The sequence below is a fragment of the Vigna umbellata genome, chromosome 1 (assembly GCF_029865625.1).
Source record: "Vigna umbellata cultivar VRB3 chromosome 1, Vumbellata_1.0, whole genome shotgun sequence".
NCBI lineage: Eukaryota > Viridiplantae > Streptophyta > Magnoliopsida > Fabales > Fabaceae > Vigna > Vigna umbellata.
In genome coordinates, this window is record NC_142165.1 from 4,958,518 (window position 1) to 5,030,606 (window position 72,089).

At 33.9% G+C, this 72,089-nt stretch overlaps 4 protein-coding genes across 9 annotated transcripts; 2 read left to right on the forward strand and 2 right to left on the reverse strand.

Annotated features, from left to right (window-relative positions):
- Window positions 1-4,350: 4,350 nt before the first annotated feature.
- Window positions 4,351-28,908, reverse strand: LOC124827789 (HEAT/U-box domain-containing protein). 2 transcript variants are annotated; one of them, XM_047300921.2, is made up of 16 exons: window positions 28,634-28,908; window positions 28,443-28,563; window positions 27,980-28,042; window positions 26,439-26,516; window positions 17,298-17,389; window positions 16,696-16,798; window positions 15,087-15,239; window positions 14,087-14,736; window positions 13,471-13,945; window positions 11,923-12,452; window positions 9,761-10,448; window positions 8,439-9,120; window positions 7,138-8,171; window positions 6,518-6,973; window positions 5,684-5,914; window positions 4,351-5,240 (listed from the first exon to the last, which is right to left on the reverse strand). In XM_047300921.2, exons 1-16 carry the CDS (start codon window positions 28,687-28,689, stop codon window positions 4,995-4,997), a joined length of 5,658 nt encoding a protein of 1,885 aa, XP_047156877.2. In that variant the 5' UTR covers window positions 28,690-28,908; the 3' UTR covers window positions 4,351-4,994. The 2 variants fall into 2 exon arrangements, with proteins under 2 accessions (XP_047156877.2, XP_047156888.2); XM_047300932.2 differs by lacking the exons at window positions 17,298-17,389; window positions 26,439-26,516; window positions 27,980-28,042; window positions 28,443-28,563; window positions 28,634-28,908 and having other exon boundaries at window positions 16,706-16,784.
- Window positions 20,042-21,832, forward strand: LOC148204452 (uncharacterized). The gene has a single exon (XM_088104191.1). The coding sequence runs from the start codon at window positions 20,531-20,533 to the stop codon at window positions 21,830-21,832; it is 1,302 nt and encodes a 433-aa protein (XP_087960317.1). The 5' UTR covers window positions 20,042-20,530.
- Window positions 28,909-32,965: 4,057 nt separating the features above from the next.
- Window positions 32,966-35,486, reverse strand: LOC124827803 (LURP-one-like protein (DUF567)). 5 transcript variants are annotated; one of them, XM_047300972.2, is made up of 5 exons: window positions 35,237-35,481; window positions 34,712-34,756; window positions 34,166-34,419; window positions 33,861-34,073; window positions 32,966-33,391 (listed from the first exon to the last, which is right to left on the reverse strand). In XM_047300972.2, exons 3-5 carry the CDS (start codon window positions 34,412-34,414, stop codon window positions 33,260-33,262), a joined length of 594 nt encoding a protein of 197 aa, XP_047156928.1. In that variant the 5' UTR covers window positions 34,415-34,419; window positions 34,712-34,756; window positions 35,237-35,481; the 3' UTR covers window positions 32,966-33,259. The 5 variants fall into 5 exon arrangements, with proteins under 5 accessions (XP_047156928.1, XP_047156921.1, XP_087948252.1 ...); XM_047300965.2 differs by having other exon boundaries at window positions 35,205-35,480; XM_088092126.1 differs by having other exon boundaries at window positions 34,166-34,756; window positions 35,237-35,480.
- Window positions 35,487-50,109: 14,623 nt separating this feature from the next.
- LOC124827780 (putative O-methyltransferase 3) lies at window positions 50,110-51,385 on the forward strand. Its single transcript, XM_088096089.1, has 2 exons — window positions 50,110-50,877; window positions 51,077-51,385. Exons 1-2 carry the CDS (start codon window positions 50,194-50,196, stop codon window positions 51,383-51,385), a joined length of 993 nt encoding a protein of 330 aa, XP_087952215.1. The 5' UTR covers window positions 50,110-50,193.
- Window positions 51,386-72,089: the final 20,704 nt, after the last annotated feature.

A 72,089-nucleotide genomic window follows, 5' to 3' on the forward strand; every position in this document is an offset into this window, starting at 1 on the left:
TTATTTTATAATTTTAATTATTGGTGGATATTTTCATTAGTAATAAATCAATCGATAAAATATGTTGATAATATATAATTTATATTACTAAAAGAAATATTCGTTGATAAATTCTATTAATAAAATAAGTATTAAATTTTTAACTTTAAATTTAATCATGTGATGATAAAATTTATTGATAATGAATTTTTTTAAATTCGAGATAAATTCATTGATAATTGAATTTGAAAACTTATTGGTAAATTGTGAATAATTGAATTTTTTATATCAATAATTAAATTTTTGATAATTTGTTGATAAATCCTTTAATATTTTTTTGTTCAACCTTTTGGGGAAAAGAGTTTTTCAACACCAAATCAACCTCCAGAACAAATTATGTCGTCTTTTCTAACCATATATAACATGAACCTTCAAAGTATATTCTTTCATGTTTTCTAGCTATGTTGTTAATATTTTGAAGATAAATGAGTCTAACTATTCAGGTTTCCGTTGTTGAGTTACCTGTTCTAATAACATTTAGAAATTTTATCAAATTGTATGAGACACACGAATCTACTAGTAATACTACTTAAATGACACACTAATAAATAATATAATTTACCTCTACTTTACTTACAACATATACGCTTATTTCTTCTCCTTACATTAATATAATATGAAACCTATTTTTTTCATTTTCAATTTATAAATCATATTTATAAAAAAAAATAAAAAAAATCAAACTTAGTTATTCTGCAATTGTTCATTAGGATTTCGGCAATTGATTGGCACATATTAATCTTCTTCATAATAATCTAATATAAAGTAGAAGTATTTGAGATCGCTGAAAAGGATTTAAAATCCTTAATATATTTAATTTCAATAATGAACTCTATTATATCTTTTTGAACTTATAATTTTACTTAATATCTGATCAATATATATATCTCATACAAATGGAAATCATATATATATATATATATATATATATATATATATATATATATATATATATATAAATTTAATAATATTATATTATTCATTTACTTTTTTCAAATACAAAAAAAAATTGACTTATGTAGAAGCATGACTCTATTTTACATCATAATTTTTGAAATACATAGAATTTTTTATATTCTCGAATCGTACGAGGATAAAACTTCCTATACGTTTCTAGGGATATCTATATCAATCCCAAATGGTTGTTTATCAAATTGTTGCAAGAAATGTTAAACCCCAAAAGAGGGAAGAGATTTTCAGAAAGTGGATCCTATAAAGAATGAAACCTATTTCAATATTCCTGTTATTCTTTCACTTCTTTGACCAGGAGCGCTTAAGCTACGTATGTGTAGTGCTGTCAAAATGGCCTGTAATCCGAGTTAATCTAACTCACCACATGTGTGAGCTAAGTTTAAAAAAATTATAATTTTTTTATGCAGGTTAATTTTCAACCCGACTCACTTAGAATCCAGTTCATTCGAGTTGAACCTGTGGTGAGCCGGGTTGACTTACCAACCCACTTAATTTAATTTAATTATTTATTATTTTGTGTTTCAATATTATTAGTTAGCATTTTTTTATTATATTGTAGATGCGATAAAATAAAGATGTTTTAAGGAAGAAAAATATTACAGATTTATCTATTCAATATTCTAATATTATAGATGGACAAGTGATAAAAAATTATCAATATTAAAAACTTATTTGTTCACCTTTTGTGCTTGTTTTAGGATTACGCTTTGTATAATATTTTTTTTTTAATTGTCTTTGTAGTTTAATATCATTTTAGAGTGAAATTTATTTAGATTTAAATTAAAAAATATATAATTTTTTATTTTAAAAAAACATATAATTAATTGAGTCAACCTGTTTAATCCACCAACCCGTAGTAAGTCGAGTCGGGTTCGAATTTTTTCAACTTGCTAATAAGTTAACCGAGTTGGATTGAGTCACTAAGTGATCAACCCATGATGAGTCAGGCCATATCAAGCTGGATTACTCGTTTTGACTGTGTTAGTTTTCATACCTAAAACTTTCAATAACTGAATTCTTGATTTTTGTTTCCGTTATGACTAGGTTTTATTTGACTCAAGCATAGAAAATTATTGAGTAGTTATGTATTGTCTGAAGAAGAACCTCGAGGGGTGGTAATATAAAAGTATATCTCAGAGGCACATAATTCAGATTAAAAATCACTTTGATTCAAGTTGCCATTAGTGGATCATTTTGGACCAGAACATACACCACCTAAGCATGAATGGATGCAATAGAAAACCACCATAATTGCTCACATTATATTCTCCTTTCTTGCAAAAGCCATTATTTCCTCCATTATCTTCACTTTTAATCCTCGCTTCTTCACAATTATTGTCATATTTAGTATACTTGTTGTGAGCGTTTGACAATATAATTTGGATAACTTAGTAAATCATTTAGTGGCGTTTCTTTCTCAAAAACACAAGTCAAGCATTAAGGCACTCAACCTTTAGGTTTATATTCTGCCATCAATCACAATGAATACTTTTGTTTCAATATTTATAAGGAAGATTTTTTATATAAAAATTATACTATACTTAAGATTATACTGTATTTTTCTGAGATTGTCACACGACTTTCATACCATTCATGAATTTTTTAATCACACACCAATTAAACAATGAATTGATAAGTCTTTTTTTTTTCTTTTTGATCGATATATGTTAGTTTTAATAGTTTTGTAACAGCGAAGAGAGTTAAATCCATAATAGATTGGTGAGTCTTTTTCTTTGCTCAACTTTTTTTTATTTTTATTTAATAGGAAACTTAAACTCATACTTAAAATTTTCAACACTTATAATTATAAGATTATAGTAAGAAATAAAACCCTAATTAAAATGTATGCATCAGCATTAAAAGTGAATACCGAAAGGAATAGACCACTAAAAAATGAAGACATTACGCATTTATTCGTGGTGCCTTACACGTTGCATGCACATGTCGTATTGCTTTGGGTATTTCGTAGTTTTGCACTAATTTTTTTTATCTGATTTATCTGAATTACGCATGCAATCTTTTTGATATACTGTAGGCAAAAAGTTCTTGATATTTGTCGTAGTGGTCTTAGTATTTAGTCACCTCTGAGGGAGATCTTGTCATTCCACTTCCTCGTCTTCCCAATGAATTCCTTCTAAATTGTTCTCTTTCGTTATTTAAAAACGACGATAGAGAGAGGAAGATATAAAACGATTATATGAGATATTTGATTGATATATGATTTGAACAAGTGTTGTATATGCATTGTTACCATAATTTTAGTATTGATTAAATAATCACCAACTATAGAAGGTAAATTTGGCGTATTGCCTTGTAGAAGTTAACTAAAAATGCTGACCCGTGCCGTTGACATAATTAAACCTAGTTTGATTTGATACATTCTTAGACGAGGTTTATTTAATTCCAAAGCCAAAACATATTACAAGTCTTAAAAAAAATGTAAAATAAAAGAAACTATTTATAGGAAAACTATGTAGTAAATTGAGGTCTATGATAGGGTTTCATGATTGGAAATGGGTTCAACGAGGACAATATACAAAGTAAAAAACCGTGCAATTAATTAACATATAACATCATTTAACATAGTATGCCAACTATTCGGAACACAGTTAGCCAAATCGTTTTTGAGAATAAGATAAAATTTATAGTTACTCTCCTTTTCATTTGAAACAAATGTCATTTTAACTTTCACTTTACACTTAAGAAACAATTGTTTTATTTTCTAAATTATTTCTTGATTAAATAATCAACTTCTTTGATTTGTTTAACTAACAATAAGTTTGTTCAACAAATATTATGCACGATGAAGTACTCGCAAAATACTATTATAAATAAATGTTTTTCATCAATTAATTATGATTTTTATTTTTACTTTTAATTCAGTTTTATATTTCTAACAATAAAAAATCATGAAATTTGTTATGTTTACTAATTAACTTTATTTAACACAATAACAAAATAGTCAATTACATTTTTTAGTTTATTTATGGCTTAAATGCTTAGGTGAATTTCTGTTTAGTATCCAGTTTTAAAAATAAAGACATTAAGTTCCTATGTTATGTTATAAAAAGTGTATAAATAAGATTATGTCCGCTAAGTTGACAGCAACAGCGTTAAATTCATGCTGATGTAACCGCACTATTTTTCTTTTCTTTTCTACTGTCCAGTTTTTCATAACATAGAGACCTAATGTCTTCATTTTTAAAGAGTATTAAATAAAAATTCACCTCTTAACATGGAACGAAGTAAACATTTAAGCCTTTATTTATTCATTTACTTAATTTCAAATATGTATCGTTCATTTTAAATAATTTAAATTAAAAATTAATAAAAAATACATTCAAAGTTTAAAATAATATATTCATACAATATATGATCAAAATTTACAGTGTACATAAATGCAACCCTCTCACTGTAAGTTGATATTATAAAATTAAATTCTAATAAACAATTAAATTGATCAAGTATCACTCATTCCCAAATATTGATCCTTTACTTTATGAGTGATTCCATGACAATCAAATAATCTAAAATGTACAAGCCATTCTGATTCAGACTACCTGTTTGATCAGAACTAACCTCCTCTAAACAACAAAAACAATGCGAAGCAATAACTATTACAACCATGGGAAGCAAAATTCAATGAGAGGATAAATATGACAAAAGAAAAAGGAATCTGATTCACCTCTCCTAATGGAAAATATGATACACCCATGCTGTTGCCGCAAAAACCACTGTTCAACTTCCTCATTAATTTCGAGTTGAACGCTGTGACTAAAAAGAAGCTTAGTGGAGAAAAGAATCTGTAAATCACTTTTGCTTCGGTAACCTGTTGTAGTTTGTAAGTTGTCCCTGCCTCAATCAGAGCATTGATTCTCAATGCTTGAAATTACTGTTGATTCTCATATGTCGAGACATTCTCCTCATCCACTACTTTCAGTGCAAGAAATCACCAGCCAGAAAAATTGGTAAAATTGAATTCATTACTCAAGGTGTAAACCATAGAACGGAGATTGACACAGTGGGCATGATGATTTGTGAGAAGTAGAAAACCATTTACAAAGACAAGCAGAATGAAATTTGTGTTTGCATGTCTTGCAACCAAGACGAGGAAGACTGTGGTCTGCGGTGTGAATTACACTGTAACAGATCGGGCACTCCTCAACACCTTCAAATTCTTTATCGAAATTGCGCTTCCAAATTCCTATAGCTTCTGCTAAAGCCCCATTCTGCAGGACCAGAAGAAATAATAGTTAGTTTCAGCGCAGACCTGCTCTGATAATCATTAATTCTCAAATTAATCCATTGTGCACTTAATTTCACACTGGTAAAACTAAAAAGTAATCAATCACAGGAAATAACTTCAGCAAACTGTTATATTTGAACTAATCATGCAATGCAAACAAAGAGTAACTTCAGCGCAAACCTGCTCTGATAATCATTAATTATCACGTTAATCCATTGTCCACTGAATTTCATAAAGGTTTATACTATTCAGCAAGACTGGTATAAACTAAAAAGTAATCGATCACAGGAAAGAATTCTCAATAAACTATATTTCAACTAATCATGCAAGGCAAACAAAAAAGAGTAAGTTATACGAGTTTTGACTCTACACGATTAATTCTGAGCAACTTGCAAAAGTGGGCAGCAGAAGCCCACTACAAAATACCTGATTACGAACAAATAGCATCATTGACATCAACCATTTCCTTTGCTTGGTCTCAGCAATTCCAAGGCTCCTTGTACAATCAACATCTACTGGCCTTAGTGGATAAGATGCAGGGAGACGAATGACTAGATCCATTCCCGTTTCATCCTTTGTGTAAGTAGCAACAATCTCATTTGCTGATTTGCTTACACTTACTGAGAAATTCTCATCACGAAAGTCGGCTTTCTTAATCTGCATTGAAGATTATAAGTGAGCATATATAATAGAACTAAGCTTATACCTATATAAACTAGTGCATGTTACAATAATAAAGAACAAACAAAGCCTCTTTCCACTAGGTGGGCTAGCTACAAGGACCAAACAATGCCGCTGGGTTGTGGCATAAACAAGTGTTTAGAACTTTAGAACATTGAGATTTGATCCACACCAAAATAGATCCTCTGACCTATGACCTATGGATTCTAAGCAACAGTTACAGCACAAAATCTCATTGACAGCTGAAATTTATGCTCTAAACCTTCCCCCAGTTAACCTCTAGTAGAATCCTTGTTAATGCCACCCTTGAATCATCAGATTTGTAATAGTACTTACAATCAAGGTTAAAAGTTTAGAACAAGCATACATATTAGTGTATCTATTAATATAACTTTGTTCGGAAAGAGTAATGTGATTATCACGCAAAATGTTTAATTAGTTTGTGCTATTCAACAAATATGATACGATCATGCAACTTGACCTTAAAATGTCCACACTCTAGGATAACAGATTCTGCTATTTCACGAAAATATTTATCAAACGGCAAACTACTTACATGGACAAGAAATTACATCATACCTGAGACAATTCATTTGCAATGAGAGGAGGGCTGCAGCAAGTCCTTGTAAAGGATTCAATGACAGCTGAAGTGTTACGGTCACGTAAATCACTAAACCAGCCACGTACATAAGCTGGAAGAACCTGGAGCATTAAACCATATATTGCACCAGCAAGTGATGAAATTTTCTCCGATTGAACAGGCCAAAGAGATTCCACAGCAAACAAGAGTGAACCAGTTGTGGTGGCACGGGTTGCAGCACTTGCAGCTTCCGACAAACCACCAGAGAGCTCTGCATCTTTCTTCTTTAGACTCTGAACTGTGAAAGTCTCTACAGGAATATGCTGAAAAAGGCAATCCAAAACAACTGGAGTAGCAGAGTCTTGTATGTACTGGATCAGTCTCTCCCTTTGAGACGAGGAAGATAATGACTGTAGATGTGATAACAACAAAGACCAAGCAAGGAAGAGATTTACCTGCAATGTATTTTGTAGATCATTAGTACCATCAATGAAACGGTAAAGTAAATGAGTAAATAAACATTAGAAAATGTTTATGAAGCATAGTTCAATTACATTCCCATATAATGTTTATGAAGCATAGTTCAATTACATTCCCATATAATATAAAGCATTCTTACGCGTTGATGTGAAAGAGACTCCGTTCCAAGAACCTCAAAAGGTGCCCTTTCTACCATGACAGATATTTCCTTTTTCAGATGGACCTTTTCTTCTATTGACATGTCATGCCCCCTGACATCAACGTCAGTAGCAGCATATACGTTTGAGTTGCAAGCATTATCTTCAAGGATGGCAATGCTTAAAACAGGCTCATTTGAAAGAACAAAATATGCAGCAAACTGCAATGGAGGAATTGGCTTGGAAGTAAAAAGTAAAGCATACAAAGAGCTAATAGACCCTTTCCTTAGTCCCCAAAATTCAACTGACTTCACTGCTTTATCTCTACATTGTGAAGAGGAATTAACAACCCCAAAAGATACCAAATTCCAGAAGTGTGTATATTCAACCCGTGATGATGCAACAACTAAGGCAGCTTCTTTACAGCAAGCAGATGCAATAGCCTCAGAAATTCCAGTACAAAATAGTAGGCGGAGGACACCCTCTAGAATTCGATCTTTAACAGAATCCAAATTTTCTGATTTAAATGTACTTAGATTATCTCTCTCTTCATCTTGTTGAAGTTTACAATGCTTAAGGAGAAGCAAAAAAGAGAAAAGGGCATTTTCACAAATCTTTATTGGAAAAGGATCTGAAATTAAAATAATTTGCTCAATTTTCTGACTCATCAGATTTAAATTATCAGCTGAGCTATCAACAACACCATTTATATTTTCAGTTATATCCTCCATCATGACAACTGCTGATTGAATCCAACACCTTAGGTTAGACAATAAAAAGTCCCAATCTTCTTTACAGAATTCATTCCAGCAATATCCTACAGAAACAATCATAAGTTTTGATAGAAGCATCTGCACCACTGTAAGCTGATTAAATATAGCTGATCCACCAGCAACATGTCTTTGCTTCTGGAATAATTTATAGAGAAGCTTCCTCTCATCAGAGCTGATACTTCTCGCTGGCTTCAATGCTTGTGGACCAGACACTGAGATGAAGGGATAACAGGCAATAACCAACTGAAGCCAATCTTCCATGTCTACAAGAATAACGAGCAATTTCATTAATACCAACATTATTCATCCCGAGATTTTTTGGATGGAAATTTTTCATGGTAACAGTTTCATTTGAACAAAGTGAACAATTAACACTATAAAGAAAAAAGCACACACCCATATACACAATCATCTTAAAGTACACAAAAAATACATAATTTTAATGGAATCTCTATCCATACTGATAAAAATGCATTTTCAGAACAAACTGGTGAATTATCAGTGTTTTTATCTGAGAAAGGGAAGTTTACCTTCTCCTGTTTTCCATGTGACCAAAGGTGGAAGACTTAGTGCCCTCTCCAGCCAGTCTATCATAGTATTTTGCACGAATCTTTCTTCTAAAGAACAATGATGGACACCAGTACCAGGTTCCTCATACCCATAAAATGGTTCTAGAAGTATATTTATAAGCAAAGGTAGAATCTTAAGACAATTAGTATTAACTGCTTCCCCAATAAAGAGTTTATTCACAAAAAGTTCTATCAGACTGGATGCCTTTGCTGGGCCCCATATTTTCTCTTTGAATAAAGCAGAGAGAAACGAAACAAGTGCTCTTAAGAATGGTTCTTCAACACCTTCCATTTCATCAGCTGGAACTGGCCACATACTAACGGAACTCTTTGTGCCAGTGCCTCCATAAACAAGGGAACCATCAAGCAAAATTCTCAATGTTTCATCTAACAGGCCTTCCTGGACATAATTATTGCCCTTGGCATAAGCACAGAATGAAGGTAAGAAAGAAGACATGGCACAGCTTCCAGGCCATCTCCACGTGCACAGGATTTCAGCACCTAACCATGCAGAAGATGCAAGCTCTTGACCTTTTCCAAGCAAAGATGGATTAAGAACACCACACCCAGAAATAACTCTATCAATCCCTATTTTTGATATTAACTTGTCAATTAAAGCAACAAACTTCTTGTCTCCAGAAGCCTGCATTCAGTATAAACTAGTGGTTAAAGTAGCACATAATTTTCTCTATATATTATGCAGAATGTTTTATTTCCTAGAAGCCATAACTAGCTTTATCATAAACCACTGTCTGAAGGCACTAAAATTTGTTCTGAGCGTTCAAAAAAATAAAATAGCAGAAATACTAACTACATACTGAGTCAATAAACTCCAAAGGAGTCTTGTTGGCTATTATTTGTTGAAGCCAACAATAGCTCAATGAGCTAAGGATACGTATGAATAAATTTCTCTATAAGAACTACTAGAAGAAATATAAAAAAAATGGAAAGAGTTTTCTCCATAAACTAAAATTAACGTATGCATAAATTAATTTGGAGAAACTCCCCCATATTAGCTTTTCTAAAACATGACTTTTAGTTTATGCATGAGCTAATTTTAGCTCGTAGTAGAGAAACTTATTTCATGTTCCTTCTTATTTTCCATTTCTAGAAGTGTTTTTGAAGAAATATATTGAAACACCCTATATTCACATCGATGTAGTTTTACAAGAAATTTGTTTCCAGTATGTATGTCAAAATAAATAACATGAATGATTCCATTTTACTTAGTAAGCAATAGTACATTTCAAAAATGAAAGATGAACACATAAACATGTCAATACCTTTGTCAAGCTAAAATTTGGAGTAACAAACGCAGGCCACATTTCATCCTTACTCAGTAGATATTGTAGCAGACTTTGTTCTTCATTTTCATCCACACAGACATGCTCAAGAACTTCAAGAACCCATGTACAGCATAACGATACAATTTCATCATTAATAAGTCTGTCTTCGGCAAATAGCGCTAACCTTGTTGACTGAACTAAGATATTTGACAATCTCTTGCGGCTATCTGAGCAAAGGCTTTTCAAAAATTGAACATTTATCTTGTTATGGAAAGCACACACTAATTCACCAAATGTTATCCTGGGCTTGATTTGTATCATTGAATTGTCATCAAGTGAATAACCTAGTGCTTTGCTTAAATTACACTCCCATTCAATGACAAAAATTGCAGATAAAATTCCAGATACAAGTCCACTTTCCCCATCAAGAGTCTTCAGGCTATAGAAACTACCATCAAGTATCTCAAGAGAAAATTGAGCTATCTCAACAATGTTGAGAGAACTATCAAATTCTACAGGGATTTTTTCATCATTGATTAAAACAGAAGCTGCATTCTGTACCCAAAAGAAAGGTGAAGCCTGGAGAAAACATAGTAACTTCCTGAAAATCTCTTCATAAATGAGAATCAAAGCATTTCTTGACAAAAAAGAAGATTTTTCTTCTGTTAAACCACCGAGAAGAGAGCTGCAGGTAAAGAACATAAGATCAGAGTGAAGTTTAAGCAACTTTTTATAAATTCATGCTAGGCATGATGCCTTCACATCAATAAATTTATTAAAAGAAAAAAAAAACAAAAAATGTATGTGGGGGAGGGGGCAAACCAAACCCATATAACAAATTACAAAAAGAACCTCCAAACAAAAATTAATCAAGTCTATCCTTTATTTCTGTGGAACAGGTTCAAAATATTTATATCTATTCAACATTGTATATCAGTCTATTATACCAGCTACACATGCCTTTTTTTCCCCATAAGCCTTGATGGCTTCAGATTCATATTATCCATGTCAACTTTCAAACATCATAAACTACAGAAACTATCCACTTTCCAATATCTTGCATAATTAGTTGCAGGTTCATAGACATGATGATGTTTAAAGTGGACTCTCTGCATTAGCATTTGTCAGATTGGAAAAGATAGGCTGTCATCAAAATCTAACCACCACAAAAATCCTTTTTAACAAGAGACAATGTAGCATCAGACTCAGTCCATTCAATTCTGTTATGAGACAAAATTATGTACAAACATATTCATGGCATGCATGCATTGACACAATCAAAACAATTAGAACCACTTGTCACCAATTGATGCATTCCATTTCACACCCATTACTACCCCCCACCCCCTCCTTGCTAAAATGAATGTTAGTTTCCAAACTATAAGAGAATTTTAAATAGGGTTCTTGGACTTATAAATTATTTTTAATTGGATGCCTGAGCTGGGATTTCGTCAAAGTTAGACAAAATAATCTCGATCCTTGTTAAAGTACAAGGATGCTCTTGAAAATTCCCAAATAGTTCAAAGATCAAATTTCTAGTTTAATATTCAGTAGGTCCAAAACTGTTCAGAAATTTTCAAACAGGTCTCTACATCTGAAAAGGGGTCAAGAGTATCCTTTCCAACATCAACAGAAACCTAGCCCAGAAACCTAAACATTATCTTTTAGAGTACAAGGACTTACTTAAAAATTCTAATGTAATTTATGGATCCATTGATTAATGTTAGAATGTAATCCGCTGTTACAGATTTGTAAGAAATTAACAGTTACATATTCTAGAAAATTAGGATGATTGATTCCTAATTATTAGGTTGATATTTATTATAATTGATTCAGAAAATTAGTATAAATACATACTGTGTGTGATCTGCATTAGACACACAATAAATTCAGTAAATATACATTTCTATAATTAATTTACCCTATTTCCATTTTTGCTTGATATATCCAATTTTGAAAATTACTAATCTGTTTAATGCAAGAAATGGGATCAAAGACCAAAATAGAGGAAGATAACTAGAACTTTGGATTTAAAATAAAAAAAGAAAAGAGAAGACTATAGCAATTATATTATTGACATGTATAGTTCTTGACAGGTGAATAAATAAATAATGTGTGCTATTACTTCATCTTGCCGCTGAAATGTTGAATTAACATACCATATAAACTGCACATGAGAAGTGCTGAAGGGCGGCAGGGATTGAGAAACAGCAATAGCAGATGATTCGAGATATTGATGATGCCAATCTTTGGCATTGCTGCCTGGACTATGACTGGAATCATCTTTCACTTTCCTCTTCATTCTCCCATCCCTTGCTTTTTCTAGGAGCATAGCCAATATTGCCGCATGGTCAGCATCTAATAACCTTGATTCAAACTCAGAATAACTTTGGCCAATCACATAGTTGACGATGAAGGACCATTGTTCTGAGAAATACTCATCATCCAGCAGTGCCAACAACAAATCTAGCAGAGCACTGGTTGAGCAACTATTTGATTGCAGGCACCAAGGAACAAATATATTCTTGAATATTTGCATAAAGTCTTCAGCTTCCCCTAATTTATCCCCATTACACGAAACCTGACTAGAGTAATGCCCTTTGTTTTTAATAAAAACTTCTTGGACAATCATTTGTGGTCCAAATACTGAAATAGCAACTGACAGAAGTCTCACAGTATCTGGTGAATCCTGATATTTAAAAAACAGGGTGAGTCTGGAAAAACATGGTAGAAAATATCATTCACATCTAAAGTAATCATTTGATGCTTATTAAATTTAACATTATTGTAACCCTATGCAACTTTCAAGCCTATTTCTAAACAGGATAAGCTAACAACAGTGGCATCATAACTGATTCCCATAAGTTGCTAGTGTAACTTACACCAACTATTACATCATTCAATAACTAGTAATACAATTTATTATCAAAAACCCACCTGGACTGGAAGTTCCTTTCATGTAGATCATATCTGCAATATTTTATATTTGATACCTTTCATGTAATCAACATAATATGAACTTTTCAAAATATATTAAAATATGAAGAATTTTATTAAGGTCGTATTGTTTGTTTGTTTTTCATAAAATTTGACAAACACCATCAATGTAATATAAAATTATAACTCACCAGTTAGATTGATTAAGATCACATTCATTGGTGTAATAGTTGATGTAAGTTACACTAGTGTAATAACTGATGTAAGTAACAATTAGAATAGGGGCTGTCAAACAACTTTTACACTTACAATAAGATATGTAATATATTATATGAAGCATAAATCTAACAACTTATTTATATTTTACGTGTTTCTTAGCTATTCTCTTGTTGGAAAGCCCCCAAAAATATCTCCTTTGTATACTATACCACTTGTCTCTAGATTTAAACAATTACTGTTTAAAAGACCTAAAAATAATCTTCAGAGCAACAATAGAGCCCATCAAACCCAGATTTGTTTAAGCGGTGTATAAAAGAGACTGATTCTAAGCATAGATAAAAATATAAATGATTAAGCCAGAAAAATATTACAAGGTGAGCAAGTAATAACAGGAACTCCATTCTGATTAAGATGAAAATGTTGTATATACTCCACATTACATATATGTGATATGTCAATACCAATTTCTCATTATCCAACCTATCATTAAAATTACAAAACAAGAATAAGATAGATTACAGAGTCACAAGTTTGTAGAAATATCAACTTACTGAAGATTTAATGAGTGAGAAAGACTTCGCCAACATTGGTCCCACAATATAGGCCAATGGCCAAATTGCACCTTTCAGCACAGCATGTTTTTCCAGCAAAAACATGAACAAAATGATTCGTTCAACAATGTCCACATTAACTGCTTGCTCAAGAGCACCCATGCAATTAACCTGAAGTTCCTCAATAAAAACAGATAGAACATTGATATCCAATATATAAATGCCTAAAAGGATTTCAATAAAGCAATTCCCCAACTCTTGCAAATAGGGCATAGGATACTTCATACTCAGCATATCCACTTTCTCGTTTTCAGAAACATTTTCCTCCGATGAAATTGTTGATTTTCCTGCGTTGATTATGTCATCGGCTCTCGAGGTTCCAGCTGTAAGGAAATCCTTCCAAAAAAGCTTTACAAGGACATGATCAACAAGAGTGACTCGGAAATGACAGATTGACTCTTCTCCATCATTATATCTAATACAAGCAGAAGACAGGTTATAATAAAAAGGGACAAGGAAAGCTAAATATTTTCTTTGGTGGGTGAGGGGCATATTGACATGTTGTAAATAGATCCGCAAAATGCAGCCAAAGAATTAAAACGAAAAAGTTTTGTACCTTGAAGCATTTTTCAAAGACCAAAGGAAACATTCTTGCAGTGCCTGGAAAAATGCCAGTCTATCTGTAGATAGAGAAATTCTCCTTCCAGCCCACAAGTTCTTGAAAAATTCAAGAAAAAACTTATCCCCTCTGACAGATGTAGGTGGAACATTGTCTAAAAATAAAACCAAAGCTGGATATGAAACCTTCTGGGAACCAAAACAACCATTCCTAAGAAAATTCCAAAATGGATTTAGTATGCTTTTTTGAATGTTTAAGGAAGACCAACCATCTGGGAATTTTCTAGAGAAAAGTAATATTACATCCCACATTGAGGGATGACAAGTTGGATCCTTCTCATTGAAAGCACCAAGAATTGCACCAGCAACAGTTTTTAAATTTCCATCATTAATAGCCTGTGGCATATTTTTTATTAAGCTCTTCAATACACTATAAGTAGCTGATCGAATGCTAGGCCTTTGTGACCTCAAAAAGTCATGAAAGTATTTATGATCTTTGAACAGCTTCTCAGTAAAAGAAACAGCAGCCACCCTAGCCTTAGAAGCATGTTTAGGTTCAGTAGTTACGTTCTCAAAACCAGGTCCTTGTTGTAAGCAAATTAAAACATCAAGAAGAGTGGCCAATGCTAACAACGTTGATGATATCACCTGTAAGATCAAACGAATATTAGACTTTAAGTAAAAAAAGTATGCCACTAAGATAGGTTGACACCTTTGAGCAAAAGCTTAAATGACTAAATTAAAAATAGATGTCTTCCTATAATCAGTTTGTAAAAAAAGCTTCCATGATGCAATAAGCATACCATAATTTTAAAATCCTTACATCATATAATAACTAAAAAATGTTTGTTGTGTTTGTGATACCAAAAGAAGGTATCGACCCAATAAATTTTACTGTAGAGAATATCTTTCTTAATCCACTAAAAAGGAGATCCAATGCAAATCAATAAATCAAAGACTTGATTTCTAAGTGTGTTAAAGTGATTCTCACGATATACCTGCTGATATATCTCATCTAACTCATCTGTAGCTACAGCTTTATCAGATAAATTTTGCGGTGTGAGCTTTAGGTTTTCTTCTAAATACATAAATATTTGTGTTGTGCATAAAATCAAAGCATCAAGTCTCTTTTCCTGTGCTGGAAAGGCTGCCTGTCACAATCCAACAAAGGATTAAAACAAATAACACAGCACAAATTTGGTAATAAGGTTGTAAAGTACAAGTTTAAAATCTGCTGTGCAGAATATACCTAGTTAGACCAAAAACCCTACAAATTACAAGTTACTGAATTGAACATATTAAAGACAACAAACCTGCAATTAAAACTGAATGCATTCTGACATCCATGTACATTTTAAAGATACTTCAAAACAAAGGCTTACATATTTCAGTTTTCAGTTTAAGCATATCAACGCCCTTCATGTTCCTTTCACGTAAATTCTCATTGTATCACTTTTTAAAAAGATTTTAAACAAAGTTGGGCCATCAATTTCAGCATGGAACATGCAAGCATGACTTGAACTTAAGGGTATGCATAAGAAAAATATATACTCAAGACTTTAAGAAATATTTCCCATGATAATCAATTCTACACAAATTACATTGAACATTTCATTCAAAGTAACTTAGAAAAACTTCCCATCATTTTTTGAGCGTGAAAAGAAATTATCAGGTGGATCATCCTTATCCTGACATTACAAACTGATACAATAGCTAAAGATACCAATTGAAGCCAGGCTTGATTGTGGATTAGGTTTGAAGGATTCCTACCAAATCACATATAGCATAAGTCTAGTTATACCCAGCCCAACTAGGATTTCTTAGAATTTAGGATTATCTCTCAACCCCACAAAACAAACTTGTAAGAAATTTAGATGATGTAGGAGAAACCCACTACCTCTGAAGATGCAAGTAAAGCAGTCCCCAAAGGAACTGTTTTAACCAAAGAAGTTGCCACTATGGCAGACTAAGGGTGACTACAATTAGGGGGGGTTTCAACACTCCCTCCCACACCCAGGACAACAGCAACTATATACTTCTTATGCATTAAAAGAGGATACATCTATACAGGAAAGGATATGGCACTACTATCTAAAAAACTTTTGCCAGAATATTTTAACCTACTCCCAGCTTACAAGAAAGATTTTCAAAAGAACAAAGAAACCACCGGGACCTCTAAGATATAAATAAAACTAATAATTGCATCTTGGTCTAGCCACACCACTAAAATATTTGAAGAACCGTGTCTATGAACTTACCAATTATCTTGAAAATTTTCAATGAACCAACTCTTTATAATACTAAAATACAAATTCCAGATAAACATTTTCCTTCATAAACCTCTCTTCCATTCCATAAAAAAATTATTACAAATTAAAGTGGATACTTGTAGATAAGAAACAACGGCAAGACATGTACTTCCTATGCATAATATTACAGTAAGATTCCAGAACTGATCATTTGTGTTCCTGGCAGGTTGAAAACATATAGATGTATGGAGCATCAAATTATAAACAAGTTTACTATACTTTAAGATGACTTTGTTCGTCATCATGAAAGAAATAATTTAGAACACAACTGTAAGTTGCGATAACAAATATAGCAAACCTGGAAAGACCTTTTTGCTGCCTGAGAAACTTCAGAAACTGGATCAAATTGAGCAAACCACCATGGTCCCATCAAAGTCTTCAAATGCAGAGCTAAATCTCTCCTGAGAAGGATGTGAGAAGGGAAATCAACTATAAATCTTGTACTGCATTAAATAAGTTCTCAACAGAGAATCATCAAAGTTTGGATCAATTACACAAGTACATAGCTAATATTCAATCTCCACTAAAAAAATGTGAATTTTAGAAAACTAGTAGAAATGCAGTTTGCAGCAGACAGGTAGACTTAAATGTTGAGGCCATTGTCAAGATGTTTGGGTTCCCCATAAACTATTGTTGCAAGTAACATAGAAGATATAACCAATCAGATAATTGAAATGGAATAATTATAACTAGTATGGACCGTAAACATGCTGTAATAGAAAACAGTATGTCAATATCCCAAAGCATTTAAGGTCTTATGTGCTATTGTCCGACAAGTATCCATATAAGTTTGCAGAAAAAGAAGCAACACATTCAAATTTCCATTTTCATATATTAAATTGTACATTTGAGAAAAAGCAAAAAGAACATCATATAAATGTCGGTCAGAAAAGTTCTTACCCAACAGAAGTAACAAGAGCGGTCATGGTATCATGAGTGGCCCGCCGAACCTCCCTATTGTAGTCCAGCAAAAGCCTTTTATACTCAAATGCCTACATAAGAACAATTTAAATAGTCAAATACACTAAATAAGTATATTTGGAGATTGACACTAGTGGATTTAAAAATTTATAGAAGGAGCCAATATCCACCAGAGAAGAAAGATGCATGATCAAACAAAACAAATGGAAGTCTGACATCCAATTCAATGTTCCAAGTCCCATCCATTTCTAGATATTAAAATTGGAGGTCTGTTTTTTTTTTCACATGTCAAAGTACAGTGGTTATTGTTAGTCTGTCAAATCATGTCTACATAGAGCTGCATGGCCTATGAACTTTGCGATTAATTATGTCCATCGTCCAAATAAACTTAAAAGGAGCCTTAGGTTATTGAAGAGAGGCCAGCAAAATCCTATTGAGCAATAGCATGAACATTTGAAAAAATCTCCCCAACTCTCACACACTCAAGACTTTTGTAAGCCCCACTAACCCTGTTTACTTTCACATCTCTACCTACCCAAATTCACTCAATTTAAAGAAAAGTTAGCCTTGCAATTATTCAAGCTTTGAATCAATGGGAAAAGAGAATGATGAACGTTTTTAGGGACAAACATATAAAAGGTTTTTAGTCTTCAAATGTATAAACCTTTGGATTTAATTGTAAAGGAGAAAATGTAATTGTGATTATTATTTTACAATAAAGGAGAAATTGTAATTGTGATTATTATTTTGTTGTCTAACATCATCTAAAGATATGGTCAAATTCTAATCTATAATTGAATGTAAACCCCACCTCACAAGCCAATTTTTTAGGTTGAGTTAGGCTTAAGTACACTTCTATAAGATGGTATTAGAGTCATTATTTCGTGTTAGTGACCAACTCGGATCAAAATGATAGAATAGATGATGATTCCTAAGTTTGTGAATTCCTTGTACCATAAGTTTTTGTGGCAAGGATTTCAAACAACTATGTCCCTGTTGTGGTAAAAGATAGCACATACAAATAGGAGTCACCACTTAGGTACTTAGTTAAGATAAAAATAAGGTGCTTCAACTAGAGGTGCCAATATGTAAAGGTAGCACTCAAGGGCGAGGGTCCGACATTAGGTAGAAATAAGATGAGCAACATACAAAGAGAAAGAACCTATGGACTTAAAATTTTGAGTTGAAAGTAGTGTCATGGTATCTTATATGGGTGTGCTTATGATTCTTTGGAATCAAATCTCTTTGGAATCTCTCCTCGAAAGAACCAAATAAGTGATTGTTAGATCCAAGTGAAAGTCAAAGTCCAACACTGGGATATAAACTTCACCTTACAAACCGATTTTGTGATTTTGAATTAGACTTAAAGTTTAATTTCATGATAGGTCCAACAGACCTCACCAGGTTTAGCTTTGATATCATCTTAGAAAGTGAACTTCAAGTCTAACTCAACCTTAAAAAATCAGTTTATAAGATGATTTTGCACCCACTTATATACTATAATTTGGTCATATCTCTAGTTGGTATAAGATCTTCAATAATAGGGAAAGAATTTGTTTGATCCAGTGCAAAGTTAATAGTGATGGTGATAGCAAATCGTGTGAGCATAATGTAGCAAAGCCAAGTCTGCACATTGTCTCCATTTTGGAGCGGTTGGGGGATGGTAAAACATTAAATACTATTGCATTCAAGAATGCCATATACTATGTTAACTCATTCGATGACAAGGGTGATGCTCATTTATATGTGCCACCAAGAACATGGTTGAATAGAAGTTTCAATCTTACTAGTCATATGACAATTTTTCTAGAAAAAGTGTTGTCCTTCTTAAATCTAAAGTGTTTCACCTTTTTCTTTATCTTTTACCGACTTCGGATCATTTGTCCCTTTGATTTAGGATAGTACATGTATGGCTTTGGCCAAACTTGAGTGCATTAAGCAACCTTCAAGAATTGAATTTTTTGTGAAGTTGAGCAGATCAAGTTGTACTATGATCATCTGGCAACCCTTCATATTATTTCCAATCCAATATTTAATGAGAGAAGTAAATATATAGAAATTGATAGTCATTTTGCCAAAATGTTGTTCCATGTTTGGTGCAAACAATTTATATGTTGTAGTTTGAGTGTTAAAATTGTGATTATTACTTTATTCTACAGCTTTCATAAAGCTGCTTTTTTGGTGTATGTACCTAGCCTAAGAATTGAGTGTTAGCTATTCCTTGTATTGTACTTTTAATTTTTTTTTCCATGTTAGATCAGATGGTCTTCAATAGGACTTCTCGTAAGGTGCTATGTGCTTTGTGCTAGACCTAGTTCCTAAATGTATCTTTTCGAATTATCTTTTTTTCACTCTCATAGATTGTAACTTATAATATATATCCCAAGTTATTATAAATATGAAATCCTAAGAGAGAGGAATGCACTCTCTCAAATTCATTCTAATATTCCTATGTATCTTTCTCAACTTGGTATCACTAGTTTATGAAGATGGAATACCCAAATTATTGGCTATTGTGACGTTTTTGTTGGTTCTCCTATGGATAGATGCTTTGAGACAGGATATTGCGTGTTGTTCAGAGAAAATGTTATCTCTTAGAAAAGCAAGAAGCAAAATGTTGTTGCTTGATCATATGTTGAAAAGTAGATCAAACAAAGACTAATTTAACCATTAGAGATAGAATAAGGCCAAGAAAAACAGAGAACAATTAAAAAGGGTTTAAATCTAAATAGCTTAATGAAGAATTCGCTTTCCACAGAACACTATGGCGTCATTTTATTCAGGTAACCTCTGAATTTTTTTTGTTTGTATTAATTCTGTTCAATAATGGGTGATGGACTTTAACATAGGACCTAACTGATAGTTTATGAAAGAAGGAAGAAAAAGAAGGCCTAACTGCCTTAGCGGTTAAGCGGTGAGAAATAGGGCGGGTAGTATGGGTATATAAGGAATAACACTTTTTATTGTGATTAGACAGAGAGAAAAATCATATACTTTGTATAGACCGGTGGCAACACCTGGTGAGAGGGGTTATGCCCTCATCTTACACGTGTTTCTCCTTATTCATTTCACAGAATAAAATATCCATTATTTGATTCTTTCTGTTGAGTGAGTGTGCGTTATAGTGACCGAGAGATACGATTAGGATCCTATTATCGGATTCCTAACAGAGTGGTCCGACCTGCCGGATCCAAGGAAGAGAGATCGGAGTAATGGAGGGAAGAAACGAAGGACGCCTAAACGTGGTGGAGAGCCAGCTCGAAGCTATAGAGATTGCAGTAGATGGATTGAAGGCGGAAAACGTGGCGATAAGACAAGACTCGGTGGCTATTCGACAGGATCTTCAAGAAATCATGCGAATGCTGGGAAATCGCAACCACGAACACGAAGGTAGATCGGATGGGAGTCAGGCTTCAGTGAACGGCATGCGGAGGACGAGGCGAGAGAATGAGAATGGAGGTTCACGCGATGCGGAACGAACTGAGGGAAAATTTTATTGGAGGAAGAAGGTAGAGCTTCCCGTATTTAAGGGAGTGGATCCTCTGAACTGGATCAACCGAGCGGAGCGTTTCTTTGAGCTACAAGGAGTGACGGAGGAGGAGAAGGTCAGAGTCGCATATGTCAGCATGGAAGGGAGCGCTGGTTATTGGTATCGGTTCTGGCGGGAGAAAGCGACGAACCGCACCTGGGAAGGGCTGAAATGCGCGATGATCGGACGATTTGGGGACAGGAACAGGGGTTCGATTTTTGAGAGGCTCATGACTAACCGTCAGACCGGAACAGTCGAGGAGTACATTCGAGACTTCGAGATTCTGGTAGGACAAACGAACGGAGTAACTGACGCACAACTTCTAGGCTATTTCCTCGGAGGCTTACAAGAGGACGTGAGGAATAGAGTGCGACCGCATGATCCCCAAGAACTAATGACGGCGATGCGAATTGCGAGAGATGTGGAGGTCCTACCGGGAGGAGCTAAGACTTGGGGTGGTGGTGCGAATCGACCACAAGGGTCGGGGGGACGAACGACGGGGACGATAACTCGAGTGGAACCAATGCGAAACCAGGAAGGGCGGACGGCTAGTATGGAGAGCGTAGGGTCTGGGGGAAGAGAAGGAAACTCGGGTCATACGACGGGAAGGGGTGCGAGTGCTACGGGGAACAACACAATGGGAAGAGGAGTGCGAAATCTCCCTTATCACGAATATCTCAAGAGAAGGGAAGAGGGACGTTGTTTTCGGTGTGGGGGGCAATTTACCCCTGGACATCGTTGTCCGGAACGCAGCTTGAGGGTGTTGATTTTGGGCGAGGATGAGGAGGAAGAACCTGGAGAAACTGAAGTGAAGGTGGAAAATGAGAGGTTAGAATTATCTTTCTTCTCTGCAGGAGGATTGACTCAACCGAAAACCATGAAACTTCAAGGAAGATTGGGTGATAGGGTGGTGTTGATCATGGTTGACAGTGGTGCTAGCCACAATTTTATATCCCATTGGTTGAGGAGCTGCAAATGGAGGTAGATAAAGGCCAGATTCATTCGGTCTGTTTGGGGGACGGACAGAGGAAACAAACCCAGGGTTGTTGCAAAGGGGTAGTAATACATATGGGGGATATTGAAGTTACGGAGCAATATTATGTTTTCGATTTAGGAGGTGTAGACCTGATTCTAGGGGTAGAATGGTTGACTAAGTTGGGGGAAGTAGTGAATAATTGGGGTAATTTAACCATGAAGTTCCAACAAGGAGGACAAGAAGTGATGATCCGAGGGGATCCGACTTTGGCTAGGGAGATAATAGCACCCGAAGCGCTGCTCAAAATTACTGAGGCAGAGGCGATAGCAGTAATATGGGGGTTAAGACAAATGGAAGTACCTATAGGAGAAGGGGAGAAGCAAGATCTGACAGAAAAACAGGGGAGTGAGTTGGAAAAATTGCTGGAAAAATATCAGCAAGTGTTTCATGAGCCTCAAGATTTACCGCCAGAAAGAGAGAGTGAGCACAAGATAATTCTGAAAGAAGGAACAGGCCCCATTAATGTGCGCCCTTACAGATATCCACACTTATTGAAGGGGGAAATAGAAAAGCAGGTGGAGGAAATGCTAAAAAATGGGATTATTCGACCTAGTACTAGCCCTTATTCTAGTCCAGTCATTCTAGTCAAGAAGAAGGATGGAAGCTGGCGTTTCTGCATAGACTATCGGGCCCTTAATCGAGCCACAATACCCGATAAATTTCCCATTCCGGTAATAGAAGAGTTGCTTGATGAATTAGGAGGGGCGCAGTATTTCTCCAAGATAGATCTTAAGGCCGGCTACCACCAAATTAGGATGGGAAAGGAGGATATCCACAAGACCGCTTTTAGAACACACCAAGGGCACTACGAATTTTTGGTGATGCCCTTCGGGCTTACCAATGCCCCAGCCACGTTTCAAAGTGCCATGAATTCCTTGTTGAGACAATATTTGAGACAATTTGTGTTGGTATTCTTTGACGACATTTTGGTCTATAGTAGGACTTGGAAAGAACATCTGGAGCATGTGGGGTGTGTGTTGAACACTTTGATGCAGCATCAGTGGGTGGCGAATCATAAGAAGTGTGAGTTTGGAAAAAAACATATTAGATACTTAGGCCACTTGATATCCGAAAAAGGGGTAGAAATGGATAAAGAAAAAGTGGAAGCTGTTCTGGGATGGGAGGAACCCAAGACCATCAAAGCTTTGAGAGGATTCTTGGGATTGACTGGATATTATAGGAGATTCGTTCGGGATTATGGCAAGATTGCCCGCCCTCTAACAGACATGTTGAAGAAGGGCAGTTTTATGTGGACAGATGTGGCCAGGGAAGCAATGGGGAAATTGAAAACAGCCATGACTACTGCACCAGTTTTGGCATTGCCTGATTTTACTCAGGCCTTCCATGTTGAGTGTGACGTGTCTGGAGTGGGAGTGGGAGCAGTGTTAACGCAAAACAGGCGGCCAATCGCTTTCTTCAGTAAAGCTTTGGCTGAAGGATCATTGAGCAAGTCAATTTATGAGAAGGAGCTCATGGCCCTTGTGATGGCAATACAGCACTGGCGGCCTTACCTCCTAGGCCAGAAGTTCGTGGTCCATACTGACCAAAGAAGCTTGAGATACTTGTTAGAACAGAGAATAACAACCCAGAATCAACAGAACTGGATTGCTAAACTCTTGGGCTATGATTTTGATATAATCTATAAAGCGGGAGCTATGAATAAGGTAGCGGACGCATTGTCTCGGAGGGGAATGGAGGCAATAGAGGAGAAAGTAAGGGGGTCCAGGAGTGTAGAGGAGGGGGAGACAGAGTTGAACATAATTGTCAGACCCTATTGGAGAGATTTCCAGGAGGTATTAGAGGAGGTGGAGGAAGATGGAGAGCTCCAGAAAATTGTGGAAAATATTACCAAAAATCCTGATATGCATCTCCCATTTACCTTGGAGAATGGAAGGTTACACTACAAGGGCAGGCTGGTGTTGTCGGCTAAGTCGAAGTGGATCCCGAAAATTCTAGCTGAACTGCATGCATCGACCACTGGGGGACATTCAGGGATATACCGCACATACCGAAGAGTGGCCCAATCCTTGTATTGGATAGGGATGAAAAAGGATGTGACAGAATATGTGGCACATTGTTTAGTATGTCAACAGCACAAGTATCAGGCGGCTTCACCTCAAGGGTTGCTGCAACCCTTACCCATTCCCCAACAAATATGGGAAGAGATCAGTATGGATTTCATTGTTAGACTTCCAAAATCCAAGGGATATGATGCTGTGTTGGTAGTGGTAGACCGTCTCAGTAAGTATGGTCATTTCATTCCCCTGAAGCATCCTTATACAGCTCGCATGGTGGCAGAGTTATTTGTGAGAGAAGTGGTTAAGTTGCACGGGGTACCCAAGTCAATAGTAAGTGATAGGGATCCCTTATTTCTGAGTTTGTTCTGGAAAGAGTTGTTTAAGCTGCAGGGAACAAAACTTGAGATGAGCACCGCGTATCACCCCGAGTCGGATGGACAGACGGAGGTGTTAAATAGGATCCTGGAAGGGTACTTACGCTGTTTTTGTTCGGAGCAGCCCAAGGGCTGGAGTGTTATACTGCCTTGGGCAGAATACTGGTACAACACCAGCTACCAAGGAGCAGCAAAATGCACGCCTTTTGAAACAGTTTACGGGCGAGTTCCCCCAACTTTGATCAGATTCGTTCCCGGGGAGACTTTGGTTGAAGCGGTGGCACAAGATTTGAAGACGAGGGATGAGGCACTCCAGCAACTAAAATTCCATTTGAACCGAGCCCAAGAAGCCATGGTAAAACAGGCGAATCGTAGTAGGAAACCGGTGACAATTAAGGTGGACGACTGGGTCTATCTGAAGATTAGACCTCATAAACAGTCTTCCATGCCAACCAAGATACACCCGAAACTAGCTGCTAGATACTATGGACCATTTAAAGTGGTGCAACAGGTGGGGAAGGTGGCCTTCAGATTATTGTTGCCAGACAGTGCTCGAATACATCCTGTATTCCACGCATCACAGTTGAAATTGGCCATTGGAGCGAAGAGTGTAGAGCGGGAGCTGCCAGCTGATCTGCATATGGAGGGCCCAACTATTTGGCCAATACGTATTATGAATAGAAGACAACAGCAGCTAGAAGAAGAGACCAGAGAGCAATTGCTAATTGAATGGAATGAAGGAGGGGTGGATGGAGCGACATGGGAAGACAAAATTACTATCCAAGAGCAATTCCCAGAATTTAACCTTGGGGACAAGGTTCCTCTTCAGGATGGGGGTAATGTTAGGGGTTGGATAGTTTATGAAAGAAGGAAGAAAAAGAAGGCCTAACTGCCTTAGCGGTGAAGCGGTGAGAAATAGGGCGGGTAGTATGGGTATATAAGGAATAACACTTTTTATTGTGATTAGACAGAGAGAAAAATCATATACTTTGTATAGACCGGTGGCAACACCTGGTGAGAGGGGTTATGCCCTCATCTTACACGTGTTTCTCCTTATTCATTTCACAGAATAAAATATCCATTATTTGATTCTTTCTGTTGAGTGAGTGTGCGTTATAGTGACCGAGAGATACGATTAGGATCCTATTATCGGATTCCTAACAGGTAACCTCTGAATTTTTTTTGTTTGTATTAATTCTGTTCAATAATGGGTGATGGACTTTAACATAGGACCTAGGATGTGGAAGGATCGATCTTATAGTGAATAGGAGAAGTATATGGGCACTTTCTAAGGCTAACCAAACTGAGAGAATAATTGATGCCCCTGCATACTCACAGGATAACAAAAGAAAGAGATAACAAGGGATAAGATCTCTAGTCTTGACTAGAGATGGAAAATGGAAAGAGATCCAAAATCATAGGACTTAAATCAATTAAGGATTCTACTGAATGAAATCCAACCTATAAAGAAACAAAATAAAACTCTAATTGGGAGAACTAGGCTGTCTTGGCTGCAGCTGCCTTGCTTCTCCAATGTTGTTATTATGTCATCCCACAAAGGAATCCAGATAACAGGCCATAAAATGAAAGACCATACAAACAATGTCTAACTCAGTCTACCTAAATTTTTAAAAAAAATAAGGGACTTTGATTGACTTGAGATTGAAAAGAAATCATTTTTAAGGACTTAATTGATCCCTCTCGTAATCTTTTATTTATAAAAATAAATTGATACAAGAATACATGATAATTAGGGTAACCTTAGACACAATATAATCATGATAAATAAGGTAACCTAGACACAATATAGTCATGATAAATAGGTAACCTAGACACAATATAGTCATGATAAATAGAAATGTACAACATATCTTATCACTCCCATCCCGTTGGTATACCCGTCTCTTTTCACAGTTTCACTTCCATAACAGTTTTCAATAAATGGTAATCATGATTTGTTGAGATAAAAATCTGACATGATTAAATGCCAAACAGTTAGACCATTTGGAGGAAAGAAAATCCTTTTATTCTTTAAGAGAAAAATCACCATGCAAAAGAACAATCAGTTCAGTATTCAAACTATATATTCTTTGTATAAAAGGTAAAAGAACTGCTCCAGACAATTTAGAGACAAACAAGTAATATAATATGAAGACAACATACCCATTGCGGAACTATTAGAATGCTTTCTTTTGCAGACTTTTCTTGAAGCAGCATAGATAGAGCTGCCAATGCCTTAAGCTGTGAAAAAGAAAATGAAAAATAAGAAGCCTTAAGCACAAACTCACTTATAAGTGATGTCATGTGCTCACTTGAGCGAACACATAAGCAATAGATTTTATAAACAGCAAAACTTGCTTAAGCGAGTGAAAATGATAAGGCAGCATGAAATAAAATCTCTCAAATAAAGAAGCACTTATGCAATCACTTTTAGACCAAAGATTTTGGATGTCTAAAATACTTTCTAGACAGTGAAGTGGCTTACTTAAAGAAAGGTATTGCAATTTCTCAAAGGTAATATACTTTAGATGTGCAAAAAGAAACAAGCATCATTGGTTTTACTCTCGTAGATACTCCTATCGATTCAAACCAAAAATTAATGACAAAATAAAGTGAACCTTTCTCAGAATCAAAGAGATACAGAACACTTGTTAGAAAACTTATTTATCTCACTATTACTAGATCTGAAAAAAAATGCACTTGGTGTGACAAGTTGTTTTTATTGATCATTGCAATGTTATCATTCACATCCTTATATACGTCAAAAATGCTCTAAGAGAAAGTATGGTAAATGAAGATAAAAGAAATAACCAAATCTTTGGGAATTGTGGTACTGACTAAACACAATCTTCTATAGACAACCGTTCCACTATTGCATATTATGTTTTCATTGGAAGGAGTATTAATATCTTGGAAAAACAAAAAATATAATGTAATTTCCCAATCAAGTTTTGAAGTTGAATATAGGGCAACAGTGTGACTCACTTGTGAACTTGTGTGGATAAAACAATTTCTCCAAGAACTGAAATCTTGTGAAACCAATAAATAAGGAAGTCTTGTGATAACCAAATAGCTCTTCACATCATTTCCAACCCCATGTTTCATGAGAGAATCAAACACATAGAAATTGACCATAATTTTAATTAAGAAAAGTTGTTGTTCAAGAAAATGTGTATTATGTTTATTAGCTCCAATGATCAACTTGAAATATTTTGACAAAAACCCAAAGAAGACCTCGGTCGGACCTTGTTCCTAAGTTCGTACATACTATTTGTATCAGCTTCAGGTGAAGTGTTACAATAGTTTATATTATCTCCTAAGCAACTTTGTAGAAGTTGCCTTTCATGGTATCTATTTGTCATCTAGAACATGTGAACTTTATTTTGTTTTTTGTTCTGTCTTTCTACTTCCGTTGCAAGATACACATCTCTCTTTCTCTTTCTACATATATATGAATCTGAAGATAGACCTCACAAGTACCTTTTCTCATATTATTTTTCTAACGTATAGTGTCCTTTTTCATGTATGATGTGTGTATGAGATTCATCGCCTTCCATTCGTTTTATTGGTATTTGATTGACAAAAAAAGATAATTTTAAACCTAGAATCTAGGAAGAACACCTCATTGATTAATACTATAACTAGTTGCAGATGAGCATGTCAGATATATCTCCAAACTAGCTCACAAGTTAATCCAAATTTACCTTAGTGGTGGGATCCTTCCTGCCTAGCCTCTTCAAGTGAACCGCAAGCTCACTATCAACATCCTGCATATCCAAAATATCAATATATTGGCATTAAGGCAAGGATTGAAATTTTGTCAACTAAGCAACACTAACAGACTAGTCAGCTCTACTAACTCAATTCCAACTCAGCACAAAACTCTCGTACAAACACAGAATGAAAGACACCGCAAATTAAAAGTTCGAACTTAGTTCATCCCAGTAGCACATGCGTTCTAATTATGAACTCAATTTATTGAACCAGAACATGAAACTCGCTGCAGCAGTACCATTCCAGTATATTAATTATGACCACAAAAACAGACCTAATCAATACTCGATTATAACTACAGTCATAAATAACACAAAATTGAACAGGAAATAGAACTCTCTCACAACAACCATCTTCAAAAGTAAAAAATAGCATAAAACTAGAAACACATACGACAAAGGGGAGGGAGTCCTCGGACGAAGAAGGAAGATCAAGGCGCGAGCTGCCGACAAAACCACCGAATCCGACGGCGGCAGCGGCGGCGGGGCCGGAAGGCAAGAGCGAGGCGGCGAGACTGCGAGGAAGAAGAATCGATAAGACGAGGAAGACGAAGTAGAAATTTCAAATTAGGTATTGACGCTAACCTGCTACTGGAAGGGCGTGACTTGCTTCTGGCGTTTTCTCCTTTCTGCTTTCCCATTATTCTCTTTGTAATGCGTAAGCAAATTCCTCTTGTTTTGTGGAAGTGCTAGTTAGGGAAACGAAGAAGAGCGAATAAATACAGTAATAACAGAGTCACCGTGCGTCGTTTGGCAAATGAAATCTTCAGCTACTGAATATTTATATATTAGTGCTTTGACGATGTTGGTGAGAATCGCAGAGAGAATTGCGAGAAATGTCGAAGGCGAGTTTACGATTTGCAGCTAATTTATACCAATCACGTCGCACCGTATTGACAAGTAATCGAAGAGTATTTTATGTCACGCGTAACTTTAAACTACCAGATAGAAGATATTAGATAAAATATGATATTCTATTAAATACGATTATTAAATAAGATTTTTATCATATTTTTCAACGTTAAATATGTTTTGAATACCTAAACTATCAAGCGAATTTGTTTTTAGTCCCTCTTTTAAAATAAGGTACATTTTAATCATTCTTCTTAAGGAAACTTCATTTTTGATCCTCTAAAACTAATAAGTTAAAAACTAACTGATGTGGCTAACGGTAGTATGTCACGTATTTTTATTTTCTGACATGTTTCCCAACTTTTCTCCTTCTCTCTCCCTCTGACTCGTTCCTTTCATCTTCGCCCCTCTACCATCAAACCTCAACTCTCCTTCTCTCACGGGAAAAGACACCACTATGCTGGCGATGTTTTATTGCAGCTATTGTCCCAAAAGACTCCAACAAAGTTTTGTTCACTGGCCGAAAAAACCCATTCCCAATTACCCTTGAGGCATGAAAACCCTTAATGGCCAAAACCTTTCTTCTTCCTCAAACCACGCCACTTCAGTAATGAAACATACCCCAAAACCACAAGCACCAGGCAAAAAAAAGTAGGACCAGTTGGCAACACAAAGACCGAACAAAATTCTCTTACCACGATTCTTACTACCCTAAGTGGAATTAGAAGAAATAGGAGTTGAGGAAGAAGGAGAAAGTGGAGGAGGGTGTGGAGGAGGGGGTGGTGCTGGTGACGGAAAAGGTGAAGTTGGTGGAGAGAGAAAAAAAAGGGGTGGTTGACGGAGGGGGTGTTTCATTAGCCCTCAGCTTTGACGATGATGGTGGGCTTCCTAGTAGATTGCTTCACAATTCGAATTCGCGATTCTGGTTTGCTTATGGGAGCAGAATGACGGCGGCGTGAACTAGTTTCACCTGGTACCGCGGTCGTTGTTCTGGTTTTTAATTCGTAAGGTTTGAGAGGTAAGGATGGAGGCGAAGGAGACAAACTCAAGGTGCTCCAGTGACAGCGGCGCCTGATGGCGCGACGAAGGTTGATGAACGAACCTGATTTGGGGGTTCTCTCTACTTCGAAGGCGTGCTGGATCTGAACCGCAAGAGACGCAATTTTGCAGAGGTGCTTCGGCGGCGTCAATGGCTGCCATGGGGTTCGTTGTTTTCTCATTGCAGGTTGTGCGATGACGATGGAGGACAATCCCGGCGACGATGCGACGGGGGAGCAGTAGCGTTGTGGCGATTTTGGTTGTGAGCAACAACGCTGATGGAAATTCTCGCCGGCGATGGCGGTGGTGGAAATCCAGCCGCAAGAACGGTGCATTGCAGGTGAGAGAGAGGGAGAAAAGGTTAGAAAGTGTAAGAAAAAAAAATTGTGTCAGTCTACCGTTAACCACATCAGCTGGTTTTTAACACCTAGTTTTTGAGGACTAAAATCAAAGTTTATCTAAGGAGAAAGACTAAAATGTACCTTACGAAAGAGGGACTAAAACCAAAACCGCTTGATAGTATTGGGACTAAAAACATATTTAACCCTATTTTTCATAAAAAAATAAGTATCCAACCTTAATTACAGACTAATTTTCTTTAGCAAAAAATATTGAAATAAATTTTATTTATGATGCATTATAAATATTCTTTTGACGTCTTTCACTTTTTTTTTAATCTCGTCTTAACATATTTTTTATACTTTCTATTTGGTTAATTGAAGTGATAGTTCTTAACTTTTTTTATATGAAAGAAATATCTTTTGAAAATAGAATCTAAACAGACAAAGCGTGAATTATCTTAAACCCTTTAAGATAAATTAAAGTAAAAATATGATCAAACATTTCAAGAATTATATTTTTTTAAAATATTATTGTTTGAAAATTATACTTTAATTTTTATCTAATTTTAACCCATCCGAATTTTACTTTAAGGTATTATGTCAAATTAATAAATATAATGATCATGGGTATTGATTTAAACAATTTATTTTTATATTTTTCCTTGAATTTTAAAAGTTTATTTCCTTTTTAACCTTTTTAAAGTGTCATCAATAATAACAAGCATATCTCAATCGGGCCATTATTTATTTTACTTATTTTTATTTCTTACATGTATTTTTTATTTCTATATTTAAATTTCAAAATATTAATACCGTGGTGGTAAAGTTGCTAAATCATTTTGCTTTGTGGTATATATTCGTAATTTATGTCTAAAGTCATCTTTATATTTGAGATCAAAAGCAATTATATTTGCAACAAATCAGTTAGTTATTTAAGTAAAATCTATTTGAACTCATTTATGTTAACAATACTTAATGTTGTTCGTTTAGGGCGCATTAATGCTTTGTTCACTTCAATGGATTTGGGGAGAGTCATTGAGAAGATTTGAAAGTAAATTTTGTTGTTGTTTATTTGACTGAATTTGGAGGTAAGTGAGAGTAGATTTGGAAGTAAAATTTTTTAATCTGTCACATCAATCAAATCCTATACTAATTCTCACAAACTTTACTTCCAAATCCACGCTTATCTCTAAATCCACTCAAATAAACAACAACAAAATTTACCTCTCAAATCCCTTCAATCATTTTTCTTCAAATCCATTTCAAGTGAACAAAGCCTAAAATAATTTAAAACGTACTATAGTAAAAAATACTTGTCACGTAAGAGAGAAAAACTCATTAGCAAAATTATTTGGTGTTTTAACCACTTAAAAATATAATATCTTGCAAAAAAAAAATGTTAATTCAACTCATCAAGTTATTTTGATAAGGATAAGTTAGTTGACATTTAAATTAAGAAGTATAATGCATTGCGTCTAAAGAAGAAAAAACAATTAGTTTGAACTTAATTAATAAACTATTTGTTCAAAACAAAATAATAATTATACTTTTTGAATTTTGATTTTTCTAATTATTGTTATTAAGATTTTTTATTGAAATTATGAATATTATTAATCATAATAATTGGATTTAAACATTTCTCTAAATATTTAATTAATCATTTGGAATCACCCATGTTATGGGATATGTGTATTTCTATTTAATATTCGAGAAAACTGAACCTGCATTTACACTTTTTCTTGTAAACTTACATGCTGCTAACTTGCACAGCTTGTTTCATATTGTCATTCCTATTGACATTTAAACTATTTCGAGATTGATATGTAAATTTCGAATTTAAAAAGATATGTATTAATGAATCATAGAATTTTTTAACTCACATAAATTGTCATTCTCTTTTTCAAAAATTTACATATGATTTTCAATTATTTTTCTTATTTCTGTCAATAATAAAATTGTTTTTGTCATTATCATGTGTTAAGTGATAACATTTCCGGCAAGATTGAAATTTCTTTTTTTGTTTTACTTTGGTCTTCAATAATTTTCTACATTTGGTTTTTGTTTCTCAATAATTTTTTCCAATTAGGTCCCTACAATTCTTATTTTTGTTTTAGGCTTTATCATTTATTAACATATTCTAGGGGATGAGTTGGCTTCTAAGTGACCATTTCAGCAGATGTAAACTTTGGCAAACTTTCACCGATAAATAATATCAAGAAATGTGTTTATCCAAACACATCATTATGAAATAAATTAAGCAATGCTAGTACATTACTGTTGTTAATGCTGAATAACTAACAGCTTGTTTGCCTTTTGTGTTACATACCCAAAACTACATTAAAAGAAACAAAAAAACGCAGAAGCAAAATTGTTAGCTTCGATGGGAATGGGATCTAACTTGTGCTGATAGATTATCAATCAAACACTTACGAAGACTACATTTACTTGACTTTTGAGAACAAAAACACAGGTCAAATACAACAGAACGATACTAGCATAATAGTCGATCCAAATGTGTCCAATTTCACTAAATAAATACATTGATTGCTGAATCAAATTTCAGTACAGATATTTTGTTTGACCAGTCTCTGGTTCTCTCTGGTTGGATCTGTATTCTAAATGTGGATGCTTCCTCCAAATCTATATCTATATTTTCATACATACTGGCTACGTTCCAAATGAATGGTGAGAATGAAGATAGGTGAAATAAAAGTATTATCCAATAGGGATAAATGACAAATCATTCATGAGTTGCCCAGTTCAATAACAATGAAAATGTTTCTGGGGATAGGATCTAGCACGGTTTAAATAAAACATTGCTTCCTATAAAGAACAATATCCCATTTGTTCCCCTTATTAGTCAATGGATGAACCGATGTTATGAGAAAAATAAATGTGTATGAGTGAGACAGAAAGATCATCAAAGACACATTAATCAAAACCATTTTTTCTCCTTGCAGTTTCATTTGGGTCAATGACACTACTTTCTTCCACTTAAAAATATTACAAACATAGCCACGATTAGAGCATGATCAATAGTCCCCGGAAAGATTGTTAGACGAAATTTTCCCCTACTGACAAATATTTGGTGGAGCTTGTACATCAGGCTACTCTGCACAAAAGTGTAATGAACAAGTAAACCTGAATCAGTTGTTTTGATACCTTGGATTGTATGAAATTTCAACACGGTAAACTTGTAAATCAGGCTCCTCTGTCGTAATATACAATTCTCAGCTTTAAACTATCATTATACTCATATCAAATCATGCCGGTAGTTTTAATTCATACACTGAATAATTCTGCTACATCACCTCCATATCTTCAATCTTCCGAGGTATAATGTATCTAATGCAACATTATTTGGAATCTACCTACTAGGATCAAGGAGTTTGTTTGTATGATGGGCATAGATTCAAACACCATTCCACCGCTGTATAATAAAAGAAAATGTATTGTTTGGATTCTGAATAGAGTGTTTCTTGGGTTCCCAAACATAATTTCAATTATACATGGACGGATGGTAACTATTTGTCTATGAGTAACAAATAATTTACGACATAAGTATAGCATGAATTTAGTACCTGTGCAACCAAGTCAGCATCTTTATAGATGCAGCATGATCTCTGAAAAGGTGAACCCTTCACTTTCCAATCACAAACTTCATCATTGGATCTTCCACTCTCAAAAAGTACCTCTAACTCAACTCTAGTAAATGTTTTGAGGGTCCTCTGCACTCTAAACACCAGCTCCCTATTCCCATCACTGTCTCCCTTATAGCACTTCCAAGACCCATTCTATCAAATGAAAAAGAAAAATCAATTTTTTAAGAAAAGGAAAACTTTATTTATTTCATTAAGAAAGATAAATTAAGATAAGGGAAACAGACATGATAGCTGTAGATGGAGAAGAGGGTATGGCCTGAGGCATCCAGCAATACTTTCTTGTCCTTGGGAAGGGGCGATGAGTTAGGATTGGGTGGGTGGCGGTTCACCCTGAAGACTACGTTATCAGACTCATCTGCAAATGCTAGAACACCACGAGGGACTCCGGCATGCTTTTTGGAACCGAACAGATCAATTGGGATCTCCCAGTTCCCTGAACCTGGATATGATGACTCTGAGGTTCCCAATTCCATTTTTCCTTGTTTATTTGCACAAAAATTATTAAAAGAAAAATTAAAATTAAGGAAAGGAAAGACCTTTCAGGAGACGCATCTAACTCAGCAAGTAGCACCACTACAATCCAAGAGAACAAAAAAACATGTATCTCTATTTTCACTCTAAACATGCTTATATTCAATATTCGTGATCTGTGATGAACTAATTGATATAAAGGGGACGGCATCAAAAGTGGTATATAGAATACATAATTAATTGCATTTAAGTATGCTACACATTTTCGTGAACAAGCACAGAAGTTAATCCAAAATTACCTCAGTGGAGGAATCCTTCCTGCCTTTAACTGAACCACAATCTCACTATCAGCATCCCGCAAATGATAAAACAACACAACATTGAGACATTAAAATCTGATCACAGAGCAAAATTGGCAATCTATTCCAAGCTGCAAGCACGCCTCATGGTACATTACTCATGGAATGGAAAACATTTGTTACTTCAAACTCAGTTTACTAGAAGAAAGACATGTAACCAGCAGCAGTTCCATTAAGTTTAAGACGTTCTTTAGTCACAAACTTCGAAGTATTTTTCAGATTTTTTTTAGATCATCCTTACAGGAAAGAAGTTACACATTCCCCGTTAAAAAAAAAAACAAACACTTCCAACTGGTACTACCCAAACAGAGCCTAATTCCAAAATGTTAATAAAGAACTCGAAAAAAAAAATTGGACCTCCCAATACGATATGATAATTTTAAATTATAAATAAAATAAAATTGAGCTGAAATTGAAGTTTCTGTGAGCATACCAATATCCAGTAAAAGGGGGGGGAATACATACAAACGCAGACAGGGGAGAGAGTCTTGTGATGACAGAGAGGTGGATCAGACTAAAACTACAGACAAAAACACGGAACCCAATGGCGGAGATTGCGAGACTCGGGACGATGATTTCTCAATTTAGGGATTGGTTTAGAACGCCGAGCAATGAAGAAAGCGTGTTTATATGTTTATTTCTTTTACAAGTTGGGTTTGGAAGATTCTGCTGAACAGTAATATGCAGTTCTGCAAGTACATTTTCAGACTTTTATTCGTTGTGGAAAGGTGAATTGAATCGGTTTCTATGAATGTGTAAAAATATGTATGTTTCATAATCATAGATTTTATCGAGTCTTAATCTGATTTTTGACATTTTATTATATTATATTATTTTAAACAACATTTTCTCACTTTTATTCTAATATAATAGTTTTATAATATTCGCATTGTAATTAAAGCTTTATTTAAGCGTTAGTTAAAAAATTCTAATTAAAATGTTTAACCTTTTATTAATTCTATTTCGAGTCCTGCAATGTAGATGTTTTCTATATATTATGTGAGGCATTAGTTTCGATAATCGCGACTAAAATACGGATAATTATTATATGTGAATATTTATTATTTGTGAATAAGAGGATATTTTAATATTCGTTTCTATACGACTCCGATGTGGGTATTATATTTTTTAAAATTAAATTTTTTTATTACTCTTAAAAGGGGAAATTTTAATAACAATGAATCAATGAATTAGAATTCCTTTCCATTACTTTTTTTTAAAAGAAAAAAAAATAGAATCTCAAACTCTCTCTTAACGGAGGACTCTTTTCTTTTTCCTTTTGGTTCAGCTCGCGCAGGGAGTAGGCTCAATTCCCTCTTCCTCTCTCTCTTTGGTTCTTATTGGGGTTTTATTTTGATTTGGGATTTGAAATTAGGGTTTTATTTGTTTTTTAATTTTGGGGGTTTCTTTTGTACGTTTTGATTCGCGTTTTGGGAGTTCGTTTCTTGATTTCTTCCATATTGATTGGTGACGCGATTTTGGGGTTATGATTCGAATGAGTGTTTTGAGTTTTTTTGGATTTTAGTTCATTGATGTAGATTGGATATTTGAAGACCCTGATGGTTATCGCGATTTGGAGATTTCTGTGATTACGTTCGTTTTCAGAATTTGGGTTTAGGGTTCCTGTTCGCGTTCTCTTGGAAATTCTTTATCTCTTTTTTTCATACATTGATAGGTATTTGTGGGTTAATCTTGTGACTAAATTCTTTATCTCCTTTTTCATACATTGATAGATATTTGTGGGTTAATCTTGTGACTAGATTGAGACTTCGGTTACTAGGTGTTTTGTTGTTCAATATTTGTTTTCTTTAACTTATTTAAAAATTATATTGTGTCTTTTTTTAATATGTAACAAATATATTAAATTGTTCTTTTTAACTTGTAGTTTAATTTAAACCTTATTTAAAAATTCAAAAAATATATTTTTTAAATATTTGTGGGTTGAAAACGGGTATCCAACGGATATCCGCGGGTTGAAAAAAATCCACGAATTTTTTTTATGCGGATATCCAGCGGGTAGCGGGTTGAATTGCGGGTACGATTTTTACATGCGAGTCGAGTTGCGGATAAACACTATCCGTGCCCGACCCGACCCATTACAATCCCTAGTTCCAACCAATCTAAGTGTATGACATAATTTAGAGAATCATTATATTATATATAATTATTCTATTATTATCATTATTATTATTACATCTTTTTGTTATATTTTAATAAAATAATTTTATTTTTTAATAAATAAAATGTAATTTCTTTATTTACTAGAATAAGTAATTGAATCATTTTTCTCATTTTCAAACTAATTAAATAACTTTTCTCCTTAAACATAATTACTGCATATTTTTTAGCATTATCTTTATAAATATATGTATATTAAATTATATTACTTTAGTATTTTGTAATATCATTTATACAAAATTATATATATTTTTTTAATCTGTATTTTTTTAATGTAATAAAAATTATGAATACACATAAATAAAAGTACATGTATTTTTGCTATTAATAATGTATAAATGTCCATCAAATGTTGTCTTCCTAGCCTTATGGACGGTAAAAGCAAAGATTAGAGGGTGTTGCTCCCTCCACCACCGTACCTTTCTCCCTTCACCTCCCCAATTTTTTTTAATTCCAATTATATCCTCAAATTAAAATTTTTTATCTATACTATTTTAATTTATTTCAAACCTAGTTCTCCTACTTTATTCCCTGCACTCAATCTTTCCATCTCTCAATTCCGTTTAACAATTTGTCTTCAGTTTTACTCTACAACTCCATTTGTCTTCTTCGTTTCACTTCTCCTCATCTGTTTCTTTCTTCTTCATTTTCCTTACATTATTAAAATACATTAAAAATATATTCAAAAATAATAAATCAAAACATTTAAATTAAATTATTAAAATATTTCTAAAATAAAGAATAAACTAATAAAACAAACCCTAAAATTAAAAACGTAGGTGACATCCTTCAACGGATGTCAACATCCGTTTAAGGAAAAAACGGATGTCAACATCCGTTTAAGGAAAAAACGGATTCGTTTTTTCCTTAAACGGATGTTGACATCCGTTTTTTCCTTAAACGGATGTTGACATCCGTTTTTTCCTTAAACGGATGTTGACATCCGTTGAAGGATGTTGACATCCGTTGAAGGATGTTGACATCCGTTGAAGGATGTTGACATCCGTTGAAGGATGTTGACATCCGTTGAAGGATTTTGACATCCGTTGAAGGATGTCACCTCTGTTTAAAGGTTACGTTTTTTATTTTAGGGTTTTATTTGAAGGTTTATTTGAATACGCACCTTGAGGAAGTAACACACGCACTGCACCACTCCACACATTGCATCACGAGAGCGACACTACACCACGAGAGGGAGACTGCTTGATAATTCTTTCCACCACCATCAACCTTTACAACTTGTAGTATCTCACACCGACAAAAGAAAGAGAGGAAGAAATATAATGTTAAAGTAAAAGAAAAATATTTTACTCATATGCGAAGGACTGGAATAAGTTATTAGTGGAATAGGTTGTGAATGGGTAAAATTAAAAAATAACCCTAAAAAAAAATTTACTTAGGGGCAAAATAGTAAATGGGAGGTGGAGGGAGAAAGGTGTGGTGGTGGAGGGAGCAACACCCAAGATTAGAAACTAAAGACTACATGACAGGAACATAAATGGTTATGCGTTTTTTGCACATAGAGAAGAATATTAAACATTTTATTTTTATTTCTTTTCATCTATTTTCTCTTACTTTAGTTGACTCTCATGTTAGATCTTAGACCCTTTTTCACAATGAGAACTCTTTGTACTCTCTTCAAAACTATCATTAAAAGCAATAGAGTTATAACTTGGTTGTATGTATGTTAGCAACAATCTAATCAATTTTATTGCAAAGAAACGGCATAAATTAGGGAAGAAGAGTCATTACTGTAATTGTTAATATTATGAGATTCAAATTTAAATTCATCCGTTAAAAAAATTAAAAAAAATTCAATGTAGAATTTTTTTTATTTTCTTTTATCTAATGTTTATTTAATCCTTTATTGTGTTAATTTGTATGACTGTATAAGATTCAGTACTTAAGTCGGAAAAGTCCACGTTAATTAGTTAATAACATTTTGATGTTGCGTGGGATTGTCAGACCTCATTAAAACACACCCAAAACCTCTCTGCGCGGACGTTAGGTGTCAAGAAATTAGGATTTCTGAAATCAGATAGTGGAAGGCAGGTGTCGGCAGAAGAGAGGACGCTCGTTTGGACGTAGGAAGAAAATGATTGTTTCTGAAACTTTCGTCCCACTCTCCTCTGCATGCACCCTCCTTCCCAAACTCTGAACTTTCCATTTCTCCTCCTTCTCTCTAAAAACTCTCCCTTCTTTCTACCAAAACTCACCTTTTCTCCTCTCCGATCACCGTTCAGGCACCGTAGGAGCACTCCTGGCGTCCCAAGCTTCAATTTGAACCGAACAGTTTCGAGTTCTGAAACTGGTAAGTTTCCTTCCCCTTAGTCGTTCGTTCTTGTGAACATGCAAACCAAGTTCTGGTTGCATGAGTCCTTAGTTTAATTCTGAACCCTTTTGGTCCGTTGTTTGATTTTGGTTCGAAGAGTAGTTGAGCGTTGAGGGTAGAAGGAATCGTAGTTCGGCGAACTGAGTTCAGCCTGTAAGACGTTCGTTCACACTAGAGGTAAGGGAAGCTTATCTAATTTAATTGTATGTTGTTTGTACGTTCGTTGATAATGAATGCATGTTGCTGAGTGGTTGAATGTATATAAAGTGAGAATGCTGATATGCTTGTTTACATGGAACATGATTATTTACGATGATATAAATGGTATGAAAATTGATTACAATATGAATTTATAAAGTTATGAAATTATGTATTAAGACATGAGTTGAAGATAAATGAGATCTGAATATGAAATTTTTACTATGTTAAAGTACGTTCGTTACTGAACCGTCATTGACCGTTCGGTTTTTCTGGTGAACATAGTTAAAATGGGATTCTTTCATTTGGAGAGAATCCTAGTGTAGGACGAGCGCCCTCGTGTGGTAATACTATGCTTGAGCGTTCGGCCAAGCATATTTGTGCCTGAGTCTACTGTGATAAACTCAATATATATATATATATATATATATATATATATATATATATATATATATATATGTAATTGTATATTATTGTTGTTCGTAAACACCACTTCAATAGTATCTTAATATATCTATCAAGCCTTTTATTAGAAGTTTATTAGTGTTCGGTCTTACACCTAGCGCTCATACTGAGTAGTGTTCGGTCTTATACCAAGCGCTCGTACTCATTTCTTGTATAATCAATCTTGGTGAAATAGCGTTCGTCCAACTTCAGTAGTATTTTCCTTTACCATGTTCGGTCATTTACTGACATTGGATTTCTGTATGTGAATTACTCTAAATATGGTTCGTTAACGTCTTGACGTGTCTACATTCATTGGATTCGGCCTAGAGCCTCCATACTCGATTTATTCTTTGAGTATTGGTTTGAACTCACGAGAGTCAGTTCATTCAACTGATTTACGTAGTGAATAACGTTCGTCATATAAAATATGATAGTACTCGGTTTATTCCTAAACCTAATCGTAACTCTCTCGGTCTTATTCTGATTTGGAACGGGCGACTTCTTGGTCTCGTCCACAGTGTTCATCCTCGTTCTTAGTGAGGACTGAACGTTCGGTATTTGATGGTCTTAACATTGATGATAAAGATGAAAGTAAAATGATGGATAATAAATGATGAAGAGTATATGAGATGGAGGAAACGTTGTGATTTTTGAACGAGCGTTCCGGGGAGGAACGACTCATGGATGACTATTGAAATTATAAAGTATGAATGTGGTAATGCTTAACTGGCGGTTCATCCTGATGTTCCGTGAGTACTCGTCCTCACGTAGAGGAGGGTAGGTCATGTGTGGGAACGGCAGGAGGTCCTGTCCTTAGGGGTACTTTGGACGGAACGGACTAACCTCGGGTGGCAGCTGATGAGAGTATTCCAGTTACTACATCACCCGGGTGCACGAACGTCGTAGCTACACATAATTCATACCGTTCGGACAGTCAGTCTAGTAGTAGGCCTTGTTTGAATCGTATGTTGAAATGCACTTGATGTGTTTGAATATGATAAATGTATGTTATTACTTGAATTAAATTACATAAGCTTACCTTGCATTTTTCCTGTATTGTCTGGTTTTGTACGTCCGTCCTTGTTGTTGCAATGATCATCCGTGTGGATGTGAGCAGAAGGAGACGAGCTGTTGGAAGAGGCGCTGGAAGAAGAGAATTTGGTTGAAATAGAGGTGAAAACCGAACAGTAGGACGTTCGGCTAGTAGTTGGTTATGTGGTAAGGTGTTCGATCATCTTTTCCTTTAAGTTTTGTATGACCGTTCGGTGTTGATTTTGTAAATCGTTCGGTCAAATATTGCTTATCTTGTGCAGTTAAGTTGTAGTTCTTGTAAGGCCGTTCGGCCATAGCAGTACGCTCTTTTAATATTAAAAACTGATCTGTGTTATTATTAATCGTAATTATTCTATTATATGATTCATTGCTATATTTTTGAGATGTTAGAGGGATTCTAAAATTATGGAAATTAATTCGTTATCGTGAACTTTTGAAGTCGATTTTTTGAGTAGATATTAATGCATCTTATTTTAAATTTTACTTGCTTAACACTAACTTTAACTTAGGTGACACTAAATAAAATCAATTTTAATATTAATTAAATATTCATTCGTTTGGCGAAATAATGTCTTCATGTTCTATAAAATAAAGTGCAAAAAAAATATACTGGATAAAAAAGATTAGTATAAATGAAAATGATGAATGTGGAAGAAAGATATGACTTTCAACAAGACAACAAGAGAATAATATAGATGGAAGAGAAGTTTATAGATGAAAAAGATAAATATGGAGAAAAAAAATGAAAATGAATGAATGTGGAGGAAATAGATAAGTATACAAATATTTATATATAGAAAGTGAAAGAAAAAAAATTGTTATCTGTAAATTCGAATTCATTAAGAATAACTGATAGTTTTTTTTTTTCATGAAGACACAAATTCATAATAAAATAAATTAAAATTCACTTAGTTGATACTAAAATTAAAGAATATCTTTTACATATGTTACGTCTGTTCATATTCTAGATGTAATTTTTTTTGGTTGAATAGCAGCCGTAAATTTATATATGTGAGTGTTATAACATAGGCAAGTTTTTGTGGTTTTTCTAAAAATTAAATTTGTTTTGGCAGAAAACCAAAATATGAATAACAGAAGTTATTCATAACAAAAATAATTAACTATATTTTCTCTATCATCTAAAATTATATTTTTTATGAATTTTTATATCTAAACTAATATATATATATATATATATATATATATATATAAATATATATATATATATGCATGTAAAAAGTTTAACAAAGTCTAAACCCAAAATCATATAACTCACATTAAAAATGTAAAGACCCAGAAAATAGAATAATAGAGTAGATAGAGATATTAAGGTAACTAAACTGAAATTCTAATGTTGAAATACACCAACAGTATAAATAAGAATTTCTAAACACTCAGTTTATTATCTTAAAACTGTTTATCTCTCTAGAACCACTATTTTCTAATCTTTCTCACCCTTCTCTTTAGATTTCTTCACCCATAGTTCATTTGTTTAGCAATTAGGGAGCACTTGAGTGATCCTGACATCGCAAGTTTCCTAATCCCCCTATCAATTTCGTGTTTAGAGCGGGTAAGTGTCGTTCCTTAAATTCTCATGAATTTCTGGTACATGCAAGAAAGCTTTACTGATTGCATGTGTTTAACAATATTCTATTCCCCTTTCTAAATTCATTTTGGTGCTATGGTTGATCTCCTTTCATAAATCGGTGGTCCATAGGTGTTCTTAGAATTTCCTGGAAGAGTAAGCAAATTCCTGAAGGTTGTGGAAGTTGTCCGGTTCGGTTAGAGGTAAGGGAAGCTAGTTAATTTAATTGGTTGATGTGTTGTGGAATTGTACTGTTGTATAATGCTGTTTGGAAGTTTGCTTGGGTATGTAATTGAGTGATTGTGTGAATTGTATAGTTGTATGAGATAATATAACCTATGACCTTGTTGAACTATTCTGCTTTGAGTTGCTGGTACTGTTTTTGAGTGTGTTTAAGGAAGTAGAGTAGCAAAATTGGGGAATTGAGATAAGGTGTGGAATTGGTTGATGGGGAGAGTCTGAATCAGTTGTTTAGGACTTGTTAATGTCCCTAAGTCACTCAAACTGTGCCAAAAACCAGCAGAATTGAATTTGAGTCCTTAGGTTGATGATTATGCAGTTTTGGATCGTGAATCTGGTAGCAGATCCTTTTGAAAATGTTTATAAAGGTTTAAACACTCTTGGAACAATGTAAATCGGTATATGATTCAGGTATGGGGAATTAGATGTTGGGAAAAATATTCAGTTTTGGTAAAGTTAGGAGTTGTTCATAATTCTACAGATATTTTTGCAGAATTATGCAGAATGTGGAACATGCGTTGTTGACCGTTCGACCGTGCGCTGTTGACCGCTCGGTCGTGTTCAGGTATTCAGTCATTAACTGGGTTCAGACTCTTTAGAGTCTTACCAGTTCATGATCGTTCGGTATTAGGTGTGGGTGGTCTTTCTCTTGTGTTCGGTCTTAACTAAGTTGTATTTTTGTGGAGTATTCAGTTAATGACCAAATGGTCTTGTACTAGTACTCGGTTCGTATTGATGTTCGGTCCTAACTGCGTTCAACCTCATAGAGGCCTTACCTGTTAATGACCGTTCGATCATGCTTTAGTGTTCGGTCCTAATAGAGTTTTCTGTCTAAGTCCAGAGTGTTCGGCTTTAGGTGGGCACTTTGTCTTGGTAGTGCTCGGACTTGTATTAGTGTTTGGTCTTTCCCTGGTGATTGATCCTTAATAGTGTTCGGTCATTTTCTCAGCCTTACCTAGTATGGACCGTTCGGTCATGTTTTGTGGATAGTGAAAGACCGTTCGATCTTACACTAGGTGTTCGGTCTAAGTTCTTAATATTCAGTCTAAGCTCTAAGTGTTCGGTTGTTCTAATGTTTGACCCTCAAACTTCGGCTCATGTTTGAGCCTTACTCTTCAAATTGACTGTTCGGTCATATTTATAAGTGGTAGTCGTTACTGTTCGGTTCTATACTGGGGTGGTATTGGTTTTACTGTTCGGTTTGATTTTACTTAAATGTGTTATGGATGAGGAAGTATGATGGTATTGAAGTATGTTATGATATGTGTAATATGGATATGAAAGAGTATTCCAAGGAGAAATATCTCGTGGATGGTTATTGAACTTTAAAGTATGAATATGGATATGCTAAGCTGGCGTTCATCTTGAAATTCTATGAGTATCATTCTCACATAGAGAGAGATATTTCATTTGTGAAAATAGCAGGAGGTCCTACCACCTCAAGGTGCCGAGGTAGGTATTATGGGATTAACCTTGGGTAGTAGCTTGATTGGTGTCAACTGTTACACTACCACAAGTCATAGTGTTTGGTCTATATATGTATTATGATGTTCATTTTGTATATGATTGCTTGTATTTGGTGTTGGCATGAAGTAGCGTTCAGTATTGTATTGTTTGAACTTGTATGAAATATTTAAATGTGTTTTATAATTAAATTATATTAGCTTACCCTTATTTCCTATCTTGTCATGTTGTCCGTTCAATATTCTTCCTTGCGATGATCACCCTGTGGGTGTGAGCAGATGGAGAGGAGTTTTCACCGGAGCAATCGCTGGAAAAAGAGGATCCATCTAAGTAGGTATAAGACCGTTCGGTCTTGTACATAGGTTTGTACCAGCATAGGAATTTTGTAAAGCTTTAAATTTCCTAGTGATTTTAGGATAATTGTAAGATAATTTTTCCTACAGTTATTGTTCTATCTTGTTATTATATGATGTCTCATTAATGTAGTTTCATACTATAATTTTTGGGATGTTACGAAAAACATATAAAAAAGACATTCATAAACCATTATAACCGAGTTCTCCAAAATAGACTAGCTATAAATATATGAAACAAACCTCGACATAAAAAAAATAATTGAAGATAAAAATGTTTTCTAAATAAATACACGTGAGAAATGCAAAAAATGTAACTGCTAATCACTAATGAAAGCCTCCAACACGCAAAAAGAGCTTCATTTTCGTTGTTGGAGTCGAGAACAAATTTCGTGTGAGGAGAAAAGTGAGTGAGAAAGCCTGCATATGTTTTTAAACAAATTTACTTCTGGTTAGTAAAAGCAAGACATATATATTGTCTATTTATTTTAAAAAATGCTATTGCACATTTTTTATATTAATTACCTTTATGTTAGTATTCACTAATGTGATGAGAATTTTTGTGTTAGTGTCACACAAAAATATTAGTCAAATATTCTAAACAATTTTTTGTCAACAGTTTCAGAGTTTAGGTTTCGTTGGTTTTCAAATCGCATTTCGTTCTCTTTGTCAAGATTTCTCTTTCTCATTACAATTTTAGAAGTTTTGTCTTTCTTAATTCGCGCAGGCAGAAGCTGTCATCCAGTCTTCTTCTTTTTGGCAAGGACAGGTTTGTTTTCATTTCTGCTTCATATTTGTGCTTCATCTTTCTCAAGCACAAAGTTTCGTTTTTCGATTTCACATTGTCCTTCTTTTTGTTCTCTTTTGCAAGCAGAGGCATAGGTTCTTCTTCTTCGTTAAGCTTGTTTTTACACTGCGCATCTAGGCACAAGTTGCTTAAATTTATTGCTCGCATTTGTCCATTTCCGGTGCAGGTTGGTCGGTGTGTTTTTTGCTTTTTCAATTTGTTTTGTAAGCATGTTTGTAGATTGCATGTGTAGAGTACATGATTATAATGTTTTCTTTGGATAAAATGATGTGTAAAAGGTTTGGGTTCGTATCGGACGTGGAAAACCGGTACGGGCTGCATCAGATGTCAGATATGCTATGTATAAAGTATCACTAAATTGGGAAAGACTGAGGTGTCAGATATGCTTGTCTGTGGAGCCGGATATGTCACTCATCAAACAAAGGAAAGCTTCATGTTGATAACAACAAAGAAGTTACATCTATTGGTTCTGATTCTTGTAAACCTGAAATAGATTTCAGAAGGTCTAACATAGTTGACGAGAGGTTCTGGCAATGAACTTGACTATGGCATTGTCGATCCTTTAGAATTTGCTCGATAATCACGAAGTTAATAGAGAAGTCAGCAGTTATTCTGAAAAATTCTCATATGGCAGAATCAGGAAACCAGGCAGTCCAGATTTTGTAAGAAAAGATGGATGTAGTATGATTCAAACTATTAGTGGTTAAAGGGGGCAGAGATTGGGTTTTCATATTGTTATTTTTTTTCTCTTCCGTTGTTTATCATTTACTATAGCTTCATAGAAAAGCATTACAAAGCACGTAAATTCTTGGTGTAAAACCTCAGAAAATGGTGCTTTAGAAGTAATGGTAGTCTAAAAATAGTGAGACTCGATTATTTTAATATTAAACGGTTTTATTATAAATAATTTTGTTATAAACGAGTTTCATTATTTTAAAACGTATCATCTTTCTAGAAACCACTTTTCTAGAGTTCTCTACCTTCTCTCTAAGAGTTCTTGATCTCAAATCATCTATTTGACGATCAGGAGGTGCCTAGACGACCACGACATCAAGGTCTTCAAATCCAACGAATCAATTTGTTGTTTAGAGCAAGTAAGTTAGAAACCCTTTTCTTTGATATTTTAGGGTTCTTGATTCGGTAAAGCTTTTCTGTTTTTGCATGGATCAAGCACTTTTTTCTTAAATTCTTGATTCGTTTGTGATTATAAAGTTGGTCTCCAATCACCAATTGGATGTTTGTAGGTTTTCTAGAAGTTCCTTGTGCTGCAAGAAATCTGTGGAGCGTTTAGAGGTTTTGGAACTGTTGAGTCGAGGTAAGGGAAGCTAGATAATTACTTTCAATTGAAGTATGTGGTGTAAGTTTCATAGTATATGAGTATTAAACTGTTTGAATGAAAATGTTGTTTGTTGTTAGTGATAATTGAGTTATTTGAGTAATATTGATGTTTTGTGTGATGATGTATGTTGTACAATTCTTTGAATTTATGTGTATGCGTGTTTGAGATGTGAAAATTGTGTTGAGGAAGTGTTTGATGCGGATTGTATGGTTGGAATAAAAAGGGTAATCTTGGTTGTAAGTTAATTGGTTCAAATTGGAGATTTTGAAAAGGAAATAGTGAGAAATGGTTGGTGTATTGTTTTGCTACAATTGGTCTTAGTTAGGAGTTGTTTTGGATCATAATTAAGTGTCAAAGTGGGAGGAAATATGTTATAAGAGGGTATGAGGTTGTGTAGACACAGTTTACATTAGTTTAGGACTTATTGTAGGAAATGAAGTAGTGAAAATGAGAATTAGGGGTTAGAGGTTCAAATGGTCAGTTGTAATAGCTTAGTTAAGTCATTTGTGACTTGTGAGAACTACTCATTTGATAAAAATTGTGACAAAAGTGGTAGATTGGGATTTGAGTCTATAAGTTGGTGTTTTGGAGGTTTTCAAGTGGAATAGAATTAGAAAACTCTTTATATTGATGTTAGTAAGGTTTAGGAACACTTGTTCAAGACTAATTAGGTGTATAACACAATCTAGGAAGGTTAGAAGTTGGAAAAATTATATCAAATTGGTCTAGGGAAGTTTGGGGTGATAATTCTGCAGTTTTCGTGTTGCAGAATTATGCAGACTCGTTGAGCGAGTGGAGTCGCTCAGTAAAAGGTCAAAAGTTTGGTTTGTTGTTTGAGGACTTTCGCTGAGTGAATGGTGTGCGTTGAGCAAATTTCAGAGGTCTGGGAGCACTGTCAGTTTTATTCGCTGAGCGAATGGATTCGCTGAGCAAATGGATTCGCTGAGCGAGTGGTGTTAGAGGTGGGTTTCTATCTGAGGACTTTAGCTTAGCGAATGGTATGCGCTGAGCGAAAATATCAAATTTTCAACTAAGTTTTTATATGTTTTCTTAAAGTGTATACAATGTATATGAATGTTTGAATGATTGGTTTCTACTACTTATTGTGGAGTATGAATTGGAATTGTAATATGAATTTTAATACATAATGTTTGATTCTTGAGGTTAAGTATGTATTGAAAATATGGTTGATGGACGTAATTCCATGAGCCTCACGGAGAGGTTACATGGTGGTGCCTTGTGTTGTGATTTAAAGTGAAAATATGTGGTTTCAAAGTAAGTTCCAAAGTGAATGCTCTCGGTGAGGTTCAAGTGTTTTAGAATGAATACATGGAGCTCAATATTGGGGGTTATCCTAACACTCTAATGATCTTTCATTCTCAAATAAAGATGATTAATACATGTGGTGAGAGTAGTATGAGGTCCTAGTGTAGGGGTTACTTGGAGGCCTATCGCGCGATAACGGATTAACCTTGTGTGTGTGGTAGGGTGAAACTCATGACAATGACTTTGCAAAGAAGTAGAGGCCACCACAAGTACACAACCCGCCATAGCTCGGTATTCATTCTAAGTTCAGACAATTGGTTTAGGTCTTTGCATGTTAAGATTTTTGGATTGGATTAAATTACATATGATTCTTAGGTGAAATGTTTTAAACTTATGATGTATTGTTTTGTATCTAGTTTACCCTTGTTTTTCTGTTGTTTGTCTTTGTATGTTGTTTTTCTTTTGCGATGATCACCTAATGGTGTGAGCTTAGGGATTCACCTTTTCAGTTGTTCCAGCTAGAGGTAGGGGAGTAGCAAATGAGTTGTTAGATATATCTACAAAAGTAGATCTCTTCTTTAAAGGAGGTTTGTTTTACCTACTTGTTCTTTTAGCATCTATGTAACGTTTCATTTTAGTAGTTTTATACTATTAAAATAGGATGTTACACTTTATGTGTTTAACTGTATTTTTTTTTCCACCTCCAATTTCGCGTTTCCAAATGCGACAACTAATTTTTTTTAGCGAATTTATTTTATATGAATTTTATGTTTAAATTTTTTGCGTTTTTAAATTTTATTTAATTATAATTTTTTTATTGTTAGTAAGATTTTATTATTTGATAGAGAAATATTTATATGTATTAATTAATTATTTATATTTTGAATAAGTTTTTTTTCTTAATGGGGTGTAGGAATGTAGGGTTTTTTAATAAATGACAAATGGGAGTGCAGAAATGCATGTATAGGAAAAAATGGGATGTAGTCAATGCTTGATATAAAAATGTCAACAAACATAAAATTAATAATAAATAACTACCTTATTAATTAAAAGTATTTTAGAAAATTAAAAGTACAATGAAAGGTTTGGAGACCAATTGAGTGATGTAGATAAAATATGGATTGGGCTAGTGGTCCATTGTGATAAAGGGGGTTCACAAGGAAAAAAAATGGAGCATGGGTGTTAAAAATATAAATTGGGTCTAAAAGAAAAAAATAAAGCTTTCTCTTTTTGAAAATTTCTTCCTGCACCATCATATTTTCTTTCTTCCTGTACTCCCATTTTTTTTTCAGATTTGTAGATATTTTATATTACACAGTCTCAAATTAAAAATACTATTTATACATTTTGGATAGAACAACATCAAGTGTAAATTTACATTAAAGATTATATAATACGTAATATAAATTTATATTTCAGATTGTACCATAAAGTAAATCTATTCTATAATATAAATTTGGAAGAAAAATTTCAAAAATGGAATAGTTTATACCGTAAATTATAAAAATGGAATAGTTGATTTAAAATTTACAAATTTAAAGTAAGTTATATGGAGTTGTGACGACAAAGTTAACTAATAATGACTTTAATTGTAAAACCGAGTTTGCTAGTCGAGCTTCTCCTTTGTGAAGTTAACGAGCTCTCCACCAAATTCTATGCCGAGCTCTCTTCACTCGGTTCTCTACATACTCCTTCGAGTTATGTAAGCTGTCCGAACAGGATTATCTGGTTGTCTTCCCATATTCATCACATTACGCGATTTTCTTATCAAGTTCATCCTACTATTAAGCAATTTTGCCAGATTTCACCACATCGAGAAAGACGCGAGAGAAGGAAAAATCTTTAGTTCCACACTCACACTACGCAGCAAAAGAAAAGAGAAAGAAAATTTTCTTTTACAATTTCAGTTTACGTATTTATTCAATAAAATATTAATAAACAAATGTATCCCAACTAAGTTATAGTTCAAAATCCACAGAAACTTTGTTTATTAACAAGCACTGATGAATTATTTTACATTACAACAAGTTTTTTTTTGTTGTAATTTTTTTTTCAGAAAAGAAAAGGCTGTTTTCTAGAAGGCAATTGAAAAAGAATCATACAAAGTGGTTCGAGCTCAAGTACACGTATGGAAGAACATTCTGGGCTTCATAAACTCAATGTCCCTTAAATGCGTAGTTGACTTAGGCATACCAGATGCCATACATAACTATGGCCAACCCATGCCACTTTCAAACCTCATTGCTTCACTACCAATCCATCCATCCAAAACCCCATTCATCCATCGCTTGATGCGAATCATGGTTCATTCTGGCTTTTTCTCTCACCAAAATGTCACCCATAATGAGTTAGAAGTGGAGTATGCGCTGACTGATGCATCCGTACTACTTCTTAAAAACCATCCCTTTAGTCTGATATCCTTCTTGAAGATCTCCCTTGATCCATTTATGACAAAGCCATGGCATCAGTTTTCTGATTGGTTCAAAAATGATGATCTTACACCCTTTGAAACTGCACACGGGATGTCGTTTTGGGATTATGCTGGCTGTGACCGGAAAGTTAATCACTTATTTCATGATGCAATGAAGAATGACGCTCGATTGATCTCTAGTTTGATGATTGAGAAGTGCAAGGGAACGTTCGCTGGATTGGAGTCATTGGTTGATGTTGGAGGAGGCACAGGGACCATGGCAAAGGCCATTGCAAAATCATTCCCAAAGATGCAATGCATTGTATTAGATCTCCCTCATGTTGTTGCTGGCTTGCAAGGTGTTGAAAACCTAAAATACGTTGGAGGGGACATGTTTGAGGCTATTCCTCCAGCTGATACCATTCTGTTGAAGGTAACACAACAAATAGTGTATATGGGTTTTGAGAGTTTCACAGAAAGGAAGAAATCAATTGGAAAGAATTGAAGATATCACCTTATTCTTACTTTATTATCAATCTTATAAGTAGTTGATAATTGCTTTCTAAATGTCTTCAGTTTTGAACTTTTATTATTTGTATATACTGAATGTGTTGGTTTGAATGAGAAAGCAGTGGATAATGCATGATTGGAGTGATGAGGAATGCATGAAGATATTGAAGAAGTGCAAGGAAGCAATCAGAAAGGAAGGTAAGAAAGGGAAGGTGATCATCATAGAGACGGTGATGGATGATGAAAAGAGAGATGATGATGATGAATTTGTAGAAACTCAACTCTTGTTTGATATTTTAATGATGGTGTTCGTCGCTGGAAAAGAGAGAAACAAGAAGGAATGGGTGAGGTTGATTTCCTCTGCTGGTTTCAGTGAGTGTAAGATAACTCCAGTCTTGGGATTAAGATATCTCATTGAGATATATCCATAGTAATTCCTTGTCTAATGTTATCGGTACTGAAAGTTTAATGTGTAAGAATAACAATTCAGTTGGAAATAGAGAAGGATAAATAATTTTAAATAATTTTGCTTAGATAAATTAGTTCTACTTCTGCTTATCAGGCAACTATTTATAATTTATAAATTTTTGAAAAGTTAACTAAAATTATATACTTTTCCCAGAAAAAAGTCATTACCCTATTTATTAATTTTACTTATGAATGACGAGAACAAAAGGATAAATGTGAATTTAAAAATGGAAATCAGATGAATTAGAAAACAAATTAAAATAGAAAAAGTGAAGAACATTGAGATATAGATGAAGAAGAAATGAACGCCACGTATGAAGACTTCTTTATATTTTTAGAATAAATATACAAAATGGATTTATCACTTCATTCCTAAGAATCAAAATATAAAAAAGTGATGAGTGAGGGACGCTCATGGAGTAGAGAGGTGTGCTTGCGAAGGAGGAAGAAGATGGAAGGATAAGAAAACCATAAATGATACATTTTATAATGTGGAAGTACAAAAAGAAATATATTTTATAATATGGAAGTACAAGAAGAAATGTATGGAGGTGCAGGAAGAAGTTGACTGAGTTGACCGAAGAAGTTACCTCTTGGTCATATTAGGCTTTTGGGTTGAATCTTTGAAGTCCACTTGTTTCATTAACGAAATTTCTATTTGCACCTATTATTTTAAATTAAAAAAAATATATAAACCTTAAACTGTAGAAATCCAAAAAAATAAAATAAAAAATATATTTCCATAAACATGTCCTTTTAGTGGCCATCCATTTCCATTTAGATAAAAGATTGTCACTGTCATTATTGTAGTCATTTATATATGTCTAATTCCATTTTCTCATTTTCTAATTCCATTTTCTCATTTTCTTATATTGAATGTAAAAGTCCTGGCCAAAAGAGCTTTCAAAAGAAAAGGATTATATACAACAAAAACTAATCTTAAACTATATTGCTGCATTACTCTCACTACAACTCATACCATTAAGACAATAATTACAAACAGAAAGAGGACACAAACAAAGACAAACAAAAACAAAAGAAAAGACAAACTAATATACAAAAAAAAATCATGTCTATAACATTTATATGAATAAGTCCTAACATGCAATCATTCATACTAGACTCGACTTTTTATATTAAACTATGACGAGTTTACACTTGTGGTGGTGGCTTCTTCTTTGCAAAGTCATTGTGAATGAGTTTTACCGTAAACACACAAGATTGTATCGTCCTGTGTTGCACCAAAGACGTATAGACGCATGAGTCTAGTCTTAAAATCCCTCCATCAGACTGTAATGTGGGAGAATGTCTTCTTCCTTATCCTCTCATTATCCGGAATTTGAAAATTTTGTTGTTATAACATCTTAAACGAAACTAATGTTAATGATGGAAGTAAAACATCTTATACATACCAAAATATCCTGCCATAGTAGATTTTCCTCAACCTCTGAGACATCATCCTAAGAGGGTATGACAATAGAGACATGTGCTTTTGCCAACATGCTCAAGTAACTCCTAAACTTTTCTGCATGTGCCTCACTAGGAGTACCCGATTGGGGATCAATCTCCATCGTCAACTTCTCCATGGCAACCCGACAGGATGTGACATTAGGCAACCGAGTCACAAATCTACCACGTTTTCCCATTCGATCTGATCTAGAGCTCGTCATACATGTTTACAAAGTGTTAGTAAATTAAAGTCAGAACAGATAAAATAAATAAATTGTATAAGTTATTACTAATTAAATTAATAAAAAGACACCTATTTCTCCCATATGCCTTCATTGTGATCACATCGAATTGCATGTAGTTCATCGGGTACATCATCAACCTTATTTTCAATGGTTCTTGATGAGAAGGATCTTGTCTCAAGTATATCTAGAGAGTCTTCATCATTAGTTGTGTGCATGGCTCTGCCTTCCAATACCACTGATCATTTATCATTCACTAGGTCAGTGACATAGAATATCTGTCTTGCTTGACTAGCCATAATAAATGGTTCATCCATATAACTCATTTTCTTAAGATCCACTAAAGTGAATCTGAGGTCCTTTATCACCACACCGGAATTACTATCAACCCATTTACACTTGAAAACTGAAACTCTAAAAGTGACAATCAACTTCCTAAATTTCTTGTATTATTCCAAAATAACTCATTGATGCTGTAATTGGATTCTTATCCTTGGAACGGGAAAAGTGTACAACCTCAACCCTTAGGGTAAGTCCACTATTTTGAACTCTACTTTTATCATCTTCCTCTTTTGAATAGAACAAGTAATTGTTTATGTAATAGCCGCTGAAAGTGACCACATTGATGTTAGGTCCACGAGCTAGTCTCAATAGATTTTCAGAAACATTTGGAGTCGCGTAAATATTTTTCTTAAACCAAGTTAAAAAGGATTTGTTATGGTCATGAAGTGTGAACTTTTCACTCATACATGGATGTGCAGACTTAATTTCATCAATGTTTTGTGAAATGTAAGGAATGCAAGAACAAACACAAACAGATTAGAAGTCTATCAACAGCAGAATACTGGATGAACACAGTGGAATTGCGAATAGTACAGAGTGAATTGAAACAAAGTAAAAAATAGAGATTGAAGTAGACATGCAAACGAAACTTTTAAAAAACATTGCACACAAAACAGATAAGAAATAAACTCAAACGAAAGCAAACAAGTTGGACAAGCATGCAACGTGCGCTAGCAAGCGAGAATTGAAAAAAAAAATGCTTGTCTACTCTACTCTAACATGCAATTCCTAATAAGGATCAAGCTCATGGCTCTAGATACCACATGATGGAGAATAACATGCTTAGAGAGAAATGTTGTAAAGACAATTATGAAATGACAATTGAAAAGATTTAAAATGGAAGAGATAAGGAAGAGAGAACTTATGAACTTGAGGACACGCCACTTGAAATGATCCAAGATAAGTGCCAAGGTTGGATCGCCACTTGATTCTCACAAGATAAGACCCAAAAGATGACTTAGAGACAGAATTGTATCTCAAGGAAGATAAGAATTCTATCTCAAAGAAGATAAGCAAATGAATACAAATCACTCTTATATTCATTCAATCAAAGGTGTGTACAAAAGGAGACCCCTAGGCTTCTTATATAACCTTTAGGATGAAGTAATTGGAGAGTTTTAAGGGATGTGGGACTTGGAATGCTTCTAAGTCTGGACAACCACGTTTTCAAGTGCTCTTAGTCCCACATCTCTGTTAGACCCTCGGCAAGTGTAACCGAATCGTATCAAGTAATAAACCTGGTAAGACCAAGTATCGTTCTCCCAAAGGACTCATGGCCTAGACAGTTGTGTGGTTTGTTGATTAGCTAAGACTTGTAAAACCGATTAATTAAGATTTAAATGCAAATACTCAAAAGTAAATATGTATGCATGGATTGATCAATGGTAGGAAGAAACAAAACACGTGAATTGAATGATTATGTTGTTGGGGTTTATCAATTTCATCCCATCCACTCTCATGTATTAAGGAATTCATCTTTCTTTTCATTAATGTTAATGAAACTCTCTAAATTACCTTAAACCCGATGTCTCGGTGAAGAAAGCCTAATAATAATCACTAGTTTACAATGTTTTTCTCCCTAGCAATTAATCATGCATTATAGTGAATAGAAGCTTAAAGGCAATCAACCATCATACTCCTATGTTTAGGTTTATACTACTGTTGGGAGAGATTTCCCATATCTAGATTTCCTGGTATGTCGAATGAGTTAAACAATGCATGCTTTGAGCAAAGAGGAAAAACCCGAACTATTAATGAAAGAAAGCATGTATCTTATAAAAGATCTTGAAGAACAAATTCCATTACATGAGAGTTTCAAAGGTTTTACATTGATTCCCCAACAACAAAATAAGTTTAGCTCACCATATTCATGGTGAACCTAGATGAAATACAATGAAAGAGTGAAAGATGAAACCCTAGAAAGGTGAGAAAGGAGCCTTAGCATCCAAAATCCTCCTCCAAGGGGTGAAAGAGTGTGTTTCTGCTTCGTCCCAGCCAAAGATGACTGACCTAGGTTAACTAAAACCTTATATAGTATTCTAAAAATTACAGAAAAGTAGGCCCAAGCCCAAAAAAGTGGCGCTCATCGGTAAATACCACTCAGCAGCAATAGCGCGTCTTCTATTCTGCCCCTCAGCTGCATTTTCCCCTTAGCGGTGCCAATGGGTCCTTGAGAGTGCCGCTCAGTGGTAATTGGCACTGAGTGGTACTTGCGGCTTCTTTTCTTTTGCACTTTTTGTGTCCTTTTCTAATTCCATCTCTGTCCCACTTCACTTCTTTCATCAAATTCATCTCAAAACCTGCAAAAACAAGGAAATCAAGCATAAAACCTGTCAAACTCTCTTATTTCCGAAAACATAAGCAAAAACATGATTTCAAGCTATTTTCTAAGTCTTAAAGGTTGCTTTTGATATCAATTTTAAGTGCCAAAATAATAGGTTTTTAACTGTTATCAATCTCTTAATTCTTCAATTCATAAAGGGTTTATAAGCTTCCTAGCAAGTCTAGAAACTAAAAACTAAAAACTATGCATGTTTACTTGTACTACAAACAACAAAAGGAGAAAGCCTATTTATTCTTCTTTTTCTTTAAGTCCAAGCTATGTGAAGTCCCACATTGCTTGTACTATAAAGAAAAGAAGAGTTTATAAGCTTATCTATAACTAGAAATAACGAAAGAACAAAAGAGGCTAATACAAGCCAATGAAACCTATTATATTCTTTTTGTGCTTTTTGTCACTCTGAAACTCTTCATTCTTGGCCTATGTATGATAATATCATAAGGACTCTGACAAGTCAGAAATGACTTACTAACACTCTCCAAAATGACCATTTATACACAAAACCTAAAATTCAAAATCTCCCTAGTTAAAACCCCCAAAATACACTTAAACAACTTTGTAAATACTCCAAAATGACTACTAATCCATTCTAACACACATATAAGCTAATGCTCATCCCAAACAAGTTACAAATGACCAATTAACGGCCATGAAACAATTGCTTCTTCACCCTAACACCTATTTCTCAAACTCACCTATCAAAACCTCCCTTTTTAACTTCACCACCCAAGTATTTGATCCTTCTTCCCTCTAAACACTTTGAATTAATTTCCAACATCAAAAAAACTTCACATTACATCCTTCAAGACAACAAAGACATTCAATTTCATCATATCAAATATAGATCATACAATACAATAACATACACATTTAATTGAACTAACATAGGATAATTACTCAAATTAATACTCAATCAAGTTAATAAGCAAACAACCACTAAACTTGCAAGACAATTATAGTTAGTGTTAAAACATCTAGCTTCCCTTACCTTACACCGAAGAAACAGAGCTCTATAAACACCGAACCCTTGCTTAGAGCTAAAGGAACTCTAGAAACGCCTACAAAATACCGAACAAAGATCAAAGAGAGTCCTTAGAACCTCTTATCAACATGAAACTAGGAAAGGACATTACAACTCACATGTGACAAGAGACCATTAAACATGATCTCAATTAAGAACGAAAAGAGAAAAAAAGGAGTCGAAACTTACTTGCTCTATTGAAGAAACTGATCGGGTAGAAACGTAGACCTCGCGTTGCCGTGGTTGATTAGGTACATTTTGATCGTCAAAGAGATGACTCAGGAGTTAGAACTCTCAGAGAGAAGGTAAAGAACTCTGGAAAAATGGTTTCTAGAGAGATGTACGTTTTAAAATAATGAAATTCGTTTATAACAAAACTATTTATAAATAAACCATTTAATATTAAAATAACTTAGTCTCACTATTTTTAGACTACCACCACTTCTAAAATACTATTTTGTGGAGTTTTACACATTGTAAGGAATAAATTGTTTAATTTAAATATATCTAACGTCATTTATAGTGTATGTTTGACAAATTGTTATTGTCCTCACAAAAGAGGCTCATTTTCCACTTCTTGAAAGCCTTTATCAAGTCGTACAATAATGGTGTTCTAATTTCAACATAATAATGTGTAAATAATTTTTTTCAACACTAAATATCCTAATCATGATTATGATTATATACTGTTCAAGACTTTGTATGCTAATTTACTGTTAAATATAGAAAAAACACAAATAGTGAAGTAATTTGTTTGATATTTTAGAAACATATATAATGATAGTCTCTCCTAGAACCTTTCACAAATTGAAATTTCATCAAAGAAATTTAACTTCTTCTGACTTTTTTTGAAAATAGTAGAATGTATGATATAGGTCACTAAAGTGACATATATTTCTTGAAATAGTATTTGCTTGAATGAGTTTCTTGCTTAGATATATAAAATCGCATTATGAGACATATTTTTTCTTTCTGTTTTTTAACATGGATTGAGACAATTTTATTATCTTTACTACTAATGAAAGAAGTAAAACACAATATTTTAATAAATAATATAACCAACTCTTAATAATTACGATACTTTATTGATTCTTAAATAAGTAAAATAAGGAATTCTAATATCAAGAAATGAATAAGTGAAATGAATAAAGGTTTACAAATAAAATATTTGTGCATTACTTTGATATTGAAAAAATAGTCTTAAATTATGAAGAATTTTTTATGGTAAATAAAAAATTAATGAAAGTTGTGTTTATCTTTGTATATTTTTGCAGATTTTCTTTTATCGATCATACATGTTTTTCAGGTAATTTATATCTCCCTCTAAATTGTTAGGTTAATTATTTATATTTGGCATATTTTTTTTATCATTTATCCTTTGCCGTACTTTTCCACTTTCATTTTCACGATTAACTCAACTTTATGATTTTTTTTTTTAAATTAAACCTCACACTTATAAATAGTTACTTTATTTGCACGTATAAAATATATTTATGCAAATTATTTTTTTTTCATTTGAATTTAAATCCAAAAAATCATAAATATGTAAGTTTTCCGTTTATATGTTTAAACAAGGAAATAAAACAAATCCTTCTATAAAAAAGCGTAAAAATATTTTCTTTTGAAGTTTTCACTAAGTTTTATGATTTTTGTATATTTTTAATTAGTGTATAAAAAAATCATTTTAAGTGAGTTTATCATTTTCATTTATCTAAATTGAAAAATCTAAGAATAGTTAATGAAAGTAAAATAAATCATAATTGACATTTATCTAAACCTTCATTAAGTCAAGGACTTTGATAAAGAAAATGATAACTAATAGGATAAAAATTCTACATTGTGTTTATTTATGTGGATGAAATATTTTTCTAGATGACCGAGTGTTGTGTTTGTCTATTTAAACGGATTTAAGATGATTTACAAGAAAAAAAAATGATAATTGGTCTTCACATACATCAGACGATAAAAGTGTTGGAAATTTAAGTGTGAGTCTAAATCCCATATTAAATAAAAATGAAAAAATAGAGCTGTATATAAAGGTGAAAGACCCATTATTATTTTATAAATAAATAGATTTCTCTAATTAGTGTTTACCTTTTTTTCAATCTCTTTAAATAAAAGTTTTTTAAATTGAAATAGTAATTTTATCAATTTTATTGTTTAAGTGGATTTTTTTTAAATTTAATCTTTTTTCTATTTAAAGGTTTTTTTTTAAATTTAATCATTTTTTGGTTAAAAAATTATCTACAAAATAAATACAATTTATTTATAAAATTACCTATATACACATAGTGTCGTTGTGCATTTGTTTTCACTAATAAATTTAAAACAAGATATTAAATACTCAAAATCGTACCTTTTAAGTGTTTATTTGTTATTAAATTCTAAACTATTACTTCAACTAATGCAAACATCTAAAAAAGGTTGACTCATTATAGGTTCTCCAATAGGTTTATAAACACCAACATGCTTTATTATATATGAATCAGTGTTTCTTTATTTTATTGAATATTTTTTATGACTCTTTCCAATAAAAATTAATTACATAAACATGATTATAGGACTTCCGTTACTACCCATATGTATGAATTGATCACCCTTGAACGGCTTGACGACATCAACTATGTTGAGTGGTCATTGAATGCACATATCAAGATCCGAGGAAGAAAACATTGGGATTACATCTCTGGAACAAAGACTACACCAGAAAACAAGAAATCTGATGAAGACGAAACATGGGAAGCTGAAAACTACATAGTTAAGTCTTGGCTTCTGAACTCCCTCATGAAAAAAAAATCAAATACCTCTTTATTCGCTTAGCTATGACAAAGTACATATGAGAGACTATGTAACAAACATACTTAGTCAACCAAGATACGTCCCGATCATATCAATTATATCGTGAGGTAATCTCAACTTAACAAAATGTAGGATTTGTTATTACATATTTTGGTAAATTGCAAAGATTGTGGTTGGAATATGATACTATCACGAATTGTACCATGGCATGTCTTAAAGATGTTGAGAAGTATAACAACATGGTTAATTCTCAAAGAGTTTATGTCTTTTTGGTTGGCCTGGATACACATTTGGACGCAATTTGTGGTTGTATCCTTGCTACCATTCCCCTTCCAAATGTTCAATCAGTTTAATAACTATTTCTGCTGAGGCAAACCGCCAAAAGGCTATGCATGATAATGAGTCTACTATGGGGACTGCCTTTATTGTTTAGAAGTTTCCTAAGAAAGGAATCCGTAAGTGTACCTACTGCAATGGGGATAATCATGTCATGGAGACATGTTTTAAACTCCATGCCTATCCGGATTGACATCCAAAAGGCAAAGCTATTCCCAATACGAAAGTAGAAACTGCTTCCAAGAGCCATATTTCTACTGCCAGATTTGTGACCAAGTTAGGTATATCTAACTCTACTATTAATCTTTTTATTGTTACTAGGGATAGTGATTGGATAATTGATTTAGGTGCTATTGATCATATAACTTGTGATTCTCATAAATTTACTAATTTTTCCCGTAATTATTCTAAAATTGTTATTCTTAATATTGATGAGCTCCCATCTCCTATTGAAGGTGTAGGTACTATCCCTCTCACCTCTTTATCGATTTCCAATGTTTTATTTGTTCATACATTGAACTGTAATATTCTCTCCGTCAGTAAGTTAACCAAATCACATTCTTGTGTTGCCTCATTTTACTTAACCTATTGTCTTTTTCAGAACATCAATTCCAAAGAGAAAATTGGCAGTGGTAAAAAGAGTGAAGGATTGTATTATCTTGAAAATGTCTCACAACAAACCTATAAAGAAACATTATCTTGTCCTGCAAATGAACACATACAAGACAAAATGAAAAGGAAATTTGGTTATAGCATAAGCGGTTGGGACATCCCTCTTTTGGTTATCTAAAAAAATTATTTCCATCATTATTTCATAAATGAAATATTTCTGATTTTCTTTGTGAAACTTGTGTAATGGCAAAAAGTCATTGTGTTGTGTTTCCTTTAAGCAATAAAAAAATTATCTTTTCTTTTTCATTAGTTCACATAGATGTTTGGGGCCTTGCCCCACAATCTACACATAATGAAAAAAAAAACGGTTTATCAGTTTTGTTGATGATTGTACTCGGGTAACTTGGGTGTATTTGCTTAAACATAAAAGTGATGTGTGTGATGTGTTTCGTTCCTTCCATCATATGATAGGTAGTTTATACTGAACTTGGTCACAAATCTGGCAATAGTAGAAATATGGCTTTTGGAAGCAACTTCTACCTTGGTATGAGGAGTAGTTTTTCCTTTTGGATGCCAATCCGGATAGCCATGGAGCTTAAAACATGTCTCCATGACATAATTATCCCCATTGCAGTGGTACACTTGTGGATTCCTTTCTTAGGAAACTTCTTAACTATAAAGGCAATCCCCATAGTAGACTCACTATCAAGCATATGGCGATTTGCCTCGACATAAAGAGTTGCATAAACTGATTGAACATTTAGGAAGGGAGTGGTAGCAAGCATAAAACCACGAACTGCATCCAAATGTGTATCCAGGCCAACCAAAAAGACATAAAGTCGTTGAGAATTAATCATCTTGTTATACTTCTGAACATCTTTAGGACATTCCATGGTACAATTCTTGATAGTATCATACTCCAGCCATAATCTTTGCAATTTACCAAAATATGTGATAATAGATCCTCCATTTTTCTAAGTATCCTCACGATATAAATGATGTGATCGGTATGCATCCTAGTTGATGGAGTATGTTTGTTGCAAAGTGTCCCAGATGTCCTTTGTCGTAGCTAAGCGAATAAAGTAGGATCTGATTTCTTTTGTCATGGAGTCTAGAAGCCAAGACTTGACTAGGTAGCTTTCATCTTCCCATGCTTCATATTCATCAGGTTTCTTGTTTTCTAGTGTAGCCTTTGTTCTAAAGATGTAACTCCAATGTTTTCTGCCTCTGATCTTGCTCTCTACGTTCAACGACCACTCAACATAGTTGGTGTCGTCAAGTTGTTCAGGAGTGAACGATTTGTGCATAAGGGTAGTAGCGGAAGTCCTAGAATAATGTTTCTTTGATTTTTTTTATTGGAAGGAGCCATCAGAAATATTCAACGAAATAAAGAAGCATCCATTCCTCTATTGTAGAGTGTGTGAGTGTTTTGCTTGAATACCATATAAAAAAGGTTTAAAGAATAATTCTAATGTATTATTTCAAATAATAGTGTACCATATATATACATACTAAAGTCCTATAATTTCTCATCTATTAAAGGAATAACAGCTATATAAATCTCCATAAATTACCTCACAATTGTAATAATGTCTAAATTACCATTAATACAATATTTGATTGTCTAATATTTACTAATAAAATATTTAATATATCTTAACATTCATCCCTTAATGTTCATACTTTTTTATTTAAAGTTTTAGCAAATTTTCAAGTAAAAAATATATTATATAAGATTATTAGATTCGAGAGTTTATGAAAATTCATCAAATATTTTTAAACTTGATTCATAAATTTGACTTATGAAGTTCATTTCACATAAAAATCACTAAAAATAAATAAGTTTTCCTAATATTAATTTCATATTCATGAACTCAAAATAAAATTAAAGCCACACTCAAAAATCATAATAAAAATAAACCACAAAAATAGAGGTAGAACCCTAATTATATTAAACCCCAAACTCAAAACATATTGTCGACAAAATGAAAGCCCTAAAGTCAAAAAGTAACTTAACTAAATTAAGTCACCCATGCTTATAAAAAATACCCTTATATATCATGAATTCTAAGTTTTAAGGTTAAGGGTATTTGAATAATTTCATTCTCAAAACTAAAAAAAAACAAGAAACCCCCAAACCCTTATTTACCTTCCTCATTCCTCTCAATCCTTTCTCTTTCATCTCTCTGACTCTAACATTTTCTCTATCACCCTACTGTAGCCCCAAGTGAAAATATCAGAAACATTCGTCGTTAAACAATTTGCCTTTGTAAAAAGTTAAGTCATTGGCATATTCGACTTCAGACAAAGGTTCATTCAAGATCTCTTCAATTTCATCATCTTCATTAACCTCTCTAATTTCATCATCGGTAGATGTTGAATCATCATCTCTTAAAAAAACCCTTTAGGCCAATTACCAATTATTTCGTATGTCATTATACTTGCAAAAATTATATAAGACAAATTATAAAATGAGAACTAATTATAAAATCATTTATTTAAGAAATTGTTTAACCGCGAGTGTTTCTGATTTTTTCCAGGTCAATTACCAATTTTTTTGGATGTTATTATGCTTGTGAAAATTAGATAAGACAAAAATTATAAAATGAAAACTCATTATAAAATCATTTTTTGTAAGAAATTGTTTAATAGCGAGTGTTTCTGATGTTTTCCAAGCCAATTACCAATTCCTTCATATGTCATTATGCTTGTAAAAATTAGATAAAATTAGATAAGACAAAAATTATAAAATGAAAACTCATTATAAAATCCTTTTTTGTAAGAAATTGTTTAATGTTTCTGCTTTTTTTCAATTGGGGCAACCAGAGAGAAAATGTTGGAATGAGAGGATGAAAGAGAAAGGGTTGAGAGGAATGAGAGAGGTGAAAAATGGTTAACGAGTTTCTTTTTTTTTAGTTTTGAGAATGAAAATTATTAAAATACCCTTAACCTTAAAACTTAGAATTAGGGATGGCAAAAAAATCTGTGCCCGCGGATAAAATCTGCGATGGATAGTTGGTACCTGCGGATATTTACTACCCGTGGGTTGTGGGTAGCGGGTTTTTTAATACCCGCTTATAAATGGATCGGGTGCGGGTATTATATTATCCTTACCCGCGGATATCCGCTACCTGCAAAAAATAAAAATAAAAATTTAATTTATATTTTATTAAGTTAAATTTAATTAAAATTAACATTAATTTATATTTTATAAGGTTTAATATAATTTAGAATTAAAATTTAATTTATATTTTATTTAATATATATTATATTTTATATATTGTTTGTAATTTTATTTAAGTTTTATTATAATATTTTATAAAAATATATTTTTTTAAATATTTGCGGGTATCCACGGATATCCGCGGATTTTAAAATATCCGCGAATATTTTTTAAGCAGATATCTGTGCGGGTAGCAGGTGGATTTTGTTTTGTCGGGTCGGGTTGCGGGTAGGCACTATCCGTGCCTGACCCGACCCGTTGCCATCCCTACTTAGAATCCATGATATATAAGGGTATTTTTGTCTACTAAAACCCGATACACATTGCTAAAAATGTATAAACTAAAAAACATACGTACGCGCCTTAGCAAAAGTAGCATTTTACATTGAATATTAAAATACTGATTTGGAAAATTATTATATAGTTACAGTTTTTTACACTAATCAACCTCGTTAATATTAATAAATTTTAAAAAATATATTTTCACATACATAAACGTTTACATGTTTAACATTATTATTTTTTATTCTTACCTTTCTTAAAAAATTATAAAAATTCATTTCTATAATTCGTTTTCACACTAGTACAAAATGTGCTTTTAAACTCGTACAATAGACATCTGTTTACACAAAACCGCTGCCTATCCAAACGCGGTGACAGTTCTGTAATTAAAGAGATCTTATAGGCCTCGATTTAATGAGGACCGGTGCATACCAGGGCTACCACTTCGGTTGCGAAGGCAACCGATGCCTAAACATCACCTAACATGCTAGGATTTTCGTCTGAAACGGTAAAAAAAGGTGATACTGCCTCGGTTGCACGCAGAACCGAAGCAGAAAGGCCTGAAACACGTCTGACTTGCCTACAACACACCTGCAACACGTCAAGTCAGTCAACTCTGGCCAAAAGAAACGACCTCGGGTAGCACTGCAACCGGTGTCAAACGTCATTTAGGCCTCGATTCTTTTGATAACCGAGGCATATAAGCTTGATTTTTTGCATTCTGCGTCAACTATAAGCCTCGGTTTCTTGAATAAATAAGGTGGTAGTACCCTATTGCTTCAGTTATTCTTGATAACCGAGGTAGTATAGCTTAATAAGTTCAATTCCTAGCCCTTTTCATTCGCGCTGCTTCCTTTTTCTTTTCTTCTTCGCTGCGCCTGTGCACCATTTCTAGTGCTTCCTTTTTCTTTTCTTCTTCGTTGTGCCTGTGCTTCCTTCGTCCCTACCGCCTTTGTCTTCATTGCTTCTCCTTGCGCCTTTGTCTTTCGCCACTGTTGCCACCGCCGTGATTCTCTCCAAGGACTGCTGCCATCGCAGTTGTTCTCTCCAAGGGCTGCCTCCACCACCGTCGCCACACTCTGCCGTGAGACCTTCGTTCTGTATGTGCTTCCTTCTTCCCCTCCGTTCATTGCATTCATAGCCTCTGTTGTCGTCGTCGCCCTCATTGTCGTTGGTGCTGCCCATCACGGTAAGTTGTTCATTGCATTCATCCCTGCAATCGTGCCTTATCCTTGTGTTTGATAAATGAGTTGATATATTGGTTGAATTATAATAAAATTACCTTATCTTGTTGTTGGTTTATACATCTTGTTGATTATAAAATTATTAGTTAAATTAGATGTTGAACTTGCTACAATGGAAGATAAAATATTGTTGTTGGTTTATACATACGGTTGATTATATAATTATTAGTTAAATTACCTTGTCTTTTTCTTGTTGTTGGTTTATACATCCTGTTGATTATAAAAAATATTGGAGAGGAGACTATAAAAATTATTAGTTTGAGAAATAGATTGACTGAAGTGATAAAAATTTATATTAATTTTGGAATATTAAAATTACAGTCACATTTTTGGCAGTTAAAATTCTAACAACAAAATTTAATTAGCCAGTAATCAATTATTCGATCACTAATGTAAATAGAGACCCTTTAAGCATAACTTTAATCCATATTTTTTTAAGTATAAAATATACGCATCATGGCAAAAACTAAAATTTCGTTTTTATGTTAAATTTAACTACTGAAAATATGTAAAACTTTTGCAAAATCTATAAGTTTATGAAAAATCATATTTTGAGGCCATATAAAACAAAATACACAACATATCAATATAATATATACTAATACTTTATATTAATATGAATATATATTATATTGAGTCGTGGACTGGATGTATATATAAATTTTAGTTCCTCTGTTAATGTCACCTCATGTTAAGAGGTTTTTTTTGTGGGTATTTATTTCGGTTGTTAAGAATCCAGTTAAATATTCTATGTTTGAATTTAAACAATTAACGATATAGGTAGGGTATAATAAAGTAAACTTTAACTAACAATTATAGTCGGAGAGTAATTATTTTCTCAAAATTAACAAAATTGTTGATCGAATTTCACGCTCCCAGGTTTTTATTTTGAAATTTTTCCTTTTAATATGACCATGTAATTAATTGTTTGTTTGAATATATTGTTTGATTGAATATATTGTTTGATTGAATATATTGTTTGCTTGTATATGTTGTAGGTTGCAGATATAATTATTTGATTGCTTAAATATATATTGTTGTTGTGAATTAGCCTTAGTTTTCCGTTTGAGATTAAATACAAAAATTATTTACTATCTCCATAGATTTTTGAAGAAATGTACCTTTTAAAAATGAATAGAGAGGCTATGGTAATAATAATTTAGAAGTATTGAATCTTGAATTGTCCAGTTAGACAATTTAAGAAGAGTAATGACTTTTTCATAGTTTATTATACATATCAATTTTAATATACATGTCTTAAATTTGATGAAATTTTGTAGTTGTGTTTTGTATTGATCTTCGGGTGCATATTTGATTGTGATTTATAATCACTTTCATTTCGTGTAACCTGAAGACAATGCGAAATGCTAGCAAAATTTCGTGAAATTTTAGATATGTTGTTTAAAATTGATATGATTAATAAACTAAAAAAAGTGAATCTTCTTGAATGGGATAGAGTCACACCTTGAATACAAATACGATCAAAATGATCATTCAAGATTATTGAAATTGTGTAAATAATTTCAGTAAACATGCGTACGGATCGATGGTGGATTAATTTACCACGCATCAGCATTGAGTACGAGAGAGGGGTAGAAGAATTTATAGAGTTTGCGCAACGTAATGCGATTACAAGTGGTGATGATGAAGTCAATTTTAGATGTCCCTGTGTGAACTGTTTGAATGAGAGGAAGTTGAACGCAACTGATATTAGGGAACATCTTATCTGTGATGGTTTCGTACGAAGTTATACAACATGGATATGGCACGGAGAATTAACAGACTTTCCAACTGTCTCTCCAACTGAAAATGTATGATTCCACAATGGATATGGAAGATTGACCGGAAGAAGACAACTTAGAGGACATGATCCGCGATGTTGGTGCAAAAGCTTTTGCCCAGGCGCATGTGTATGAAATGATGTCCACTGATGCAGAGACTCCTTTGTATGTCGGTTCAACTAAGTTCACACGGTTGTTAGCGGTGTAAGGCTCATGAATTTAAAGGCGAGCAATGGATGGACTGATAAGAGTTTTACAGAATTGTTGTTGTTGTTGAATGAAATGTTGCTAGATGGAAATACATTACCCACTCGTAATTATGATGCAAAATTCTTTGTCTGATGGGTATGGAGTATAAACGGATACATGCATGTCCGAATGATTGCATATTATATAAGAATGAGAATGAAGTTTTGATAAAGTGTCCAAAATGTGGGTTATCATGATACAAGTCAAAAAACAACGGTGAAGATAGTGGTCACACAGAAAAGAATGGTTCTGCTTTGAAACTAGTTTGGTACCTTCCACTCGTGGCTAGACTTTGTTTGCGAATCCCAAAGACGCTAAAAACCTAAGATGACATGCAGATGAGAGAACAACTGATGGGCTGCTTCGTCATCTAGTTGATTCAAAGCTATGGAAAAATATTGATCAAGAATTCCCCCAATTTGGTGAAGAATGTAGAAATCTTAGGTTTGGCTTAACTATTGATGGAATAAACCCATTTGGTAATTTAAGTACCAATCACAGTTGTTGGCCCGTTATACTGATAATTTACAACTTATCTCCTGGATTGTGCATGAAAAGAAAGTACATGATGTTGTCAATATTGATATCTGGTCCAAAACATCCTGAAAATGACATCGATGTTTATCTCAGGCCACTAGTTGAAGATTTGAAGTTGTTGTGGGTTGATGGGGTTGAAATATTTGATGCCTTTGCTTCAAAAACTTTCATGATGCATGCTATGTTATTTTGCACCATTAATGACTTCCCAGCTTACGGTAATTTGTCGGGGTACAGTGTGAAGGGTCATAAAGCATGTCCTATATGTGAAGAAAACACTGCAACTCATCAATTAAAACACGGAAGGAAGACATTGTATATGCGTCATCGGCGATTTTTACAATCTAATCATCCATATCGAAGGTTAAAGAAAGCATTCAATGGAGAATAAGAGAAAGACAATGCACCCTTTCCACTTACTAGAATTGAAGTTCTTGAAAAAGTTAATAGAGTACATCATGTATTTGGGAAAACGTCGAAGAAGTCTTCTGTAACAACCCCTTGGAAGAAGAAATCAATATTCTTTGATCTTCCATATTGGTCAAAGTTAGATGTTAGACATTGCATAGATGTCATGCATGTAGAGAAAAATGTTTGTGATAGTTTGATTGGTAGACTACTAAACATCCAGGGAAAAACAAAAGATGGAGTAAATGCGCGTTTGGATTTGGTTGACATGAAGATTCGAGAAGAGTTGGAACCAAGAGAGATTGGTAAGTGTACTTATTTGCCCCCTGCATGTTACACAATGTCCAGACAAGAGAAAATAAGTTTTTGTCTTTGTTTAAAGAGTATCAAGGTACCACAAGGATACTCTTCAAATATCAAGAGCTTAGTGTCAATGCAGGACTTAAAACTTATTGGATTGAAGTCTCACGATTGCCACGTCTTAATGCAACAATTGTTACCGGTGGCAATTTGTGGAATTTTGCCCAAAAAAGTTAGGCAGACCATAACTCGATTGTGCTCATTTTTCTCTTCAATTTATAGTAAAGTCATCGATCCTAAAAAGTTAGATGAACTTCAAAGCGAAATTATCATAATCTTGTGTCAGCTAGAAATGTTTTTCCCTCCATCCTTTTTTGACATCATGGTGCATTTACTTGTTCATTTGGTCAGAGAAATAAAGTTGTGTGGACTAGTATACTTAAGATGGATGTACCCTATTGAGCGTTATATGAAGATTTTGAAAGGGTACGTCAAAAATCAATATCGTCTAGAAGGTTCAATGATTGAAAGATATATTGCTGAAGAAATTATTGAGTTTTGCTCTGATTATATGACTAAAGCAAATCCGATAGGAGTCCATCGGAAATCATGGTTGAATAAATATTCTACAAGTAAAAGCATCCGAGGTGTGAATGTGATGGCGAAAAGTCATGAAGAATTGATGCAATCACATCTGTACATATTAAACAACACAGATGAAGTAATCCCATTTTTGGAAGCACACAAAGCCGTTGTAAAGGACAAGTATCCAAGACAATTAGAGAAATGGCAGTTGATGGAGCATAACAGAACATTCTTGTCCTGGTTCAAATCTGAAGTTTTGAAAGAATCACGGTCCTCTAAGACTTTGTTGTGGCTAGCAAATAGTTTGAAGTTTGATGTTGTGTGTTGTACAGGCTACGAAATATAATAATTGCACATTCTATACAAAGACTTTGGATGATAAAAACATAGTACAAAATAATGGCGTCAGTCTAGAAGTTGAGTCGCTACAATTTTCCACATCCAAAGATCAAAATCCTGTAATTGGATCCGTGAGATATTATGGTAGAATTGAAGAGATATGGGAGGTTGATTACACTAAGTTTTCCGTTGCACTCTTCAAATGTAAGTGGGTCGACAATAAGAGTGGTGTCAAAATAGATGAATCTGGTATGACACTTGTTGATTTTCGAAAGGTTGGTTATGGAGACGAACAATTTATCATGGCATATAGAGCAAGTTAGCTTTTTTATGTCAAAGATCCTACGTCTGACCATTGGTATGTTGCTCTTCAAGGAAAAAGACAAATTGAAGATAAAAATGTGAATCTAAGTAATCTTCATATTGCTGACAACCATCCATTTAAAACGACAATAAATTTGGATGACGACCCTCTAATTGATGATATACAAGCAATTCAAGAAGATCACAATGAGGGAATATACATATGACCAATCCATATGATTATGTATGAATTTCATGTTTGTGTAAATATTTATGGCTTTTGTTAAATAATATATGTTATTTTATAAGTGTTTTATTAATCTTTCATCTTATTTATTGTGATAGATATACACTACAAAAAAGAAGGGCATTACCGAAGGCCAGAAGCCCTCGGAAACAGCCCTAAACCGTCGGTAAAAGGTAATTACCGAAGGCTTATCGACGGCCAAAGAGCCCTCGGTAAATCCTTTGTCGCTAACATTTACCGAGGGCTTTCGCCCTTCGGTAATTACCGAGGGCCAAAAGCCTTCGGTACCAAAGGCTTTTGGCCCTCGGTAATTACCGAACGGCAAAAGCCTTCGGTAATTTCCGAAGGGCGAAAAAAAAAACAGGGCGCTAGGCGGCTGCAAAATGTGATGCTAGAGTGTTAAACATATGATTGAAAATTAAGAGATATTATACAATAAAATTAAGAGATATAAACCTCAATCTGGATTATGTATTTTACTACTGCAACTTGAAGAAAACCAAAACCAACATCAACATAGGACTGACCCAGATACAGAAAATGAAGGTTAAGTAATGATTGAGACAATCAACAATTATATTGTGGACTATTTAAGAGACCTCACACAAGTACATGTTTTAATATTTCTTAGGATGAAGTTTTCACCATGATCACTAACTGCATATATAAAATTTAGTTTCCAATGACTAGTTTTCCTCACTACTTCACATAGCTCTGATGTTCACATCACAAGTGTCAAAGACAGGTACAACTACTTACCAAAGGAAAATGTAGTTAAGTTTGGTGTTGAAGAAAAGTAGGAGTTGATGTGTGAGTAAATTATAATTGCATTCATATCTTAGTTTAGGTCATTTGCATATGTAATTGCATTCATTGAAGGATTTAGTCATGCATTATATCTGTTTCGGATCATACATTGGGATTTTGTGTTTTTTGTGTAGATTGGTGAAATCTAAGTGTCAAAAATCACAACTTGGGATGAATTGATGTACAAGAGACAAAGATGAAACAGAGAGTTCAACAACTGAGTTGTGGTTTTTACCACAACCTGTGGATTTTCGTCAGAATTGCAGAATGAAAACAGAGGAAAGCACATGAAGAGTGGGGATTTTTCCATGGTTGTGCAACGTTCCAGGAGCAGTTGCGAATTTCTTCTGTAATAGATTCAAAGAGATTAAAAATTAAATAGAAAAGGGAGGACGTTATTGTGGAGGGGAGTAACCACTCTCCTAAAAAAGAGGAACAAGTGGAAAAAGAGGGGGGAGTTTTTGAGAACGTGGAAAAGAGAGACAAAAAGGGGGATTCATTTGCTGGACGTTATACATTTGCTTTGTCTAAGATGGATTAAGAAGAATCAAGATTAGTTGGACGTTATACATTTGCTTTGTCTAAGAATAATAGGTATATTACCTTCTTACATCATGAATTGGTGTAATGAAATTGGCTGTACTTAAATGTTAAAAGGTTGAGTTGTTGTTATACCTTGTTTACATTCACGTGTTGCCTTCACTATGTCTACAGGAATGTTTGAACCAGTTTTGGAAGGTTTAAGTCTTTTAGAAGAGGTTATAGGGTCCAGTTTGACTTTTTATGCAGATTTTGTGCAATAAAATTCAAGTTTTGGCATTTTTAGCTCATATCACCAAGGCTAGACATTGTATCATTTCCTTATAAGTTAATATGTTGCTACACAACCACCTAAACACGGATTGAAAATGAAAATTGAAAGCTGGAACAGATTCACACAATTGACAACAGAAGCAAAAACACCAATCGTAACAAATAATTAAAATTCAACCTCAATAGTCAAGCATGATCAAGTTCAATAATGCAGAGCTGGAATGGTAGGAAATTCATTATGGATGACATGAATAAAAAAAAAACTCACAGGTTGTAGATTTTTGAACTAAAGTTAGCACTTACAGCTGCCTGAAAGTTCCCTATTCAACCAATATTCTGTTTCAGCTCCTTTTCCTAAAGATGCTACCTCAAATGAATAAGGTCTCTAAGTTGGAAACTGCACCACA

Coding starts and splice junctions, on each gene's coding strand:
- LOC148204452 (XM_088104191.1), top strand. CDS start 20,531: ATGGAGGGAAGAAACGAAGGACGCCTAAACGTGGTGGAGAGCCAGCTC.
- LOC124827780 (XM_088096089.1), top strand. CDS start 50,194: ATGTCCCTTAAATGCGTAGTTGACTTAGGCATACCAGATGCCATACAT. Junction 50,878..51,076: donor CTGATACCATTCTGTTGAAG/GTAACACAACAA, acceptor ATGAGAAAGCAG/TGGATAATGCATGATTGGAG.
- LOC124827803 (XM_047300972.2), bottom strand. CDS start 34,414: ATGGAATTGGGAACCTCAGAGTCATCATATCCAGGTTCAGGGAACTGG. Junction 34,074..34,165: donor TCTCCATCTACAGCTATCAT/GTCTGTTTCCCT, acceptor TTCATTTGATAG/AATGGGTCTTGGAAGTGCTA. Junction 33,392..33,860: donor ATGCTGACTTGGTTGCACAG/GTACTAAATTCA, acceptor ACTTTTGTGCAG/AGTAGCCTGATGTACAAGCT.
- LOC124827789 (XM_047300921.2), bottom strand. CDS start 28,689: ATGGGAAAGCAGAAAGGAGAAAACGCCAGAAGCAAGTCACGCCCTTCC. Junction 14,737..15,086: donor TAGATGAGATATATCAGCAG/GTATATCGTGAG, acceptor TTGATCTTACAG/GTGATATCATCAACGTTGTT. Junction 9,121..9,760: donor CAAATTTTAGCTTGACAAAG/GTATTGACATGT, acceptor TACTGAATGCAG/GCTTCTGGAGACAAGAAGTT.